The sequence below is a fragment of the Nicotiana tabacum genome, chromosome 14, assembly GCF_000715075.1.
Source record: "Nicotiana tabacum cultivar K326 chromosome 14, ASM71507v2, whole genome shotgun sequence".
NCBI lineage: Eukaryota > Viridiplantae > Streptophyta > Magnoliopsida > Solanales > Solanaceae > Nicotiana > Nicotiana tabacum.
Window position 1 is genome coordinate 35,331,952 of NC_134093.1, and position 72,089 is coordinate 35,404,040.

At 39.0% G+C, this 72,089-nt stretch overlaps 3 protein-coding genes across 4 annotated transcripts; 1 reads left to right on the forward strand and 2 right to left on the reverse strand.

Annotated features, from left to right (window-relative positions):
- The first annotated feature begins 938 nt into the window (after positions 1 to 938).
- On the forward strand, positions 939 to 4,929 carry LOC107805910 (uncharacterized). Of its 2 annotated transcripts, none has more exons than XR_012698616.1 (5): positions 939 to 1,473; positions 1,585 to 2,604; positions 2,863 to 3,102; positions 3,921 to 4,124; positions 4,427 to 4,929. XR_012698616.1 is itself a non-coding variant. In XM_075229489.1 (5 exons), exons 1-5 carry the CDS (start codon positions 993 to 995, stop codon positions 4,556 to 4,558), a joined length of 2,133 nt encoding a protein of 710 aa, XP_075085590.1. In that variant the 5' UTR covers positions 940 to 992; the 3' UTR covers positions 4,559 to 4,929. The 2 variants fall into 2 exon arrangements, 1 of the variants encoding a protein (XP_075085590.1); XM_075229489.1 differs by having other exon boundaries at positions 940 to 1,473; positions 2,863 to 3,158.
- Positions 4,930 to 5,265: 336 nt separating this feature from the next.
- LOC107805902 (uncharacterized) lies at positions 5,266 to 7,115 on the reverse strand. The gene is made up of 5 exons (XM_016630001.2): positions 6,761 to 7,115; positions 6,323 to 6,429; positions 6,060 to 6,207; positions 5,764 to 5,958; positions 5,266 to 5,656 (listed from the first exon to the last, which is right to left on the reverse strand). Exons 1-5 carry the CDS (start codon positions 6,974 to 6,976, stop codon positions 5,426 to 5,428), a joined length of 897 nt encoding a protein of 298 aa, XP_016485487.1. The 5' UTR covers positions 6,977 to 7,115; the 3' UTR covers positions 5,266 to 5,425.
- Positions 7,116 to 25,100: 17,985 nt separating this feature from the next.
- Positions 25,101 to 29,879, reverse strand: LOC107806548 (uncharacterized). The gene is made up of 3 exons (XM_016630719.2): positions 29,553 to 29,879; positions 28,564 to 28,677; positions 25,101 to 27,906 (listed from the first exon to the last, which is right to left on the reverse strand). Exons 2-3 carry the CDS (start codon positions 28,586 to 28,588, stop codon positions 25,169 to 25,171), a joined length of 2,763 nt encoding a protein of 920 aa, XP_016486205.2. The 5' UTR covers positions 28,589 to 28,677; positions 29,553 to 29,879; the 3' UTR covers positions 25,101 to 25,168.
- Positions 29,880 to 72,089: the final 42,210 nt, after the last annotated feature.

Genomic DNA, 72,089 nt, shown 5'->3' on the forward strand with positions numbered 1-72,089 from the left:
GTCTTCGTGACATAGTCTCTTAATCATATGAACACGGAATCTCGTAATTAAAAAATAAATTCTATATAGCTCTAACTCTTCTTTTTAACGTTACATGAATATTTTAATACTTTTTCCTACTTGTGAGATTATACTGGGTATGTTGTTATTGTTATTGTTGTTGTTGTTGTTGTTGTTGTTGTTGCTGCTGTACTTTTCTTTCAGTTTTTCTCAGGTTCATGGATTGCTTCAATGGTTTATATGTTGAGGTTTTTTACTTTAGGTTTAACATCATTTGCTCATTTCATCATTATAGTCCATAAAATGTTTAAAATGCATGAAGTTTGCTAGTGTTGTCAATTTTCTTTGGGTATTAAAACTTAACTTTTTTTCTATACCGAAGAGCAGTTTAATTATTAATAATATATTAAAGCAACCAAATTGATCATTGGCCACTTAAAACTTTCCTGGTTCGTTGTTAATTAAGCAAAATAAAAACTAATCTTGTCATATTACAAAAATCTAAATTCTAGTTGATATGGAAGAGTAAATGAGCAAACTAGGTTAGAGAATGAGGATTATAGTTATTAATTTTTTTAGTTTTTACTTTTATTAAATATTAAATATCTAAATTTGAATTTAATTAATTTTTGGCCTATGGGCCGACCCAGACATAGACTCGATCAAGCCTCAAGGGTCAATGGACTAACTTGGGCCGGACTTATAAGCCTTAGTTTTAAATTGGCTGAAAATATTCAACCCAACTCTACTCAAATAGCGGGCTGGGCTGGGCTGACTTCAATGCCAAACCCATTTTGACGTCTCTAGAAAATGTATTTATTTTAACACCGTAAAAAAATTGTAATATTACTAACCAATAAGTCAAAAGAAAAGTTCAAGTCTAAGAGGTGGGTAGTAAAGTGAAATGCTCTTGCTAATTTATCCTTTAATAAAAAGCATAAATAAAAAATTGCAAAGTCACATTTGAGTGTTGAGGTCCAAACTCCACAACCATGGCGGGAGCTTACAGCACTTCACCATGTTTCGTTCGACCTCACGCTCTCCTTTCAAGGAAACCCCTTTTGCTAGCATGTGCCGTAATTACACTGCGCCCAAGAAAACTCACAAAGAGAAAAAACTATCTCCGTCCAAAAATACTCAAAACCCTAACTAAACCCTACATAAACCCCCGAACTGAACCAATAATAAGTCCCCTTGAAACCCCAATTCTACACACCCACATTTTGCCTTCTGACCAAGTCGTCGGAGACGAGCTGAAACTGCAGGAAAATCAAGAACTCCGGCTGCCGGGAGTTTCAGAGCCCGCCGGAGTTGTTAATGACACTGCAGGTACTTTCTATGAAACCCCACTTCAACAAACCCACATTTTTTCCTTCGACCTAGCCGCCGGAAATGAGCTGAACACGTCGGGAAATCAAGAACTCCGGCTGTCAGAAGTTTCAGGCCCTGCCGGAGTTGTTAATGCATCTGCAGGTATATTTTTCTAAAACCCCTGTAGTGAATTTTGATGATTTATGCTATAAAAGTTAAAAACTTTTTAAAGACCTTAATGGCTGTAAAAATGAGTTGTTGATGCAACTACAGGTGTCTTTACTAAAAGCTCGTTACTGAAATTTGGGTTGTGGGTAGTTGGAGCCTTTGTATTTCAAACGGTTTGTGCTGTTTGGGTACTTGGTTCAGCTGATTATAGTGGAAAAAATGGAACTTCGGATCGTAATGGCTATAAAAATGAAGTCCTGGATTTGGATTTGGAAGGTAAAAGTAAGCACAAATTGAGAATGTTTGTGAATGGAGACGGAAAGCAAAATGGTGAAAATGGGGGTATTGTATTTGTGGATGAGACTGAAATGGAGAAAAAGATAAAGGAAATTCGACATATGGCAAGGGAGGCAAGAGAGAAGGAGAGGTTGGAGACGAAGGGAAGTAACGTCAATAAGGAGAGCGAGGATGAAGAAGATAGTGATGTTAAAATTGGAATAAAGAAGGAAGTTGACGAACGATTAATCAAGATGAGAAAGAGACTGGAGAAGGGTAGCGACAAGCAGCCTGCAAATTCTGTTACTTATCCAAGGGTGGATGTTGATAAAAATGGCAGGAAAGATGGTGTTGATTTGGATGAGAAAGAGCTTAATGCTGCTTTAATATTTAAAAGAAAGCATAAATTTAGAGATTTCGGCAGTAAGCCAAGTAATAAACCAAAGGGTTTTGTGCCCCCTGAACATCCAAGTGCTGGTACAATTGGAGAAAAAACCGCGGAAGGCAGCACTGAAGTACTGAAGAACGGAAATGGAGAAGGTGGGGTCGATGTGTCAGGCGATGATGAGGTAGACCTGTTCACCCTTGATTCTCACAGAGGTGCTATCATGAATTTTGGTGAAAGCATAGAGAGAAAAGAGAACACTGAAGAGGCAGAATCCGAAACACCTGTACAGCTGAAGAAATCATCCGAAAACAACCTGAGGCGGAAAAAAGGAAGGAGTATTAAAAAAGTTGAAGGTGGAAAAGTTGATGTTGTCAAATCTGTCAAGAAGAACTCATTGGAGACGAGAGGGCGGAAGAAAAAAAGAATTGCATCAGACTTGGAGGAATCTGAACCAGGAATCGGTAACATTCTAAAACCCTTTTAACTGGCTTCATTTTTATGTAATGACACGCTTTATCGCTGCCCAAGGTTTGTATCTATTGATTACCTTCTGAAATTGTACTTTATAGTGTTAAACCTTTATGTCTTTCACCTATTGAGTAACTGCTGAAAAACAATGAGAGAAATCTTGGAACCAATTTTGTCTCTTGTTACACTAGTTTCTGTTATCAGCGAGAGATGCATTTTAATGTACTGCACTGTTTGGTTGTAACCTACAGATATTTCGGTAGATAGAAATAATGGGAGCAGTTTGTTTGAAGCTGCAAACTCAAAAAAACCAATTCAGGAGACAGGAACTATTTCAAATACTGGAAACACTTTGGTTGAAGTTGTGGACTCAAAAGAATCACATAGTATGAAGAGTACTACAACAATGAACAGACACAAGAAGTCAAATCGAAATGGAGCTTCAAAGATGGAGGAGGTTAAGGATAAAAAAGTAGTGAAACCAAACGGGGGTATGAAATCAGGAAATGATACTGACTTGTGGTGGTTCAGTCTTCCTTATGTTCTTGTATGTATATGGGATCTATGATCACTTCTTACTTGTTTGTTTTCGACAGCTTGTATTCCCACTATTTGTGGTTCTAAGTATTACAGCAAACTTGGTGATGTCAAAAGAAAAAAAAATGATCTGAGCCCTGTTTAGATTTTGAAAGGTGGGAAGTCTGGGAGGAAGCCAATTTGTTGAACTGAAACCATGTGATGTTACTGCAGTTTACTTGAACTTGGGATCGTTGCCTTGTCTCTTTTTTTTTTTTTTTTTTTGGGATAACTGTGATCCTTGTCTTATCATGTGAGAAATATTTATCAGATTTTATGTAGCATCGTGCTAGAAGTGCTTTAACCAGCCATTTTTATCTCCCTTGCATATTGTATAACCTTACCCTCTTCCTTTGGTTGTTGCTCTCCTCAATAATTTTGTTTCATATATTTCACGGATTCCCTTACTGAGGCACTTGCATATTTGTGTTAAGATCAGAGAACTTTTCTAGTTGGTATATTGCTGACATCCGGTTGTTTAAGTACCAGTAATTCAGTATAGCAAGAAAGATACTTGACAATGCTCTTGTGTGATTCATTGACCTTATATTGGATATTCACAGTCAAAATTATATGTTAATGCGTTTTGAATGGACAAATCTTAATCCTATGTCAGATAGATATGTTTTTGTTTCCTGTCCTGTCTGTTTCCAATTTTCCAAAGTCTGAATAAATGTGTTTGCTGTGGCTTTTGCTTCATGCTTCTGTTACTAACGTGCATGTTAATATGCAGGTTATACGCATGCGGAGAGGTCATGAAGATGAAGGACCAGAAGGATTATTTGCCATAAAAAGTAGCTCTAATGCGAATGGTAGCTCATCTCATACAGTTGCATTTGAAGATCGTGGTGATGCCACCAATTTTTGTTATCTCTTGGAGTCCTTCTTTGACGATTTAGGAGACTTCAGTGCTGAAATTGTCCCTTTTCCTGTTAAAGTAAGAATATTAAGCTTGTCTGAGTATCTTTAGGTTATTTCCATGTATTGCATTCTATTCCAATTGCATTTTGAGGACATTATTAAGTTTTTGATAACAACCACCCTACTACCCTTTCAAGGACTATTAGTAATGTTGAAAGTCCACTAAAGAAAAGTTGGTTAATTTGTTACTCTGAAAGAGTGACAGTATCTATGAACCTTTGCATGCGTAACCGAATTTTCAACTTGTGTATGTACCATGCTATTTTTTAATTCTGATCATTCACTTATTAAGAAGGCATAAAATACTTATATTTTCAGGAACTTATCGAGGCAATTAGATCACATGCTATGAAGGCAATCGTTGTGAAGAAGGGGAAACTGAAACTTTATGCTGGACAACCATTAACTGATGTTGAGATGGCCTTGCGCTCATTGGTTGAACCAGAATAATCTGTGTTGAAGAAGACTAGATCCTTTGTGTCTCGGAGAAATTTTGGTGATATCTTGGCATCTATGCTAATGAGATTGAAGCTGCCCGTCCTTGATTGCAGCAGATACAAGAAATGAGGGTCTCTCTATCTTATCAATGGACCAACATAGAGCATTTTATCTGTGGGATACAATCTTGTTTTGCTTTACTTGAAAGATCAAATAGAGCTTTTTATTTCCTCATTCTTTTACTAGGAGCTACCCTTTTCTGTCTATTTATGAGGCTTGGAGATTTCATGCACAATGTGCATTTGTTGAGAATACATCAATGTAAAACATACACAACCCCACATTATTTGTGTGCATATATAATTAAACAATTTTCCCTTTTATTTGTGGTTGTACTTTTCTATTGCATCATTGTTGGGTGAGAAAACTGTTGCAGCGGATTGCTATGATGTCAGTTACCTATTATGGATTGCTAAGCTGAAAGAAGATTTCAATCAGTCATTGCAGCAAGCTCTATGAACTATTTCACGAGGCATTGTTTTTATCATCAGCATTTTTAGAGTTCTGTGATCTTTGATTATGGTCGAAAAAAATGAAAAATGGAGCCTATTTATTTGAGTGAAGTTGAAAAGAAATGAGTATTTTAAGTTCAGTTGAACAAAAGTATTTGTTGGTGAAGTTGAAATTGTTCTTGACATGAATTTCACTTGGAAGAAAGGTTGAAGACTTGTGAGTGAAGACTATTATTTCATTTAAAATACTTCTCAAACAAGTTTTTGGGAACAAAATGATAATACATGAAGTTGCAGCATGCTGCTGCTTCCTAGGCTCACTAAACAAGAGCTTTTACTGCTACTACTCTGTCTTTTATAAAGTCTACTAAGAAGAAACAATTTTAACCATGGCTTGTGCATGAATTGCTGGAAGATTAGACTGGCAAAAGTCTTGCCATGTATCTTGTCTCTGCTCTTCATTCTGTGTTAACGCCTCGTATACTGAAACCACTATACCTCTAGCTGCTTCTCTTGCCTCGGGGAGTCGATCATTGAGCAAATTTACAGCAATTTGAACCAACGAAACGAATCCAAACTCCTCCATTCCGTTCCGTTCCTAGAATAGAAATGCCAACCGTTAGTTTGTATTAGCAAAATGCTGCATCAGCTACATTATGGAAAGAAATGAGTTGTGAGTTCAAGGGAATGTATAAGTTAACCAACCATTTTAGAAATACAATCTGAAATTGAGACTGCAGCTTTTGCTCTGATTCTCATGTTGGAATGTTTCACATAGGTGTGAAGCTTATGGAGCAAAGGAAGAGGAGTCATAGACTCCACCATTGCCTCAAGTGCCTTATCTGCTTCTTCACAAACAAACTTTTTGTCTTGAGAAGCCTTCAGCAGCAGCTGCAAAAGCTGTAAAAAGCCATACAATCCAATTAAATCATCATTAGACAGTGCACTAGAACGTTACCGACTCAATAGTTCTGACAAGATCCTTAAGGGTAGATACATACCACATTTTCAAATGCATCAGAAATAGGTGATTCAAATAACTTATCACCAAAAGCTTTGAAGATATCAGCTGAAGCCATGACAGAAGTCTTGCAAAGAGCACTTCTTGGATTTTTCATTGCCTTAACAATCACCAACATAACTTTGTCCCTACCATTGCAAAACCACATAAAAATAAGTAAAAAAGAAACCCCATCTCTCATCCCACAAATTCAAACAGCTAAAATCAAACAACACATTTCCATAAATTCAAAAATGAACTCACAAAATTGGCAGCAAGAGAGCAGAGTGAAACAACACAAATCGCCTAGTATCATTCAGTGAGTGACAAATTTCCAACCAATCTTTAGATTCCAACCCTTCAACAAGTCCCTGAAATTTACAAAAGAAAAAGTCAATCAAAATGGTTATAAAATCTTTAATTTCAAGAAAAAGAGAAGAAACAACAAGAGGGTTCTCCCCACAAGCAGATCCGGGATTTAAACTTCATAAATTCAGATTCAGAATTCTACCACATCTTGTCTAATTCAAATTGATTAATTAGTGAATCTTTTAACAAGTATATAAGACGTGGATGGGGTATAATAGATAACCTGAAAAATTGAGTGAAAACCTGTTGTAACAAGTTAAATTATACTGACAGTGTAAAAAATCTTTACACTGATGGTGTAGATAACTTAAATCCACAGAAAAATAGAGTTACCTGGATTTTGCTATCTGGGTCAGCAATAGGTTCAAGATTTTCAGATGGGATGTAATCAACGATGGAATCTGGCACAGGAGCCTTGTTTTCATCATTGACAACAATTTCAGGCTGTTTCTGATTCTGATTTTGGTTTACTGCTGCTATGACTTTTGCTTGTTTTTTGGGTCTTTCAAGTGCAACCGGGAGAGCGTTATCGAGTGATCTGAGTGCCATTTGAGAAATTCAGATTTTTTTCACACTTTTTCTTGGAAGGGTTTGTGAGTTTTGGAGAATGAACAAAAGAGTGATTTTATGATTGGGATTTGGAGTTTGGGTGTAATAGAAAAAGGAAAGAGTTTTGCAACGGTCAGTTTTGAATTTGAAAATCAAAGAAAATGAAAAGGGATAATGAATTAGTAGTAGGAGATAAGAAAAGGGAGGGGACTTTTGTGTAACGGTCACCTTCTCTTGGGTTTTGTGACAAGGAATCCTAAATAAACGTTGATAATTTCATTTTGAAAAAGTAAAGGCGGGGTTTTCCTTTTTTTCTTTTAGGATTTAAGTTTATAATTATATATATTAACAGTGTATTTTGAATCTAGTTTTCGAATAACTGTTTTATGATTTTTCTAACGTTATAACTAAGTAAAACTTATTTTTGAGGTTTCTTTATGGTTAATAAAGTAAAATCGACCAGAGATATTCTAACATCTACTGTACCATTTCTTTCTTGCCAATACCATTGTATATAGATTTGCAACTGCATTCTTCCCCTTTACTTCGGAGACTGGCCATTCAAACAATTCATAACTGGTCTACCGATGTTTTGCCATTGAAGTAATTTTTATTTTTTCCAGACACTTTGGGAGTAAGAGCAACTGAAGAAGAGATGGTAGACTATTTCATCCTCACATTTGCATAGAGGACAGGTCTAGATCCCACTTACCCAATCTATCTCTTTTACTAAGCTTTAAAAATCAAGACAAATAATTTTGGTAGAAATAGTTTGTGTTTGGTTAATTAATTTGAAAAATACTTTTGAGCAGCAACTAGTGTTTAACCATTTTTTTAAAAAATATTTCTAATAGCTTGCTTGGTCAATCTTCTAAATCAACTTATTTTGAGATTTTTTTTCTTTCTCAAATCAGTTTGTGTTTGGCTAATTAATTTGCAAACCACTTCTGAGCAGTAATTAGTGTTTGGTCAAGCTTTTAAAAAGTGCTTCTAAGTGTATTTTTCTCAAAAGTATTTTCAAAAAAAGTATTTTTGGGAAGAAACTACTTTTTTCTGCTTCCCCAAAACTACTTCTGCTTCTACTCAAAAGCGTTTTTTTTTCTTCTAAACGCTTGCCCAAACACTTCAACTTTGGCGGGGAAAAATGCTTTTGGCCTTGGAGAAGCTTGGCCAAACAGGCTATAAGTATATTTTTCTCAAAAGTATTTTTCAAAAAAGTATTTTTGGGGAGAAGTTACTTTTCCCTACTTCTCCAAAACTGCTTCTGCTTTTCAAAGAAGTATTTCTGGAGTTTGGAGAAGCTTGACCAATGTAACGACCCGGCTGAGAGGAATTAGACTTGAAATGCCGAAAGTTGAATTTTTGAAAAGTTTGATCGAGGGATTGACTTTTTGATATCGGGGTCGAAATCCGATTTTGAAAATTTTAATAGGTATGTTATGTCATTTATGACTTGTGTGCAAAATTTGAGGTCAATCGGACGTGATTTGATAGGTTTCAGTGTTATTTATAGAAATTAAAAATTTTAAAGTTCAATAGGCTTGAATTAGGGCATAATTCATGGTTTTAGCGTTGTTTGAGGTGATTTGAGGATTCGACTAAGTTCGTATGATATTTTAGAACTTGTTGGTATATTTGGTTGAGGTTCCGAGGGCCTCGGGTGAGTTTCGGATGGTTAACTGATCAAAAATTAAACTACAACAGCTGCTGCAATTTTCTTCTGTTGGCAATTTCTTCTGCCAGAAATCGAGCCCAGAAATCCCTCAGAATCGAGCCCAGATGTGAGCCCAGATCGAGCCCAGGGTCGAGGGCCATGATCGAAGCCATGATCAATCCCAGGGTCGAGGGCCACGATCAAAGCCATGATCGAGCCTAGGGTCAAGGGCCACGATCGAAGGCAGGGTCGAAGACATGATTGAAGGCCAGGGTCGAGGGCTTAGGATCGAGGGCCAGGATCAAGGCCCAGGATCGAGACCTAAGATCGAGGACCTCGATCGAAGGCCAAGATCGAAGGCCAAGACCGAGGTTGTTTGGGCAGAATTATAAAAATAGGGACTTCGTCCTATTTGCCATTTTTGACAAATTTGAGCTTGAGGAGAGGCGATTTTGATATATTTTCAAAGAAAACTTAAGATAAGTCCCTTGTGATCATTTCTACTCCATAATATTGAATTATCATCGAATAATCCGACTAGATTACATGATTTTGAGGTGTAAATCGGAGATTGGAACTTAGAAATTTGGATATAAGATTTGTAGATTTGAGGGTCGAGTTGAGGTCGGATTTTGGTAAAATTGGTATGGGTAGACTCGTGATTGAATGGGCTTTCGGATTTTGTAATTTTTGTTGGGTTCCGAGACGTGGGCCCCACGGACGATTTTTGAGCTAAATTTCGGATTTTTATGAAAAATTAGTATTTTCTTATGGAATTAATTTCAATAAATTTTATTGATTGAAACGAATTATTTGTGACTAGATTTGAGGCATTCGGAGGTCGATTTGAGAGGCAAATGCATAGCAGAGTAAAGAGTTTCACGTTTTGAGGTAAGTAATAGTTTTAAATCTGATCTTGAGGGTATTAAACCCCGAATTTTGATATCATGTAATTATTTTGGAGGTGACGCACATGCTAGGTGACGGGCGTGTGGGCGTGCACCGAGAAGATTGTGACTTGGTTCATCCCGAAAAACTGTAAAGTTGAATAATTTGTTGTTAGCTATATGCTCTCTATGTGTTGATAAAAATTTGACTATAAATCATGTTAGAAATCATGATTAGGCTATATGATAGTATTGTTGGGACCCACAAAGGTCGCATACTTGTTGAATTGCCTGCTAAATGCTATATGTACTCAGTCTCAGTTTTTACTTGCACATTTTATCTCAGTCTCTGTTATTATTATTGATACATCATATCATTGTTGTTTGAGCTAATTTCATGATTAATGAGAGCCCGAGAGATTAGAGAGATTTATGACTGAGAGAGGCCGAGGGCTTGATTGTAAGATATTGATATCATAGCACGTGAGTTGTCCGTGCAGCACGTGAGTTGTTCGTGCAACACGTGAGTTGGCCGTGCAGATCCTTATATTATACTATAGTACGTGAGTTGGCCGTGCAACACATGAGTTGGCCGTGCAGATCCTTATATTATACTATAGCACGTGAGTTGGCCGTGCAGCACGTGAGTTAGCCGTGCAGATCCAGATATTTATATTATGGCACGTGAGGTGTCCGTGCAAATTATAGCGCTTGGGCTGTAGGAGCCCCTCCGGAGTCTATACACCCCCAGTGAGTGCGGGTACCCATTGAGAGTGAGTGATAAGGACTGGGAGCCCAGGGAGTGATGAGGGCTAGGATCCTAGTGAGTGATTGTTGTCCTAAGAGGTTGTACTTAATTTTCATTTGTTGTTGCACTTAGTTGCTATCTGTCATTATTGTGAAATCTCTGAAAGATTGTTGATATACGAATTATATGAACAGAAACTGTATAAAAATTGATTTGACATTAAACTGCCAGATTTGATAGCATGTATATTCTTTGCTGGAATTACTGGAAATGAACCATAACTGTGTAGCTCGTTACTATCTTCAGTTTCTTATTTATTATTGTTACTTGCTGAGTTGGTTGTACTCATACTATACCCTACACTTTGTGTGCAGATCTAGGTGTTCCCAGACATAGCGGGTGTTGATCCTTTCGAGTGGTTGATTTTCAGGAGATTTTGAGGTAGCTGCCTTGTTCCGCAGACCTTGTCTCTCCTTCTCTATCTCTTTGTTTACTGTATGTGGTCTCAGACTATTATAGACTATATTTTCCAGACTTGTATTCATATTAGATGCTCATGTACTCGGTGACACCAGGTTTTGGGGAGTGTTTGTATTGTATTTAAATATTATATTTTCAACCTTAAAGAGAAGTTTTGGTTTATTGAGGTTATCGGTTTGTCTAGTATCGAGATAGGCGCCATCACGACAGGTTAGGATTTTGGGTCGTGACAGCCTCCCCCTCTAGGGCATCCTCTACTCGCCATGAGCAGGTTTAGTAGAGTGTTGCGGATCGGTACAGAGATGTCTGTACTTATCATCGAGAGGTTGCAGAACCCTTAGGAAAATTTTACTTTTTTGTATTCTGTCATACAAATTTGTTGATCCTGGAAACTAAATTTCTGCTATTCTATTCTCTCACAGATGGTGAGGACACATACTACCGGATCGGACGGTCAGCCACCAGTGCCACTCGTTAGGGCCGCGAGAGGTCGGGGCCGTGGTAGAGGCCGGGGCGAGGTAGAGGTCGAGGTGTAGCTCGTACCACAGTTGGAATAACACCCGTAGTACCACCAGTTGTTCTAGCACAGGAGCAGATTCCAGATATAGTTGATCCAACAAAATCATCTTAGGCACCAGCTGTGCCCATTGAAATTGCAGGCATTCAGGAGACTTTGGCCCAGATGATGGCAGCCTTCACTGGCCTTGCTCAGGTGGTTTCAGCTCAGGCCGCACCTGCCACTTCTCAGGCTGGGGGAGGTACTCATACCCTCGTTGCCCGTACTCCAGACTAGGTAGTACAGGGACTTCAGATACCGGGGGCACTACCAGCCTAGTCGGTTACAGTTACTCAGGCCCCGGTAGTTCCTGTTATGGCAGATGATGAGTAGAGGAGACTTGAGAGATTTGAGAGGCTTCGACCTCCACAATTTAGCGGTACTGAGTCAGAGGATGCTCAGGATTTTTTGGATAGGTGTCAACAGATGCTTCAGACAACGGGTATTCTGGAGACCAGTGGGGTCTCATTCACTACTTTTCAGTTTTTTAGGTCTGCACTCAGATGGTGGGAGACTTACGAGAGATATAGGCCTATTGGCGCAACACCCCTTACTTGGCATCAGTTCTCCGTGGTCTTTTTGGAGAAGTTCGTACCTCAGTCCCGCAGAGAAGAGCTGCACAGACAGTTTGAGCAGCTTCGCCAGGGTGATATGTCCGTGATGCGGTACGAGATGAGATTTTCTGAGTTGGCTCGTCACGCAGTCTGGTTGGTTCCCACTGATAGGGAAGAGGATTAAGAGGTTCATTGATGGCCTCACATATCAGTTGCAGTTACTTATGACTAGGGAGAGAGTATCTGGTGCTACTTTTGATGAGGTAGTGGACATTGCTCGGCAGATAGAGATGGTTCGTAGCCAGGAACGTGGAGAGAGAGAGAGACTAAGAGGCCTCGTGGTTCGGGTGATTACAACGATGTTCCTTCAGGGGGCCAGTTTCACTGTGGTAGGGGTCATTCTTACAGACACGCTCAGACATATCGTCCAGCTCATCGTGGTGCATCAGCTAGCCATGGTTCTTACAGTGCTCACTCAGGCCAGTCTTCATTCAGTGCATTACCAGCACAGAGTTTTCATCATGCCTCATCCGCACAGGCTTCTGAAGGTCATTCCTCGGGTTATCAGGAGTAGCAGTTCCATTAGAGGAGGGGTTGTTTCGAGTGCGGAGAATTTGTCATTTCAAGAGAGAGTGTCCTAGGCTGTTGAGTGGGGTTTCACAGTAGATTTCTCGACCGACGGCATCGGCACCAGCAATTACACCATTCGCCCTGCCATCTCGGGGTGGGGGCCAGGAAGTTAGAGGTCGCCCAAGAGAGGAAGGACGATCAGGAGGCGGACAGGCTCAGTTTTATACTTTTTTTGCCAGGCCAGATGTTGTTGCCTCAGACGCAGTGATCACATGTATTGTTTCAGTGTGCCACATGGAGGCTTCTATATTATTTGACCCTAGTTCCACTTATTCATATGTATCATAATATTTTTTCTCATTATCTGGATATGCCATGTGAGTCCTTAGTTTCACCTGTTTGTGTATCTACACCGGTGGATGATATTATTATTGTGGATCGTGTGTATCGATCATGTGTGGTAACTATTGGGGAACTGGAGACTAGAGTTGATCTCTTATTACTCGGTATGGTATATTTCGATGTAATCCTGGGTATGGATTGGTTGTCTCCATGTCATACTATTCTAGACTGTCACGCAAAAATCGTGACGTTGACGATGCCGGGGTTGCCAAAGGTTGAATGGAAGGGTTCTCTAGACCTTGTTCCTAGCAGGGTAATTTCTTATTTGAAGGCCCAACGTACGGTTGGAAAGGGATGATTGTCATATTTGGCCTTTGTGAGAGATGTTGATGCAGATGCTCCTATTATTGATTCGGTACCGTTCGTGCGAGACTTTCCGAATGTATTTCCTGCAGACCTGCCGGGTATGCCACCCGACAGGGATATTGATTTCGGTATTGACTTGGTACAGGGCACTCAACCCATTTCTATTCCTCCGTATCGTATGGCACCAGCTGAGTTAAAAAAATTGAAAGAGCAACTTTAGGAACTCCTTGAAAATGGGGTTTATTAGGCCTAGTGTGTCACCTTGGGGTGCACCGGTTCTGTTTGTGAAAAATAAAGATGGTACTATGCGGATGTGCATTGATTATAGGCAGTTGAACAAAGTTACAATCAAGAATAAATATCCATTGCAGCGTATTGATGATTTATTTGACTAGCTTCAGGGAGCGAGGGTGTTCTTCAAAATTGATTTGAGGTCTGGGTATCACCAATTAAAAATTCGGGATTCAGATATTCTAAAGACGGCATTCAAGACTCGTTATGGCCACTATGAATTTGTTGTGATGTCTTTTGGGCTAACCAATGCCCCAGCAACATTTATGCATTTGATGAATAGTGTATTTCAGCCATATCTTGATTTATTTGTCGTGGTATTCATTGATGATATTCTGGTGTACTTACGTAGCCAGGAGGAGCATGCACAACACTTGGGTATTGTATTACAGAGGCTGAGAGAGGAGAAACTTTATGCCAAATTCTCTAAGTGTGAGTTCTGGCTTAGTTTGGTGGCATTCTTGGGACATATAGTGTCCATTAAAGGTATTAAGGTATATCTGAAGAAAATAAAGGCAGTTCAGAATTGGCCCAGACCATCCTCAGTTACTGAGATTCAGAGTTTTCTTGGCTTGGCTGGTTATTATCGTCGTTTCATGGAGGGTTTCTCGTCTATTGCATCGCCTATGACTAAATTGACCCAGAAAGATGCTCCGTTCAGGTGGTCGGATGAATGTGAAGAGAGCTTTCAGAAGCTCAAGACAACTTTGACTACAGCTCCAGTATTGGTGTTGCCTACAGGTTCAGAGTCTTATATTGTGTATTGTGACGCGTTGCAGATTGGTCTCGGCACAGTACTTATGCAAGACGGTAGGGTGATTGCCTATGCCTCCAGACAGTTAAAGGTACATGAGAAGAATTATTCAGTCCACGATCTTGAGTTAGCAGCTATTGTTCATGCCTTGAAAATTTGGCGGCATTACTTGTACGGTGTCCAGTGTGAGGTATATACCGATCATCAGAGTCTACAACATTTGTTTAAACAGAAGGATCTTAACTTGCGGTAGCGAAAGTGGTTGGAGTTGCTTAAGGATTATGATATCACCAGTCTCTATCATCTCGGAAAGGCCAATGTGGTGGCCGATGCCTTGAGTCATAAGGCAGAGAGTTTGGGAAGCTTAGCATACTTACCGGTAAAAGAGGGGCCTTTAGCCTTGGAGGTTCAGGCCTTGGCTAATCAGTTTGTTAGATGGGATGTTTCCGAGCCGAATCGAGTTTTGGCCTGTGTGATTTCTCGGTCTTCTTTATATGATCGCATCAGAGAGCGCCAGTATGATGATCTACATCTACTTGTCCTTAAGGATACGGTTCAACACGGTGATGCAAAAGGAGTCACTATTGGATATGACGGTGTATTACGGATGCATGGCAGGCAATGTGTACCTAATGTAGATGGTTTGCGTGAGTTGATTCTCCAGGAAGCTCACAGTTCGCGGTACTCTATTCATCCAGGCGCCGCGAAGATGTATAAGGATTTGAGACAACACTATTTGTGGAGGCGGATGAAGATAGATATAGTTGGGTTTGTATCTCGGTGTTTAAATTGTCAACGGGTAAAGTACGAGCACCAGAGACCTGGCGGATTGCTACAGAGACTTGAAATTCCTGAGTGGAAGTGGGAGCGTATTACCATGGACTTCGTAGTTGGACTCACACGGACTTTGAGAAAGTTTGATGTTGTTTGGGTGATAGTAGATCGGTTGACCAAATCTGCGCATTTTATTCCAATCGGTACTAATTATTCTTCGGAGCGGTTGGCTGGGATTTATATTCGTGAGATTGTTTGCCTACACGGTATGGCTGGTGCCCATTATTTCAGATCGGGCTACGCAGTTTACCTCATATTTTTGGAGGGCAGTGCAGCAAGAATTGGGCACACCGGTTTAGTTGAGTACAACATTTTACCCTCAGACGGACGGACAGTCCGAGTGCATTATTCAGATATTGGAGGATATGCTACGTGCTTGTGTCATTGATTTTGGGGGTTCTTGGGATCAATTTCTGCCACTCGCAGAGTTTGCTTACAATAATAGCTACCAGTCAAGCATTCAGATGGCTCCGTATGAAGCTTTATATGAGAGACAATGTCGGTATCCGGTGGGTTGGTTTGAGCCTGGTGAGGTTAGACTATTTGGTACTAACTTGGTTCAGGATGCTTTAGAGAAGGTCAAAGTAATTCAGGAACGGCTTCGCACGACACAGTCTAAACAGAAGAGTTATGCCAACATGAAGGTTCGTGATGTTGTTCACATGGTTGGGGAGAAGGTTCTGCTCAAGATTTCACCCATGAAGGGTGTGTTGAGGTTCGGAAAAAAGGGCAAGTTGAGCCCTCGGTATATTGGGCCTTTTGAGATACTTAAGAAAATTGGGGAGGTGGCTTATGAACTTGCTTTGCCACCTAGTCTATCAGGTGTTCATCCAGTGTTTCATGTATCCATGCTCTGAAAGTATGTCGGGGATCCGTCTCATATTCTGGATTTCAGTACAGTACAGTTGGACGGTAATTTGACTTATAATGTGGAGCTGGTGGCTATTTTAGATCGGCAGGTTCGAAAGCTGAGGTCAAAGAACATAGCATCAGTGAAGGTGCAGTGGAGAGGCCAGCCAGTCGGAGAAGCTACTTGGGAGATAGAGCAGGAGATGCGGAACAAATATCCACACTTATTTGAGACTCCAGGTATTATTATAAACCTGTTCGAGGACGAACGTTTGTTTAAGATGGGAGAGAATGTAACGACCCGACCGGTCATTTTGAATATTATAACTCCATTTTCATATTTACTGCTCAATTTATGCCTTGCTATTGATTTATGACTTATCGGGTTAGTTGATTCGGGTCCGAAAGGAATTCGGAGTGAAAAGAGACACTTAGTCTCATAATTAAAAACAAATTAAGTTAGAAAAATGGACCGGATATGGACCTATATGTAAACAACCTCAGATTCGAATTCTGATAATTTTAATAGCTCCGTATGGTGATTTAGGACTTAGGAGCGTGTCCGAAAGAATTTTTGGAGGTCCGTAGAGGAATTAGACTTGAAATGCCGAAAGTTGAATTTTTGGGACGTTTGACCGAGGGGTTGACTTTTTGATATCGGGGTCGAAATTCGATTCTAAAAATTTTAATAGGTATGTTATGTCATTTATGACGTGTGCAAAATTTGAGGTCAATCAGACGTGATTTGTAGGCTTCAGCGTTATTTGTAGAAATTAAAAATTTCAAAGTTCAATAGGCTTGAATTGGGCGTAATTCATGGTTTTAGCATTGTTTGAGGTGATTTGAGGATTTGACTAAGTTCGTATGATATTTTAGGACATGTTGGTATATTTGGTTGAGGTTCCGAGGTCCTCGGGTGAGTTTCAGATTGTTAACGGATCAAAAATTAAACTACAACAGCTGCTGCAATTTCCTTCTGTTGGAAATTTCTTCTGCCAGAAATCGAGCCCAGAAATCTCTCAGAATAGAGCCCAGAAATCGAGCCCAGATCGAGCCCAGGGTCGAGGGCCACGATCGAAGGCAGGGTCGAAGACATGATCGAAGGTCAGGGTCGAGGGCCTAGAATCGAGGGCCTAGAATCGAGGGCCAGGATCGAGGCCTAGGATCGAGGGCCAGGATCAAGGTGCAGGATCGAGGGCCAGGATCAAGGACCTCGATCGAAGGCCAAGATCGAGGCAGAACCGATGTTGTGTGGGCAGAATTATAAAAATAGGGACTTCGTCCCATTCGCTATTTTTGACAAATTGAAGCTTGAGGAGAGGCGATTTTGATATATTTTCAAGGAAACCTTGAGGTAAGTCCCTTGTGATCATTTCTACTCCATAATATTGAATTATCATCGAATAATCCAACTAGATTACATGATTTTGAGGTGTAAATCGGAGATTAGAACTTAGAAATTTAGAAATATGATTTGTAGATTTGAGGGTCGAGTTGAGGTCGGATTTTTGGTAAAATTGGTATGGGTAGACTCGTGGTTGAATGGGCTTTCAGATTTTATAATTTTTGTCGGGTTCCGAGACGTGGGCCCCACGGGCGATTTTTGAGCTAAATTTTGGATTTTTATGAAAAATTAGTATTTTCTTATGGAATTAATTCCAATAAATTTTATTGACTGAAACGAATTATTTGTGACTAGATTCGAGGCATTCAGAGGCCGATTTGCGAGGCAAAGGCATAGCAGAGTAAAGAGTTTCACGTTTTGAGGTAAGTAACAATTTTAAATCTGGTCCTGAGGGTATTAAGCCCCGGATTTTGGTATCATGTGACTATTTTGGAGGTAACGCACATGCTAGGTGACGGGCGTGTGGGCGTGCACCGAGAGGATTGTGACTTGGTCCATCCAGGGAAACTGTAAAGTCGAATAATTTGTTGTTAGCTATATGCTCTCTATGTGTTGATAAATATTTGACTGTAAATCATGTTAGAAATCATGCTTAGGCTATGTGATAGTACTGTTGGGACCCACAGAGATCGCGTACTTGTAGAATTGCCTGCTAAATGCTATATGTACTCAGTCTCAGTTTTTACTTGCACATTTTATCTCAGTCTCTGTTATTATTATTGATACATCATATCATTGTTGTTTGGGCTGATTTCATGATTAATGAGAGCCCGAGAGACTGGAGAGATTTATGACTCAGAGAGGCAGAGGATCTGATTATGAGATATTGATATCATAGCACGTGAGTTGTCTGTGCAGCACGTGAGTTGGCTGTGCTGATCCTTATATTATACTATAGCACGTGAGTTGGCCGTGCAGCACGTGAGTTGGCCCTGTGGATCCTTATATTATACTATAGCACGTGAGTTGGCCGTGCAGCACGTGAGTTGACCGTGCGGATCCAGATATTTATATTATGGCACGTGAGTTGCCCGTGCAGATTATAGCGCTTGAGCTGTAGGAGCCCCTCCGGAGTCTGTACACCCCAGTGAGTGCGGGCACCGATTGAGAGTGAGTGATGAGGGCTGAGAGCCCAGGGAGTGATGAGGGCCGGGATCCTTGTGAGTGATTGTTGTCCTAAGAGGTTGTACTTGATTTTCATTTGTTGTTGCACTTAGTTGCTATCTGTCATTATTGTGAAATCTCTGAAAGATTGTTGATATACGAATTACATGAACAGAAACTGTATAAAAATTGATTTGACATTAAACTGCCAGATTTGATAGCATGTCTATTCTTGCTGGAATTACTGAAAATGAACCATAACTGTGTAGCTCGTTACTATCTTTATTTTCTTATTTATTATTGTCACTTGCTGAGTTGGTTGTACTCATACTACACTTTGCACTTCGTGTGCAGATCTAGGTATTCTCGGACATAGGGGGTGTTGATCCTTTCGAGTGGTTGATTTTCAGAAGATTTTGAGGTAGCTACCATGTTCCGCAGATCTTGTATCTCCTTCTCTATCTCTTTGTTTACTGTATTTGGTCTCAGACTATTATAGACTATATTTTCCAGACTTGTATTCATATTAGATGCTCATGTACTCAGTGACACCAGGTTTTGGGGAGTGTTTGTATTGTATTTAAATATTATATTTTCAACCTTAAAGAGAAGTTTTGGTTTATTGAGATTTTCGGCTTGCCTAGTATCGAGATAGGCGCCATCACAACAGGTTGGGATTTTGAGTCGTGACAAGTTGGTATCATTAGTACTCCCTTCATTCACTTTAATAAGCTATTAGTACCCCCTTCGTTTACTTTAATTTACTTGTCCACTATACTAAAATACATTTTTATTTTTACTTGTTCACTATACTAAATCAAGAGAGAGACAATCATTTTTTACCCTTATCATTAACTACTCATTTTCCAAATAATTTTCCAAGACTTATGAAAATGTTATTCTTATGGGTAAAATAATAAAATACATACTTCATTTATTTTTTCTTAAAGGGAGTACAAAGTCAAAAGTGGACAATCAAAAGTGAATGGAGGGAGTATATGACTTCTCCTGCATAGCAAATAAAGATTACCTCCATATTAATGGCAACAAAGTTTTTAAGAACATAAATAATATTCAAATTAAAGATGTATCTGTTACAAAATAAAATTAAATAAAAATTAGTAGTTCCAAAGTGATAAATGTTAATCATGTGAAGGGGTTTGGATTCGTTCTATGGTTCTTTATTCAGTTTGTTCTAGTGTTATAGGTAGGGGTGTACAAAGAAAACCAATAAGCCGCATCAAACCGATAATCCGAGTCAAATCGGAAAAAACCCCCCGATGTGATTTGGTATTGAAAAATAAAAATCGACAATAATTGGTTTGGTTTAGTTTTAACTAAACAAAAGTCAAACCGAAACCAAACCAACCCGATAGTACATTTATATAATTTTTAAAAATATTTTATACATATAAATATTTATTGTAATGTAATTTATAAATATTTCTTAAACGTTTTCACAGTTTTATCTTTTAACGTATTATTTCAAGTTTAGATTTAACATTCTTGAATGGTAAATAAATTTTATAGCCCATAAATATAGTAACTCAAACAAAGTTCAAATCAATATTAATGCTAACAAAAGAAATTCAATTCAATACTAGGAATGACAATAGTGTTGGATAATTATTTTAGTTTTACATTGGTTTATAATGAAAATGCATAACTTAGTTTATCTTTTTCTTTAGTGCTTAGTTATGTAATTAATATTAGTACTTATTAGCTATACTTATTTTAGCATGACCTATATAGTATTTTTAGATTATGTTAATTTTCATTATGGCTTATTAATTAGCAATATTTATTTTATGTAATTTTATTATTTTATCTTTGTTATTGAATATTTTAGTATAATGCTATGACTTATCTCATATTATTGTGTTAGTTTCTTGGAAAACACATTATATAGTTGTATTTTACTAGGACTTAAGAAATATTTAGAGTACAAATTACATATTTTATGCTATGAAGACTTTACCGGAAAAAATCCCGAAAACCCGAAAAAATCCCAAAAATCCGAGAAAAACCAAGATTGAAAAACCCAACTTTGTTGGTTTGGTTTGGTTTATAAATTTAAAAACCTGACACCATTGGTTTGGCTTGACAATTGAAAAATCCGAACCAACCCGACCTATGTACACCCCTAGTTATAGGAGAAGTGTGTGATTGAGCAAGCGACTTGAAATTCTTAATCAAGATCCTAAATATTAGAAAAAGTGATATCATAGAATATATAATTATGTTACATAGCTCAAATACATAAAGTTTTTATATAAAGTAAAATCTTATTTGATATTAAAGTTCTAAATTTAGGATTGTACATAATTCAAATAAGAAATTTAATAATTAAACGTCGATTCAAAGTCCTAAATAAATGGAAAACAATTAAATAAAAATATTTTCTAATGTTAAATCTATGTTAAAATGATAAAAAGTAGAACAATATTTTGAGTTAAAAATTCACACAAGTATTATTAAGTAATATCTCTAAGTTTTAAGATAAAAGGCGAACCAAAAAAAAAAGCTGTTGAAAATGATATAATCCCCCGTCTTAATTTATGGGATATATTTTGATTAAGAAGAAAAGAAAAGACTTTTGATATTTATTGTCTTTAAACATGCCATAATATTTGTGTGGCTATAAAAAAAATTATAATTTGTGAATTTAAATATTTCATAATTTTTGTGTTGCTATAAAAGTTTTTTATTAAAAGTAAAATAAATAAAATTTAAAATTAAATTATTTTAAAATATAAAAATATTGCATTCTTTTCTGAACGGACTAGAAGCACCTCATCTTAAAAATTGAAGTTCCATTCCCTCCGATCCCTCTTATAGAAAAAAATGACCAAAGGAATAAAGGCAAAGTCCTTTGCTTTGTAAAATAATTGGGAAATACATAGGAACCATCCTAAAGTATGACCTTTTATTTTCAAAGAGACACTGGAACTTTGCAAAAATCCTAGTACACAAGTATTATCCGGGAATGATTATTCAGGAACTGGAAGATGGTTGGCGTGACACGCCTAAATTCTCCACAATCATTCCACAAGGCTTCAGGCATCTGGAGCAACCTTTGAAAGCGCTCGGCCTTGTTTACCCTTTCAGCTAAGTATCCCGCTTTTTCCTTGAAGGGAGCCGAGATTTGAACTAGTTGAAAGTGGAATTAATAGAACCCTCCACATCCAAAACAAGTTTCACGAACCAATCCTGTTTTGACACGTTATTTTCCTTTTTGCATATATAGGTCCAAAAAAATTGTTCTTCTGCTATTCATTTGGAAGATAATATTGAGGCTTTTTACTTGGAAAATAATGGTGATAGGACTCTTAGCTAGCATTTAATAACGGAACTGTTTGTGTGTGTGTGTGTGTCGGACATTTGTGAACTGAAAAAATTCTGCCATAACCGTGAAGCTTATAAAAATGCCAAGAATTTGGGAAGAAGATGGATTAAGGGAAAGAAGGAAGAACAAGGGAAAAACTAAATAGTAAAAGATTGAGAAAATAAGAATGGAATAAAAAAGGGCTATTAATCTTCCTTTCTTCCAATCCACCCTCATTTCATGCATCTCACGTAAACATAAAAGGGTTATTAATTTCATTTTCAACTAGTTCAAGGGGTACTAGGACCTTTGCAAAGTTTCCGTGTCTATATTTGAAAAAACGTCATAGTTAGGAGGGTTTTTATGTATTTTTCCTAGAAATATTTGATGAAATATGACATACAACATCATTTATCATTTATGCAACTAACGGATGTCAACGGCATTACAAATTATAGTTGTACTCAATTAAAGAAATTGCAATGACTAAAAATAGAAATTTTATACTTGTCAGTATCATATGTTTTAGTCGCTTGCCTAATTATTTTCCACATTGCTTTACCTACTGCGTTGTAATTTGTAGGTGACCCTATAGTATTATTATTTTTATAGTTTCAATACACGGAACTAAACTCAAACTAAAAAGGTTTGTACTCTATTATGAAGCCCTCCTTGCCAAGGCATCAACGAATTTAATCGTTTTAGTAACACAAATATCTTATTATAAGATTCGAGAAATAAACGAACTTGAAGTATTCATGGACATTGTGTAGTTCTTGAAACCAAGGTTCGTATTTATGGAAAATGTAATGGACATGACCAAGGTTTGAGGAAACTATGTGCAAACTTGACCAAGCCTTCCACGTTTTTTTTTTGTCAAGAGGGGAAACCCGCAGCCGCTACAACCAGCCTCTGCCCTTCGGGTGAGCACTGAGTAAACCCCCCTGTGCCCCCTGTGTAATAGCCTGCAAACCATACAGGGAAGGTAAACCGCACTAGACAAGCCCTGTGCGACAGGTTCAACGCAGAAGGCATTGAGGGGAAATCGATCCCAGATCATCCGTATGGATGACCGCCCTCCAAACCAATTGGGCAATCCCGAAGGGTTGTCTGCCACGTTTTTCATCACCACAATTAATCTTGATTTCTTTTCGAATCTAGTAATAGAATATTTTGTGTTACTAAAATGATTAAATTAGCGTATGCCTTGGCAAGGAGGGACCCACATAAAGCATAGAGCATTGGCAGTATAAAAAAATTTATACTATAAGATCATCTACAAAGTTGCATATAAAGCAATGTGAAAAATGACAAAGCGTAGATCATCTACGTACTAACAAATGTGGTAGCAAGTGTATTTTTCTTCATTTTTGGTATTCTCATTGCGATACTGCAATTTCTTTGAGTACAATGTCACTAAAAATAATAACAAAACAAAAGAAAATTGTTCACTTTTTCACACATGGAAGAATAATGGGCATAGAGTAAAACCAACTTTGATGATCTTTATTTGATACTGTTTACTAATCGAACAAGTGAAGAATGTCGACTTTAATCAAGTAAGAAATTTTCACTAACATATACCCCTCCATACACAGCATTAACTAAATCTTGTCAAACCAACAAAAGTTTTAAGTACGAACAAAGGTTTACCTATGATGAACCAATACAATATTCTAAAATAACACCATATAATTGTTCTAGGATTGAAAATTTACCATATATTGCTCTCTCTAAGTACTCTGAATCCCAAGCTTCACGACACATCAGACATTGAGAAAAAGAGAAGAAGAAACTTTAGATGTATATATATTACTTAATTTATTTCCTAAAGATGTAAAACATAAAATTATAGAAAAGAGTAAAGGAGTGTACTTCAATCGAGATCCAAAGAAAAATTAGGTTTAATAAACTGAAGAAGAATACACCATCTTTTCGGCGATGAAGGACACATGACATACACACTACCTTCTCCGGACCCCATTTGTGAAAATACACTACACTAGATATATAGTTGTTGGTATCTTGAAGAGTTTGTGGGGGAATAGGGTTTTAAAAGAAAGAATCAATTCTAATTGATTTTAAAGTTGATTTTAATGTCCAAAATATTATGTAAGATCCCAAATATACAATATTTATCCAATATGAAAGAATTATCTAGTTATGAGGGGGTATAAAACTCGGACAAGGGTGATTTTACAGTCAAGCAAGGATATGCTCTCTTGTGCTCCAACAAAGAACTGATTGATAACTGGCCATGGAAGCTAATCTGGAAGACAAAGTTACCTCCCAAAGTGATCTGTTTTTGCTGGCTAGCTTTGTATGAAGATTTTCTTACCCAAGACAATCTAAGTAAGAGATGCATCCCGACTGTAAATAGATGCTACATGTGCAGAATGAACCTCGAGAGTGTGAGACATTTGTTTTTGCATTACAATTTTTGGGATAGCCTGGGTCATGCCTAGCTCCATCAAAGATGCCTCTGAAAGTTGGTGCTCTTGGAAAGTTGGAAAACCCATCAAAAAGACATGGTTAATGGTGTACCGGCCTCAATCTTTTGGTGTATATGGAATGAACGAAACCGTAGGTGTTTTGATGGGATCTCAACTTCAAATCATACTCTCTAAATGTTTAATGGATTTATTTAGCTGGCTTAACCAATCTCCTGTATCTAGGTGTGAACAACTTTTGGAAGGTGTATGCTCTCTAGTTATAAATTAATCTTTGTATCTGAGCAGTCACCTTTTTCACTCTTGTAAATTTTTGTGATGCCTTTAATGAAAACTTATTTCTTCATAAAAATAAAAAAAACTCGGTCAATGTTTCAAGATTATTTTAGTGGTACTGCCCCTTTGTAAAATTAGATACTCCCCAGTAACAAAGGTCTCCTTAGGCTTATGTAAGAATTTCCCTATCGGTAGTATGAGAAGGAACAATACAATTGACTCTCTCTTTCATTCTTCCATTCAAGTGAGGAAAAAGACCTTTCAAATCTCCTTAGACATGATTATCCATAATAAGCAAGCCAAGATAAACACATAATTTTCACAAATATAATAAGCAAAAGCCAAGATAAAAGCATCCAAGTCGCCTCAAGACTGAAACAAGTAATCATTCGACCAAGTCAAAGTCCTTAATATATACTAAGAATCAATGTCAGACTAAACCAAACAAGAACCAGGCACTTAAAAATGCCAACCAAGTGTGCAGGTAGTCAAGCTACTACAGATACAGGAGTAGTTCTGCGACTCTGATTTCCAGTTCGGCAATGGCTTTGGAGTTTCAGCAGAGAGAATGACAATAAAATATAATTATATATGTGTACATGTGTGTGTGTGTGCTGTGTGTAGAAGAAAAAAAGAAACATGTAATGTGGCAACTGTTTGACCAATAAATAAGAAATAAAAGAAGATGAAATCCTTGAATTATGAAACCAGAAAAATATTTATTGTGACAAGTACCTATGTTAAACATTATAAAGATCTTGAAGCATGCTGCGATTTTGCAATTTCTCTCAATATAGCACCCACAATTGCAGCCTGCTCAAGACATTCTGCCTTGTGTAATGCATCTAAAAGAATAACACAAGTTTTTGTATATATATTACATCCTCTTAATCGTGTTTCTTCAAATAGCTCATATGCCTCCATCGCCCTGTTTGCGATGCTTAGCCCCTCTATCATAGTGTTGTAACAAGCAGAATCTGGTATACCTCCTTTGCCCTTGAATTTCTGGAAGAGTTTATCAGCCTCTGATACATTTCCCGCCTTCGCAAGTCCAGAGATCATGGTTGTATAGGTGATCATATTGGGCTTTAACCCTTCTTTCTGCATCTCTTGCCAAAATACAAATGCTTTATTGAATTTTCTTACTCTACAGAGACCATTAATGATGATGCTATAAGTAAAAGTATTTGGAGTGCACTTTAACTCCTTCATCGACTTGAAGCAGACAAGGGCTTCATCTATTTCCTCAGCCTTCACTAATGCATCAAGCAAACAATTCCATGTGTATACATTTGGTGACAAGCCTTTTTGCATCAATTCTTCCATAATTAGATATGCTTCGTCTATTCTACCCACTTTACCGAATCCGTCTACTAGACTACTATATATAACCACATTTAATGGAATACCTTTAGATTTTGCTTCTTCAAAAAGCATGTAAGCTTCGTCAAGTCTGTCAATCTTGGCAAGCCCATCAATGACAGAACCATATGTTACTACAGTCGGGTCAAGACCTTTTACTTTCATCTCTTCAAGCAGCTGATAAGCTTTATTCACTTTACCTGATTTGCAAAATCCATCTATAACAGTATTATAAGCAAAAGTATCCAGCACGTACCCCTGTTCCTTCATTGCATAGAAAAGCTCATATGTCTCACGAGCACAGCCGGATTTTATGAGGCCATGGATTAGTATAGAATAGCTCCGTACATCTGGAGTGAATCCCCAAGTCTTGATTTCCTCGAAAATAGACCGACCTTTCTCTGTTTCACCTGCTTTGAAAACACAATCCATATAAGTGTTAAGGAGGGTAAGGTCAGGAGAAGTTCCTCGGCGAACCATCTCCTTGTAAATTTTGTGGCCGTCTTCCTTTCTTCCACACTTGAAAAAGTTCCTAATGAGAGATGTATAGACAATGGCATTAGGAGTAAGATCAAAATCCAACATTTGTTCATAGAGTCTGTATGCATCATTGACTCTCCCTTGCCTACCCAGGCCATCTATCAGAGAACAAAATGTGAATTCATTCGGTGTACAAACTTTATGATCCATAGCTTCGAAGATAGAACAAGCTTCATCAAGTTGTTGAGCCTTACATAGACGATCGATCATTATATTCACAGTCAATACATTAGGAAACAAGCCAACTGCCTTCATGGTGTCACGAATTTCTAACGCACCATCAAGCTTCCCTGCCCTGCAGAGCATGTCTATGAGAATATTATAGGTCGAAAGATTAGGTGCAGCATCTTTCCTCATTTCCTGAAATATCCTTAATGCCTCGTCAACTCTTTGTTTCTTCCCAAGGCAAGTAAGAAGACTATTGTATGCAATCACACTTGGTATGGATCCTTTTTGTCTTTGTCTCTCGAGCAAATTATATGCTTCATCAAATTTTCCGGCAGATCCATAACCCATGATCATGGTGTTATAAGCATATGCACATGGAACGGTCCTGTTGAATTCCAACTGCTCAAACAAGTCTACAGCTTCATTCAATCTATTAGCTTTGCAAAGAACCCCAATCATACTGGTATATGTCACGTCGTCAGGCAAAATACCATGCGCCTTCAACTCATGAAACAATTTCCAGGCCATATCAACTTTGCCAGCCTTACCAAAACAGTCGATGCAAACATTATAGAGGACAATGTCTGCATCAAAAGCATTGCTTTTCATCTCATCCAATAAGGAGAGAGCAGCATCAACTCGGCCCTCCCTGGCAAAAGCTCGAATTACTGTCGTGAATAAATGTACATTTACTTCATATCCTAATTCCTGCATCTGATGAAAGAGGGTGAGCATGAGATCAGGTTCTTGAACAGCAGAGAGCGCACCTATTAGAGTTGTATATGCAGAAAATGCAGGTCTAATCTTAAACTTTCTCATGGTTTGAATTATATCAAAAGCTTCTTTCAGTTTTCGCTTCTTTACACAGCCTGCAACCAACTCAATCGATACAGTGTTAGATGGGCCAAATCCAGCGAGACTAATTTCTTCCAGAATTTGTTCCAGATATTCAAAATTTCTACTCCTGGCCATTACCATGAGAAGTGAATTATATGCTTCTGGACAATGTGCTTGGAGAGTTTTCTTCTCAGCCCATCGGAAGTAGTTTAATGCAACATTGACATCGTCTAGCCGCCTTAATACTCCAGTGACCAACTCAGTGATAGGATTTGCATCACATTTAGATAAAGCAATCTCCACGGAAGGTCCCCAAGGACCACTCTGCAAGATCTTGCAAACATTATCCACTGCTTGCCTTACACCCTCCAATTTGCTTGAAAAGGCCTCGCTCCACCCATGCACGTTATCTACTCCATTTTGCACATTCTCCGATCTGTTTGGAAATTCAGGGTTCCTCTCTGGAATGAAGGAACTGACAGGTCTATCCAAGTTGGAATATCCATTATTGAAAACGGAGAACCTCTTGCAATTAGCAAATACAGAGGTGCTTTTTAAATCGTACTGAGATCGCAATCCTAAAGCAGAATATAAAAAGAGTAAGCAACTATGATATAGTGCTGCAATCAAAGAAAAGAAGGCTACAAAGAAATAAATACTCCCGGCTGTCATTTGTTTCTTTTTTTCCAAGTTCTTTAAGTGAATAAAAAGTATCATTAAATCATAATCAATAACCATCATGTAGGTAAGTTCTTTAAGTAAATTTGAACAAAAAAGTAATCTTTAAAGCTAATCAATAACATCATGCAGATACTTAAACAACAACAGCAATAATTACGCTCAATCCTTATCTAGTTGAGGTTGGCTATATGAATCCTTATATGCATTCTGTTCAACTGGATGTAATAAGTTGTCTTTGGTAATTTTTACATGAATGGAGTCTATAAGAAGATCAGCAGAACTGCCAGCAATCAGTACTGCTCCGACTTATGTGCTAAAAACTGCTTACGATAGATTAATCCCAACTAATGCATCATGTAGGTACTTGAAGATCAAAATTTTATAGCTGAGATACACACAAGGTTTTACAGCAACAAAGAAAATGTTTCACAATCAATGGAAGGTAATAAGCAACACTGGACAAGAAATGCTTCTAATCTTTCCAGTTTTCCAAGGAACAGCAGTCAAAAAATTAGGTTACATCTGACTTATAACAAAAAATGTAATTGGGTTACCTTTGTTAATCAATTGCAACCTCATCCTAGTGTGTTGCAGCTGAGGCTATGTCATTATTCTCTCAACCTGCCAAATAGACAAATCGAAAAGTCTTGACCTAAAATTATCTCAACCTGAAACAAAAACAAATAAAACATATAAAACTAGGTATTAGACAACAAACAGATTGCAAATAAAATCTATTTTTTGTAGGTAATTAATCAAACTATCCTTCAACAGTCCCGCAGAAGTGTTTTAACATAGATTACAACTAAAGTTTTGACACAAAAGACCAATTCTTTATGTTCTGGGCTACATTGTTGTCAAAAGTGAAAGCTCCAAAAAGAGCTCCAGGTCGATTGGGGCTTTAAGCACAACAAGCAATTAAAGTGCGGACTTTAGTAAAAAAGGTGCAACTAAGGAAAAAAATAAAAATACATATTTCATTTAAGAAGAAGGAAACAAACGCATTCCTAATTTTTCTTCAACAACTAATGCACTTATTTGCCAAAAATATTTGTTGTTTAGTACCACTAGATTCAAGACAGAACTCATGGGCAATGAGGCACACCCCATAGTGCATTGCCTACACTGAAGCGCAGCTTAAGCGAGGCAAAGCGCCCTCCCTGAGCTTTTCTGAGCTTCAGGGCTTAAGCGCGCCTTAAATGAGCCTTTGACAACACTGCTGGGCTATCAAAGTTCCAAACTTTCCTGGCTCCAATGGAGAATCTACCGCAAAACAAGAACTGAATTAAAACTAAATATTTGAAACAAAGAGATTAATCTATTATATACCTGGCTTCCAAGTAAGAAGCTTTGAAAATTCTAGAGTACAAAGAAAAACAAGAATCGGGTTGCAACTAAATTTACAAAAGACTAATTTATTAGGTGTATGGCTATAAAAAAAAAGATGGTTTTTCCTGGGTCAAATAGAGAATCAGATAAAAACAAAGGAAAAATAAAAAGCAAGAATTGGAGAAGAAAGACTCAAACTTGTTACATATTATACCTCTGATTGATAGCTCAAATAGTTGCTGGTTAGGAGCCAAAAATGAAAAACCACAAAGATTTGGATTTTGGGGTGAAGAACTTTAACACCCCAAGAACTAAATGGACCATGAGGTTATATCAGAAAGGGGTTTTAGCAATGTTAGGGTTTATGCTCTAAGGAGCTAAATGAATAGAGTTACCAGGTGAGGAGTTTTTCACTTCAATAATCTGGTCAAAATCTAGTTGAGAGTGATTAGTGTAAAAACATAAACTGGAGTCCGATGTAAGATCTTGGTTTTTACCAACTATTGGTACTAAATCAAGTGTTTTATGTTGTGTTCAATCTAATTTTTAGGGGTGGCGAAGTGAAGTCCATAATGTATATTCCATTTACCATAAAAAATGACATGGTCAATACATCACATTTTGTTGTTATGTGTATTATATATACTTATTAGTTAAATTTTTTAGAGTATGATAATTTTTTAATAAACTTTTTAAATTTTGTTGAGGGTTTATCAGAAACAGTATTTTACTTTCACAAGGTAGGTTTAAGGACTGCGTATAACTACCTTTTTAGATCCCACTTGAGGGATTACACTTAATATGTTATTGTTGTTGTAAACTTTTAAAATTTTAATTTACGATATTTAACATGTTTTAAAGTATAAAATCTACAAATTCTTCTCTAGTTAATTGTGAATAACTTAAGATACTTCTTTGTTAACTTTGTCATGCATACCAATTTTGAGTTGCTCAATTAAATTTAAATTTAGTGTGCTTGTTTAGGATGGTATTTAATGAATCGTTTCATCTAGATAATTAAATTGGCAGTACAAAATTAAATACAAAATCTATAATGGAAGAGAAATTTAAAGTAAGATTAATATAAATAAATGAATATAGTAAATATTGAATGGTGAAAAATTCTATCGAGCACACACTTTTTGGTAAGAGAAAATATTACATAATTTAATGTCTCACTAATTGTAGCAAGCTAAAGCAATCAATATGTAATTGGCTATTTGAAGGTCAAATAAAGAAATAAAAATGGTTATAAGGCCATTATTTGTATAAGGATCACCAATTTTTATATAAATTTAAAAGTATTTCAAATATATTATATTTTTGAAAAAAAAAAATAACTGACTTATTTCGGCGTGATTGAGATAAAGCTGCAATTGCCTATAAAATAGAATTTATATAAATCCTTCTAACCAAGAGGCAACTCTAATGATATCAACAGAATTTATAAGAAAAAATTAATGGGATGAGGTATCTCACTAACGAAAATAATAATAAATGCAACATCAAATATTCAAGTAATTTAATAAATTTTTTTTAGTCAAACTACAAATTAAGCAGGATGTTGTAGCAACACTTTTATATTCAATACATTAAAATTTTGCAGACAAATCTAATCTATTTTAAGAAAAAGAGCTTAAAGACATCATCAAACCTAACTTGTCCTAAGTATACCTGGCTCTGATACCATTTATAAGGATAAAAAATTAAACTTTTCAAAATATAATTGAAAAAAATACTCCCCTCTTTTTAATTTGTTTGTCTTAGTTGATTTGACACAAAGTTTAATAAAGGGAAGAAGAGTTTTATAACTTATGGTCTTAAATATACCATAATATTTGTGAGGCTATAAAACTTTTAAAACTTGTGGTCTTAGGTATCTCCAACCCTTCACTCCAAATTTTTACTCCAAAATGGAGTAAACTAACTCCAACTTTTACTCCATTTTTTACTCCAAAACGAATATTCCTTTTTAATTTTCACTTTTCACTTTTCAATTTTAGCAACATCTTGTATCTTATATTTGCACCTTTTATTTTTGGATTGTTATATTTTTTTTATACAATTATAACTTATAATAAAATTTAACTTATAATTTTACATAAAAATAATATATGCTCGAAAATTAATTTATCAAAATTATACTCCAAAATTAAGATGTAAAATTAATATTATAAAGATATTACATAAACATAATTAGGTATATATAATATGATAAATTAAAAGGATTAAATAATAAATAATAATAATAATAATAATAATAATAATAATAATAATAATAAAATAATAGGGAATAGTGATGGAGTGGATGAAAATGGAGGCAAATTCGCAACTGGTTTGGAGCAAAATTTCTCCATTTTTTTACTCCAAAATGGAGTTTGGAGGTAATAATGGAGGTGGGTTGGAGATGGCCTTAAATAAACAGTAGCATTTGTATGGCTATAAAAGCTTTCCATAAGAAAATATAGTAACGTGTCAATCTTTTTGAATCAGATTAATAAGAAAATAGTTTCAATCTTCATTTTTCTAAAGAAACTATTGAGGCTTAGTTTCAAATATTTAGTCTTTCAAAAATTGGCTTTCTGATTACAACTTAAGAATCTTAGACATTGCTTTACAAATATTTACTAGTGCTTACTTAATATGTAATGACCCAACCGATCATTTTGACTTTTAGAACCATGTTCCCTAAAATAAAATTTTTCGTATGTGCTTTTAATAATTTATGACTTGCGGGGATGGTTGGTTCGGGATTTGGAAGTGTTTGGGTTGAAATCAGAACACTTGGTTCCTTAAATTGGCTTTAAAAAGGCCAAGTTTGACTTCGGTCAACATTTTGAGAAAATGACCCCGAAATAAAATTTTGACGATTCCAACAGCTCCATATGGTGATTTTGGACTAAGGAGCGTGTTCAAAATTTTATTTGGAAGTCCGTAGTTAAATTAGGCTTGAAATGGCTAAAATAAGAATTTAAGTTTGGAAGTTTGACCGGAGAGTTGACTTTTTGATATCGGAGTTGAAATCCAGTTATGAAAATTTTCACAACTCCGTTATGTCATTTATGACTTGTGTGCAAAATTTAAGGTCAATCGGACTTGATTTGATAGGTTTCGACATCGAATGTAGAAGTTGGAAATTCTAAGTTTCATTAAGCTTGAATTAGAACATGATTCGTCATTTTAGCGTCGTTTTATGTGATTTTAGGTTTCAAATAAGTTCGTATGATATTTTAGGACTTATTGGTATATTTGGTTGAGGTCCCGAGGGCCTCGGGTGAGTTTCGGATGACTAATGGATCAAAAATTGGACTTAAAAAGCTGTTGCAATTTTTCTCTTCTGCTGAATATTCTGTGCTGTGATCGAGCCCAGATATCGAGCCCAAGGTCGACAGCCAGGGTCGAAGCCAAGAATGAGGCTCAGGATCGAGCCCGGGTCGACAGCCATGATCGAAGGCTCAGGCTCGATGCCATGATCGAAGGCCCAGGCTTGATGCCAGGATCGAGGCCATGATCGAAGGACCAGGCTAGATACCATTATCGAGGCCATGACCGAGGTCCAGGCTCGAGCCTGTGATCGAAGCCACGATCGAGGCCCAGTTCCGAAGGCTGCATGGGCAGATTTATAAAAGAGGGCATTCGTCCCATTTGCCATTTTTAACAAATTGGAGCTTGAGCAGAGGCGATTTTGGATAGATTTTTAAGGAAAGATATTGGGGTAAGTGATTCTAATTCGGATTTGGTCTATATACACAAATATATCATTGTTTTCACCATTTAATTAGTGTTTTAAGATTGAAATTTGGGAAAATTTTGAAATCTCATAGAAACGAATTTTCGAGGTTTCAGTATCGATTCTGAGTAGGATTTGAGTGAAACTAGTATGGTTGGACTCGTAATTGAATGGGTTGTTGGATTTTGTAACTTTCGCCGGATTCCAAGACGTGGGCCCCACAGATGAATTTTTAATTAATTTCGGGATTTTTATTGAAAATGTAGTATTTTCTTATAGAATTGATTCCTATAAATTTCAATGATTGTATCGAATTATTTTGGCTAGATTCGAGCTAGACAGAGTTGGATAATCGAGGAAAGGGTCTACTACTAGATTATATTGGAGCAAGACGATGTAAGTCTCTTATCTAATCTTGTGAGGAGAAAATTACCCCATAGGTAATTAAAGCAATAATTGGTTCTAATTGTGGGGTCTACGTACGCACGAGGTGACGAGAGTCCGTGCGTAGCTACTATAAATGCTAAAGTCCGGGTAGTTTAGGACTCAAAGCATGAATTACTTGTGTAAATTATTTTCCTTGATTTATTAATATAAATTGTTATATATGAATATATTGTATTAGATAAAAATATTAAAGGATGAAAATCTCATATGCTTAATTTTCTGTGTAAATTAATTAATTGTTAAAAAGAATTTGTTCATCCTCCCAAATTTATCTTATAATGAATATACTCTCTTTCCGGAGGTACATAAGAAAATGTACTCTTTTCTTGTGGAGCGGACCGAACGCCTCGGCATGATAGATGCATCTATAGATCGTGTCGCACGTCCCTTGGCAATGTACACGACACTCTGGATCGGGCCGTACGACCTCGGCAGAAATCATGCTTAATAATAATAATAATTACACGATACTTGGACAGTTTATTGCTGCTTGTAAAGCTATTTGATAAATTAAGAATTTATTGGAATTGAAGGATTTAATTAATAGATTGGAAATTGTTGCATTTGGAAGGATTTTTATTATTTATGCTAATGAAATAAAATTATTGTTAACTCTGTGAATTATGTTGATTTAAATAATTATAATTTAATCTATTTATTATTGTTGACCCTTAGTGAGTGTTAAAGTCGGCCATCTCGTCTCTACCACTTCGAGATTAGGCTTGATACTTACTAGGTACACGTTGTTTACGTACTCATGCTACACTTGCTGTACTTTTTGTGCAGGATCTGAGGCAGGTACTAGTGGAGGAACTATCATCTCACATCCTCTTATCCAGGGGCGTAGTGGTGAGCTGCCTTTCTGAGCCGTCCTGCAGCTACCGGTGCCTCTTCTTGTATTTTTTTTTTAATTCTGTCTATTTTCATTTCAGACAGTATTTGGAGTTTTGTATAATCTACTAGATGTTCATACACTTGTGACACCAGGTCTTGGCATACACATTGGTAGAATTTGGTGTCTTATTATTTTTCTTGGATTTAAATTTTATCGATATATGTTTAATTGATTAGTTGGCTTGTCTAGCTATAGTGTTGGGCGCCATCACGACCTATAGGTGAGTTTGGGTCGTGACAACATGGTATCAGAGCACTAGGTTCACGTAGGTCTCACAAGTTATGAGCAAACCTAATAGAGTCTTGCAGATCAGTACGGAGACGTATGTACTTATCTTCGAGAGGCTATAGGGTGTTAGGAAACTACCTTTCTTCATATTCCATTATGGAATTGATGTAGTACTAAATATCCTTCTCTTATTCTCTCACAGATGGTGAGAACACACTCTAATGAGGTTCCAGACCAAGGAATAGCTACTCCCCCAGTTTCTAGAGGTCGAGGCAGAGGCCGAGGGAGGGCTACAGCCCGTGGTAGAGAGCGAGTACGTCCCATGACTGTTCCAGTTAAGGAGCCAGTGGGTCCAGCAGAGAACCCCATTGTTGAGGAACATGGTGAGGTACATATGACAGAGCCAGCTCCTGTGGATTTCACATCTGCACCGGGATTTCAGGATGTCATGGGTCGTATGCTGCGGTTCATGGACAATATGACTCAGGCCGGTTTATTTCCGGCAGACCCAGCCACATTTCAGGTGGGCGGGGGAGCACAGACCCCTACCGCACAGGCTCACGGACATGCAACTGCTGTATATCAGACCCAAAGTGCACTACCCATGGGTGGAGCCCAGCCAGTGGCAGCAGCTACACCTAAGCCCAGGCCAGCTACAACCGCTGACCCTCAAAAACTATTAGACAGATAGACTAGACTACATCCTCCTGTCTTTGGGGGTAAGCGACATGAGGATCCCCAGGATTTCATTGATCGGTGCAAGGATAAACTGTACAACATGAGGATATTGAAGTCTCAAGAATTAGACTTTGCTACTTTTCAGCTAAAGGGCACAGCCCGTAGATAGTGGCAGTCTTATGTTCTTGGCAGACCAGCAGATTCTCCTCCCATAACTTGGGACAGGTTCACCCGTATTTTCCTGGACAAGTATATTCCACCCTCTCAGAGGGAAGAGTTGCGATTTCAGTTTGAGCAACTCCAGTAGGGTCAAATGTCAGTGACCGATTATGAGGCAAGGTTCTCTGAGTTATCTCGCCATGCACTTATGATACTCCCTACTGAGGCGGAGAGAGTGCAGAGTTTTATTGCGGGTTTACATACTGGCATTCAGGCCACTATGGCTCGAGAGGTTGAGATGGGTACTTCTTATGAGCTAGTAGTGGAGATAGCCCGCATGATTGAGGGTGTACGTCAGTGGAGCCGAGAGAAGATTACTAGAGATAAGCGTTTTAGGCATTCTGGAGAGTTTAAAGGTGCTCCGTCTGGGGGCAAAGGTCAGTTTGTGAGAGGGCAGTCCAGCAGGCCCCCCATATCTAGCACTACCGCCTCCTCGAGGTGCTCCAGTGCGACCCTATCGCAGTGCTATACCAGAGAGTTCTTATCGCCCACCAGCTATTCAGGGTCCTCCCAGTGGGTATTCAGTTCCCCAGGGCCAGACTCTTAGTCAGCAGCCCATCTCACCAAAGAGTTGTTACGAGTGCGGGGATCCCAGTCACATACAGAGATTTTGCCCCATGCTTCGGGGTAAATTAGTGCAACAGGGTCAACAACCTATGATTACTATACCAGTTACTCCACCAGTAGTCCGACCACTTAGAGATGGAGGACAGGTGGGTCGGGGCCGTCCTAGAGGTGGAGGTCAGCCAGGTGGAGGCCAGCCAATTGGCGCTCCAGCTCGATTCTATGATTTTCCGGCCAGACCAGATGCAGAGGCCTCAGATGCCGTGATTATAGGTATTATTTCTGTTTGCAGAAAAGATGCCTCAGTATTATTTGATCCAGGATCTATGTATTCATATTTGTCATCTTTATATGCTCCATTCCTAGGTGTTTCTCGTGAGTCCTTGAGTACTCCTATTTATGTGTCTACTCTTGTGGGCGATTCTGTTATTGTGAACCGGATCTACCAGTCCTGTATTATTACATTCTGTGGTTACGAAACTAGAGCAAATCTTCTACTGCTTGAGATGACTGACTTTAAAATTATTTTGGGCATGGACTGGTTATCTCCATATCATGTTATTCTAGACTGTCATGCCAAGACTGTTACCTTGGCTATTCCAGCATTGCCTAGGCTGAAGTTGAAGGGTTCGTCTGTTAGTGCATTTAATCGGGGTATTTCTTTTATGAAGGCTCAACACATGGTTGAGAAAAGTTGCTTGGCTTATCTAGCGTATGTTCGTGATACTACTGCAGAGACTCCGGCTATTGATTCAGTGCATGTAGTTCGAGAGTTCTCCGATGTATTTTCTTCAGATCTTCCAAGTATGTCACCTGATCGTGATATTGATTTCTGTATTGACTTGGCTCCAGATACTCAGCTTATATATATTCCACCGTATCGCATGGCTCCGAAAGAATTGAAAGAACAGCTTGAGGAGTTACTAGCCAAAGGGTTCGTCAGACCGAGCGTATCTCCTTGGGGTGCACCGGTATTATCTGTGAAAAAGATGGATGGAACAATGCGGATGTGTATTGATCATCGCCAATTGAACAAAGTCACTATTAATAACATGTACCTATTGCTACGCATTAATGATATATTTGACCAGTTGCAAGGTGCTAGGGTGTTCTCTAAGATCGATTTGAGGTCGGGGTACCATCAGTTGAAGATTTGGGATTCGGATGTTCCGAAGACTGCTTTTCGGACTAGTCATTATGAGTTTCTGGTGATGTCCTTCGGTTTAACTAACGCTCCGGCAGCGTTTATGGATTTGGTGAACAGGGTATTCAGCCCATATATTGATTCGTTTGTCATTGTCTTCATATATGACATCTTGATCTACTCGCACAGTAAGGAGGAGCATGAGCAACATATGAGAGTAGTGCTTCAGACATTGCGGGAACAAAAGCTATATGCTAAGTTCTCCAAATATGAGTTCTGGCTAGAGTCTGTAGCATTTTTGGGACATATTGTATCGGGCGAAGGTATTGGAGTTGATCCCAAAAAGATTGAGGCAGTTCAGAATTGGCATCATCCCACTTCGGCGACTGAGATCAGGAGTTTTTTGGGTTTAACAGGTTATTATTGTCGGTTCGTGGAGGATTTTTCATCTATTGCAGTACCTTTGACCAAATTAACCCAGAAGGGTGCTCCGTGCCGATGGTCCGATAATTGTGAGGCGAGCTTTCAGAAGCTCAAGACAACATTGACTACAACACCAGTGTTAGTAAGAAAATGTCCTCTTTTCTTGTGGAGCGGGCCGAATGCCTCGGCAGAATAGATGCATCTATGGATCGTGCCGCATGCCCCTTGGCTTTGTACACGACACTCTGGATCGGGCCGTACGACCTCGGCATAAATAGTGCTTAATAATAATAATAATTACACTATACTTGGACAGTTTATTGCTAATTGTAAAGCTATTTGATAAATTGGAAATTTATTGGAATTGAAGGATTTAATTAATAGATTGGAAATTGTTGCATTTGGAAGGATTTTTATTATTTCTGCTAACGGAATAAAATTATTGTTAACTCTTTGAATTATGCTTATTTAAATAAATATAATTTAATCTATTTATTATTGTTGACCCTTAGTAAGTGTCAAAGTCGGCCATCTCGTCTTTACCACTTCGAGATTAGGCTTGATACTTACTAGGTACACGTTCTTTACGTACTCATGCTACACTTGCTATACTTTTTGTGCAGGATCTGAGACAGATACTAGTGGAGGACATATCATCGCACATCTTCGTTATCTAGGGGCGTAGTGGTGAGCTGCCTTTCTGAGCCGTCCTGCAGCTACCAGTGCCTCTTCTTGTATTTTTCTTTAGTTCTGTCTATTTTCATTTCAGACAGTATTTGGAGTTTTGTATAATCTACTAGATGTTCATACACGTGTGACACCAGGTCTTGGCATACATATTGGTAGAATTTGGTGTATTATTATTTTTTTTGGATTTAAATTTTATCGATATATGTTTAATTTAATAGTTGGCTTGCCTAACTATAGTGTTGGGCGCCATCACGACCTATAAGTGAGTTTGGGTCGTGACATAATAAGTGTTTGACTCTTGTGAAAGATGCAGTCTTGATTTATTGATAATGACTAAGAGCATGTTTGGCCAAGGTTCTAGAAGGTAAAAAATACCTTTTCCCCAAAAAAATGTACTTATTTAAAAAATTAAGCTGTTTGGCCCAGATGGAGAAGTACTTTTGGCGAGCAACAGAAGCAGTTTTTCTGCTTTTAGGAAGAAGCAGAAAATTGTAGCTTCTTCTAAGAATCAGAAGCAGAAAATTAATTTATTCAAGACAAAATTATCATCGCCATAAATTTATATTTCCAAATTATGCCTTACTAATTTAAGACTTTTCTTTTCTTTTTTCTTTTTAGTTTCCACCGTGTAACGACTCGGCCGGTCGTTTTGAGTGTATTAATATCACGATCCAAAATTCCGCCACAGGCGTCCTGATAGCACTTAGTCTCTAAGACTAGGTAAGCTGATTATAATAACAATTCAAGCCATTTTTTTATATATATAAACCAATAATGGAAATAATAACAAATATAACAACCTCACAAGACTGGTAATACCGAGTCACGAACTCTAACTGAATGCATGGAATGATCTCAAGGATCGAATACTCAATACTGTTTGATTAATAATTAACAGTACAATAAAATAGAAAGACTCCAAAGGACTGCGATGACCAATCATCTCTACCTTGAATCCTTGCGATCACACTTTAACTCTGTCCAAGTCCGATATCTCCAACACCTGGCTCTGCACAAAAATGTGCAGAAGTGTAGTATGAGTACACCACGGTCGGTACCTAGTAAGTATCAAGACTAACCTCAGTGGAGTAGTGACGAGGTACAATCGAGAAACTCACTAGTCTAATAACATGTGCAATATAGTATGCAAAAATATCAGGAAACAAATAACAATGATGGCAACAATAATCAACCAGTGATATACACAGCAGAGCGACAAGAACACCATAAATATTGCACAACAAATAATGAATACAAGTACAACCAATTAATCAAGTCCTTCCAATATAAATCTTTCGCCTATTTTTTTTTTCAAATAGAAATCTTCGGGATATAATACTTTCAAATAAATATCTTTCAAATAGATCCCTTTCAAATATAATTCCTTCAAATAAATATCTTTCAAATAAAATTCTTTCGAATAAAAGTCACCCTGTGACACAACATTTCAAAATCATAAAAATACGGTTCTCAGCCCACTTTCATATTTCCACAGCACCTCGTGCCAATTTCTCTATCATAACCGCACGGACAACTCACGTGCCAAATATCATCATTATTTAACCACGACACCTCGTGCCCACATTTCATATCACAACTGAACGGATAATTCACGTGCCAATATCATCATTATTTACTCACGGCACTTCGTGCCCATATTTTATATCACAACTGCACGAACAGTTCACGTGCCAATATCATCATTATTTACTCATGTCACCTATATCAAAACTGCACGGACAATTCATGTGCCAATATCATCATTATTTATTCACGACACCTCGTGCCCACATTTCATTTCATAATCTGCCTGACAATAACCACAGACTCCCAATTTCAACATAGATCAGACTGTTATCAATTTACCAACAACGAGACAAATTGCACAAGGTATACAAATAAATACAAGAAAAATCACAACAACACATAAAAATTACCAACGCAATAACCCCATATCATCACATATTATCCCTGACAATAGCCACCCTTATCACTCCTATAATAGCCTCCCTTATCCCTCCGCCCTGACAATATCAATAGCCACCCTTATCACTACTATAGCCACCCTTATCTCTCCTATATCCACCCTTATCGCTCCGCCCAGACAATATCCCAACACACATAACAACAGTGAAATGCCACCCTTATACCCACATAATATCAACAATGAAATGCCACCCTTATATTCTCAAAATAATAACTCAAATAACAAAATAATTTACACGGAATATTATCACGGTAACATAACAAAATCAATTCATATCACAATTTGTCCAATGGCCACAACCAATTCCAAAGATATAACAAAATCAATTAATTTCACAACAAATAGCCCAAGGTTCCACACAATGTGTATAAAACCTCAAAATAACAACATAGATGGAAAATACTTAGTATAGGGCAACACCATCATTAATCCAAATTCTTGATAATTATATAACGCCTCAGTTTAAACTTATATCATTAATTATTTGTAGATGAAAAATTCATAATATAATTATTTTCAGGAAATATCAAATGACCAAACTCACGGAATTCACATAAATATACAAGCAATAACCATATCAAATTGTCATATAAAAACAAATTCAACAAACGCGAATTGAGGCATGACAAATAGATGATTTAATAAATGCCAACAATTATTCTATTTACTACACAATATGCCTAAGAATTTAACCCAATCAATTTTGCATATATAAGCCTGAGTACATACTTGTCACCCCGCGTACACGATTTTTCACATTTCACAAATGGCACATAAAACTCGATGCCTAATGGGTAAGTCCCCCACTCAAGGTTAGGCAAGATACTTGTCTTTTTGAAGTTAGGCTGATATTCCAAAATAGCCTTCTTACTTGAATTGACCTCAGGAAGCTCCCCTAAGACCAGAATCACCATGCAGAGCTATTCCCAAGCTCAGAATCCCAAACGGACATCGATAATATCAAAATCCACTTCAACCCAAACTTAGAAAACTTTTAAACTTTAAAAATGCCAACCTTCAGTAATAGGTGCCGAAATACTCCCGGGCCACCTGATACTGGACCTGAATATACGTTCAAGTCCGAAATCATCAGACAAACCTATTAAAATTATCAAAATTTTATTCCGAAGTCATTTTCTCAAAAGTCAAACTCCGGTCAACTCTTTTCATTTAAGCTTCAAAAATGAGAATTGTTCTTTTCATTTAAATTCTGAATCTTTCGAAAATCAAATGACCGCACACGCAAGTCATAATACGTATTACGAAGTTGCTCGGGACCTTAAGTAGCTTAATGTGGCATAGATTCTTAAAATAACAAGTCGGGTTGTTACATTCTTTCCCTCTTAAACATACGTTCGTTCTCGAACGTGCCAAGAATTATTCTGATGACATTAAATTACTGAGTGCATTATTTCACACATACTCACGGGTGATTCTACGTCACCGTATATTTAACAGGGGTCCGACTACATCATCTTAGTGGAGATTATTTCTTTTATTCACACTTATAAGCTTTAAAGCCAATTCCTTACACTCCAATCGATTTCAAATTCCTTACATGAAGACTCGATATTAGTCTCAACCGGCTGTAGTAACTCGTGCCTACTCACACATCATACTTATGTCCATAACCACATCTCTGGTCATAATAGCTGTTTATAATTAATTTCAGCATCCTCAATTAATCTCATTTGAACCAAAATCTCATATCTAATTTTCATAACACTGACGGCAACACGCGAGACATGAAGACCTCATAATTATTTACTCGGGTTAACGAGTCACATTTAACGCCACCTGGGCACTCGCCTCGTAGGCTAAAGCTCAATAATTACAACACAATTATGGCACATAAAGACATAAAAGAATTATCATATAAGCCTATCAGACATGACTCCCTATTAGTACTATAGTACAAATTAAATTTCACAAAATGAGAATTTAAACTCATAAATATTTCACCACAAGGACCTCATCCTTATATAACTTCCACCGTGGCTTGTAGCCTAGTTTAAATATTTCACATCATATAAAAATGTGAGGATCTCGTCCTCAACTCCGAATCACAAGTATAGCACATTGTGCCAACTGAAATTTTCAATTTCCCTTCTTTCTTCTTTTCAATAAATTTCGTAAACATTTTTTTTTCACAACACATAATGAACCCCCATACCAATAGGGCATATAATTCATAAAATTGAAACCAATTATTCCGTAATCACATCAAAACGCACTATAGTGAGTAATAGAAAGTCATTTTTGGACTTATAGCCCTCAATAGTGAACAAAAATAAAAATGATAGACACGGGCTAACATCATCAAATCTCCCAATAGGGATAAACACGTGAGTGGTGTACAAAATCACTAACTCACCATACATGGAGCATGATAGGAGGTCTCACCCCAATAATTGGAATTGAATCAAAATAAGAACAATGCTCCTCTATTACAAATTAAATCATACCTGTAACGACACTATCTTGTGTAGCGGACTCAGCCATACCATATCAATTATATCAATGGGTCGGGCCTCCCCCTCTAGGGCGCCCCCTACCCGCCTGTCCTCTAACCCTAACTGACTGTGCATGTGGGGTAATAATTGGAATAGAGCCTGTAGCTTGAGTATTCTGATGAAATCCACCTCTCCCAAATTTGGGAGAATCTCTCATGATGTGCCTAGTATCACCATACTGATAACAACCCCTCTGTGGGTTCGACTGCTCATAGTGAGTCTGTGCCGGATAACTGAAATAACCATTATAGGAACCCCGTGACGGTGGTGCATTAAAAAAACTTACTAGATCACCTCGAGTATTCTGAAATTGTTTCCTTGACCCCGCTGATACTGTAATGTAGAAATATTAAGGACGTCGGAATACTGCAAATCCTAACACCATCCCATACAAATCTCAGCTCTTAATCATATACAAGTTTCGGAGAACCTTTCAATACCACATAAATACATCTCAGGCCAAAACTGATATAAGACATGACCCCCGTAATCTGATCGTTGATAGTGGACTCCCTTCACTTGGCCCGAAGCCATAGGACACATTCCGATGATCCACAATACTAACCTTCATCGCTTGTACGACACCGGTCATAAGAAACCTCAAACCATTTATTTGGCGGATATCATCCTCGTGACAGTTAAACTCACTTCCTCCAGTGTCTTAGCTGATAGTATGTACCCTTTGCTAAATAGAAGTCCCATACGAACCACATAGTCTCTAATATCACCAACTATCTTCAAATCTACTTCCACCTCGTGACCCTACCACGATTGTGATGATTAGGAAACTAATTAAACCTTCTTAAAATAGTACTTATCAAACAGATATCGAAACCTGCTGAATGATCTCTCAATACTTCCGCATCCTCGATCTGGACGACACATTGTAGAAATGGTTGAGCAACTCTGGCTCCCTTATAACCCCTCTGTAGTATCACGAACCATTGACGCATGTTGATACCGATTGCGCAATTTCATACACGAATGGATGAAAAAGAACATAAGATATATACTTCAAGCTGAATAAATACCACACAATAAGGAATGAAAGAAGTGAAATATTTTCCTACTAGCTCTGTAGCCTCTCGAAGATAAGTACAGACGTCTCCATACCGATCCACAAGACTCTACTAAACTCGTTTGTGACTCGTAGAACCTGTGAACCTAGAGCTCTGATACTAACTTATCACGACCCAAAATCCCGCCATAGGCGTCGTGATAGCACTTAGTCTCTAAGACTAGGTAAGCTGATTATAATAACAATTCAAGCAACTATTTATATATATATATATATATATATATATATATATATATATATATATATATATATATATATATATATATATATATATATATATATATAAAACCACATTCCCAAATATATAACAAGAAGATACAATCTCCAAAGACTGGTAATACTGAGTCACGAAATCTAACTGAATACATGGAAGGATCTCAAGGATCGAATACTTATTACTGTTTGATTAATAATTAACAGTACAATAAAATGAAAAGACTCCAAGGGATTGCGCCGACCAAGCAACTCTACCTTGAATCCTTGCGATCACACTTTAACTCTGTCCTAGTCCGATATCTCCAACACCTGGCTCTGCACAAAAATGTGCAGAAGTGTAGTATGAATACACCACGGTCGGTACCCAGTAAGTATCAAACTTAACCTTAGTGGAGTAGTGATGAGGTACAGTCGAGACACTCACTAGTCTAATAACATGTGCAATATAGTATGCAAAAATAATAGAAAACAAATAACAATGATGGCAACAATAATCAACCAGCGATATACACAACAGAGCGACAAGAACACCATAAATATTACGCAATAAATAATGAATACAAGTACAACCAATTTATCAAGTCCTTCCAATATAAATATTTCGCCTATATGTTTTTTTTTCAAATAGAAATCTTCGGGATATAATACTTTCAAATAAATATCTTTCAAATAGATCCCTTTCAAATATAATTCCTTCAAATAAATATCTTTCAAATAAAATTCTTTCAAATAAATCTCTTTCGAATAAAAGTCACCATGTGACACAACATTTCAAAATCATAAAAATACGGGTCTCATCCCACTTTCATATTTTCACGACACCTCATGCAAATTTCTCTATCACAACCGCACGAACAACTCATGTGCCAAATATCATCATCATTTAACCACGGTACCTCATGCCCATATTTCATATCACAACTGCACGGATAATTCACGTGCAATATCATCATTATTTACTCACGGCACTTCGTGCCCATATTTCATATCACAACTGCACGGACAGTTCACGTGGCAATATCATCATTATTTACTCACGGCACCTCGTGCCCACATTTCATTTCATAATCCGCCTGGAAATAACCACAGGCTCCCAATTTCAACATAGATCAGACTATTATCAATTTACCAACAATAAGACAAATTGCGCAAGGTATAAAAATGTAACACCCCGGAAAAATGTTTAAGTGTTTTAAGATCATTAAGAAGATTGACGGGTGCTAATTATATCAATTCGGGTATGAACAAGACTGATAATTTGAATGATATCAGTTGATCATGATAATATATGTATTAAGTGCATTAAGAATGGTTTATGGTCTAAGAAGAGCCCTAAGGCTAAGTCAAGTTGAAAAATTATATGATGGGATAAAGTTTCAAGTGAGTTCTCACAAGATATAACTTCAAATGAGCACAACTCTCAGGATATGAAGAGTTATATGATGTATAACCTATTAAATCAAAGCCCTTTGGGTCTAGGTTCTAATGCATGAAACCGTTCGTCATTTGGATTAGTATACACAAAGTTATGGATATTTTACTGGACATGTGTCATATGCACGCCCAGGTGCGCGACTGCGCATATTTGAGACTTTCTGCCTCAGGTGCGCGGCCGGATGCGCGACCACTTGCCCAGGTGCGCGTCCGCGCATGTAGGAGCCCATTAAATAACCCCAAGGATGGGTAGAGAGAGGGGATAAGACATTTCTTCAATACTAGGGCTTTCTCTCCATCACCCATCCGGCCAAGGCTTCCAATACACACCCAAGGTGAGTTTTTATGATGATTTCACTTCTCAATCACTAGTTACAACATGGTTTTGATTGTATTCCATAGTATTTCTTCAAAATCTCAAGAACACCCCAAAAGTTATCTTTCACGATTTGGTCTACAATAGGTATGAACCTCTAACTAATTCATGGTGATTATTTATGCACGAAATATGTGCTAGGACTTATGGGATGGTGATTGGAAGCAATAAAAGCCCAACCTAGATGTGCTAGTATTGTAGAGATTATAAAATGAATTAATTGATAAGATTTGTAGGTTGGGAGTGAATTGTTGGGCATGCATGTGCTAAGGAAAGTTGTGGATGACCTAGAGACGATTGTGAGATCAATCATTTGTGTGGAAGGTGATTTTTAGGTGAAGAAATTCCATTGAAGGAGGTTGTAGAAAAATATGCACATTAGATATTTGATAAAATGTCTAAATGATTTAAAGTATAGAAATCTTGCTAATATTGGCGCAATTGAATTGCATTATTGTAGACTGAAAATTGTTTAGTGTGGTGGACCATCGTAGTATTATGAAGGGGCGAATTTCAGATTTGAGCCGTCCGGAGGTGGCTTCACTCGCGAAGATCATTTAAAGTATCGGTTTCGTTTCGTTGAGATAAGTATCTTGCCTAACCTTGAGTGGGAAAATTACCCCTTAAGCATTGAGTTGTATGTGCCATTTGTGTAATGTGAAATCTGTGTACGCGAGGTGACGAGTACGTACATGGTTTATATGTGCAATTATTATTGGTTGAAATTTTTAGACGCCCTTATATATTAAATTGGAAAATTGTTAGAACTTAGTAAATTCTTGAATTGTCATGCCCCATTCCTTATTTGTCAAATTTGTATTTTATATGATAATTTGGTATTATTGTCACTTGCATTTTTATGTGAATTCCGTGTGTGGTTGATTTGATAATTTTCTTGGAATTAAATTCATTATGGAATTCTTATCTGCAAATAATTATTAAACAAGTTTAAAAAGAGGCGTTAATATATTTATCAAAATTTTGGATTAAAGAAGGCATTGTCCTATGTTGAGTTACTTTTCCATCTCTGTTGTTGTTTTGAGGTTTTATATACGTTGTGTGGATCCTTAGGCTATTTGTTGAGAAATTTATTGATTTTGCTATATCTTTGGAATTGGTTTTGGTCATTGGGTAAATTGTGATATGAATTATTGTATTTTGTTGTCGCTTAAACACTCTCCTTGATGTTATTTATGCTTCCTACCTTACTTGTTAATGATATATATGTGCTTGGTAAGGAAGAGTGTAAAGCACGAAGGTTGATACCGTGCCATTTGATTTATATTATCATGTGAGAGAGAGTGTATAGCACGAAGGGTGATGTCGTGCCATTGAGAGTGTAAAGCACAAAGGGTGATGTGCTGCCGTGCCATTGAGAGTGTAAAAACACGAAGGGTGCTGCCGTGCCATTTCGTTTATATTATCAGGTGAGGATGAGAGTAAAAGCACGAAGGGTGATGCCGTGCCATTATTTTTATATTATTATATGTTCACGGCACGAAGGGTGTTTCCGTGCAGGCGAGGATAAGAGACATACATTATATTGTGATATCTTTTCGTTGTGTATTTATTCAGGCCTTTATCTTGAGATGTTATTGTGCACCTAGGTTTTCTATGTGACTTGTAATCGTTGTTGCTTACTGTGTGCCTCCCATTTTATTTCTTTTATTGTTATTGACTTTTCTCCCACCTAGTTGGTATTGTTATATGTATGCACGGTGAGAAAGAGATAAATGCACGAAGGGTGTTGCCGTGCCAATTGATTTGATCTACATATATACATTGGGTGAGAATGAGAAAAGTGCACGAAGGTATTGCCGTGCCATTTGATGTGATATATTGAATATATTTCTCACACCAGGAAGGTTAAATGAGGTGTCACATGGTGATATTTATTTGAAAGAATTATATTTGAAAGAGATTTATTTGAAAGAATTATATTTGAAAGAGATTTATTTGAAAGAATTATATTTGAATGATATTTATTTGAAGGAATTATATTTGAAAGAGATTTATTGGAAAGTATTATATCTTGAAGATTATTATTTGAAAAGCATATAGGCAAATGATTTATATTTGAAGGACTTGATTTATTGATTGTACTTGTATTCGTTATTTGTTGAGAAATATTAATGGTGTTCTTGTTGCCATGTTGTGTATATCACTGGTTGATTAGTGTTGCCATCATTGTTATTTGCTTCCTATTATTTTTGTATATTATATTGCATATGTTATTAGACTAGTGAGTGTCTTGACTGTACCTCGTCACTACTCCACTTAGGTTAGTCTTGATACTTACTGGGTACCGACTGTGGTGTACTCATGCTATATTTTTGCATATTTTTGTGCAGAGCCAGGTATCGGAGATATCGGACTCGGGCAAAGTTAGATTGTGATCGCAAGAATTCAAGGTAGAGTTGCTTGGTCGTCGCAGTCCCTTGGAGTCTTTCCATTGTATGGTACTATTAATTATTAATCAAACAATATTGAGTATTCGATCCTATAGATCATTTCATATATTCGGTTAGAGTTCGTGACTCAGTATTACCAGTCTTGGGAGGTCGTTTTTGAATATTTCCGCTGTTGGTTTTGACACCTATATTGATTTTTTTTTTTTGGGATTGAATTGTAATTATAATCGACTTACTTAGTCTTAGAGACTAAGTGCCATCACGACGCATGTGGTAGAATTTTGGGCCTTGACAAAAAATAAACATAAGGAAAATCACAACATCACATGAAAATTACCAACGCAATAACCCCACATCATCACATATCATCCCTGATAATAGCCACCCTTATCACTCCTATAGCCACCCTTATCACTCCTATAATATCCTTCCTTATCCCTCCGCCCTGACAATATCAATAGCCACCCTTATCGCTTATATAACCACCCTTATCTCTCCTATAGCCACCTTTATCGCTCCGCCCAGACAATATCCCTACACACATAACACCAGTGAAATGCCACCCTTATACCCACATAATATCAACAGTGAAATGCCACCCTTATATCCTCAAAATAATAACTCAAATAACAAAATAATTTACACGGAATATTATCACGGTAACATAACAAAATCAATTCATATCACAATTTACCCAATGGCCACAACCAATTTCAAAGATATAACAAAATTAATTAATTTCACAACAAATAGCCCAAGACTCCACACAATGTGTATAAAACCTCAAAACAACAATAGAGATGGAAAATACTCAGTATAGGGTAACACCTTCATTAATCCAAATTCTTGATAATTATATAACGCCTCGGTTTAAACTTATTTCATTAATTATTTCCAGATGGAAAATCCATAATATCATTATTTCCAGGACACATCAAATTACCATACTCAAGGAATTCGCATAAATATACAAGCAATAACCACATCAAATTGTTATATAAAAACAAATTCAACAAACGCGAATTGAGGTATGGCAAATAGATGATTTAATAAATGCCAACAATTATCCAATTTACTACACAGTATGCCTAAGACTTTAACCCAATTAATTTTGCACATATAAGCCCGAGTACGTACTCGTCACCCCGCGTACACGGCTTTTCACATTTCACAAATGGCACATAAGACTCGATGCCTAAGGGGTAAGTTCTCCACTCAAGGTTAGGCAAGATACTTACCTGTTTGAAGTTAGGCCGATATTCTAAAATAGCCTTCTTGCTTGAATTGACCTCTGGATACTCCCCTAAGACCAGAATCACCATGCAGAGCTATTCCCAATCTCAAAATCCCAAACGGGCATCGATAACTTCAAAATCCACTTCAACCCAAACTTAGGAAATTTTTAAACTTTAAAAATTCCAACCTTCAGTAATAGGCGCCGAAATACTCCCGGGCCACCTGATACTCAACCTGAACATATGCCCAAGTCCGAAGTCATCATACAGACCCATTGGAATTATCAAAATTTCATTTCAAAGTCATTTGCTCAAAAGTCAAACTCCGGTAAACTCTTTTCATTTAAGCTTCAAAAATGAGAATTGTTCTTTCAATTTAAATTCTAAATCTTTCGAAAATCTAACGACCGCACACACAAGTCATAATACGTATTACGAAATTGCTCGGGACCTTAAGTAGCTGAATGGGGCATAGATTCTTAAAATGACAAGTCGGGTCATTACAATTAGCCCCGATCCCTATTTACTTTCCCCGAATCGTTTTCTGCTTATGTTACTTGCCGGGAGGTTTTATTTTTTGTTTCAGAGTGTTTTGGGACACTTAATCCCTAAACGGAAGCTTAAGCCTTAGAATTTTGACCGTAGTCAAAATTGTGTGAAGACGACTCCAGAATAGAGTTTCGCCGGTTTCGTTAGCTCCGTTGGGTGATTTTGGACTTAGGGGCGTGCCCGTATTGTGTTTTGGAGGTCTGTAGCTCATTTAGGCTTGAAATGGTAAAAGTCAAATTTTTGGAGATTTTGACCGGTAGTGGACTTGTTGATATCGGGGTCGAATTCCGATTCTGGAAGTTAGGGTAGGTCCGTAATATCAATTATGACTTATGTGCAAAATTTGAGGTCAGTTTCAGCATCGGTTGTAGAAGTTTGAAGTTTCAAAGTTCATTAAGTTTGAATTGGAGGGTGATTCGTGTTTTTAGCATTGTTTGATGTGATTTGAAGGCTCGACTAAGTTTGTATGATGTTTTAGAACTTGTAGGTATGTCTGGTCTAGGTCCCGGGGGCCTCGTGGTTTGATATCTTCAGTTCTGGTTTTCTTCTTCGCGTTCGTGAGGGGAGACTCGCGTTCGCGAAGAGGAACTGGAGGCAGGCGAGATTTTGTGCTTTGTGTTTGTGATGGAGGTCCTACATTCGCGAAGCACTGAGGTACTTGGTCTACTCGTTTGCGATGGAGGTCCCGCGTTCGCATAGAGGTATTGGCCAACTGGGTCCCTATGCCCTTTTTACCTACGCGTTCGCGACGTATGTCCCGCGTTCGCGTATGGTCAAGCTGAGTGGTCTTCGCGTTCGCGACAAGGGCATTGCGTTCGCGATGGAGGATTTTGGGCCGAAGTAAATTTGTGCTTCGCGAACGCGAGGGTGTGGTCGCGTTCACGAAAAAGGAAATGTCTGGGCAGTATTAAAGTTTCCAAAAACGAGGGTTGTCCATTTTTATCAAAACTTGAGATAGGGAGCTCGAATTTGGATGATATTTTGAGGGATTTTCAGAGAGATCGATTGGGTAATGATTCTTCACTTGATTTTGGTTATATCCCACTAATCTATCATTAATTCCATCCTTTAATTTCGGATTTGGGTTAAAAATATGGGGAAAATGGGAGTTCTTCAACTAAGTTTTTGAGTTTTGATTGGGATTTTGACATCGAATTTGGATAATATTGGTATGAGTGAACTCGTGAGTGAATGGGTGTTCATATTTTGTGACTTTTACCCGATTCTGAGACGTGGGACCGGGTCGACTTTTTGGGGAAATTTTCTAAATTCTTGCTTTAGCTTTGATTTCATTAATTAGATTAATTTCTTATAGTTGTGTTTATGGTATGTAATTGATTTTGGATAGATTTGATCCATTCAGAGTCGGATAATCGTGGAAAAGGCATTGTTACCGATTTATTGAGCTTAGTTCGAGGTAAGTGGCTTGCCTAACCTTGTGTGGGGGGAAATCCCCTTAGGATTTGGTACTCTTGTGTTATGTGAGCATCGTGTACGTGAGGTGACGAGTACATACACGGGCTATTTGTTGTAAAACCCGATTTATTTTTACTGAGTAGCAACCTGTTTTTCCTTTAATTTGAATTATACCGTTAAAAATGAGTATTAGTCTATTTTCATTCTTAATTAAGCTATTCCAATATGGGTAGTTATCCTGTTTATTCTAATATCTCATGTCTACGTGCTTTAACTGCTTATTTGAACTTTGTGAAGCCTGCCGAGTTGATTTTTCCTGCTTTTCCTTGTTCTTTATTAGTATAACTATAGAAATCTTATTGTTAACTATTGTATTTATCTGCTTGAGCTGTGTGTTTACTTTTGAGCCTACGAGGCGGTTCCTCGGGAGTTCTCCTTGCACATTTACTTTTGAGACTACGAGGCAGTTCCTCAGGAGTTCTCCCTCTATATTTACTTTTGAGACTACAAGGCGGTTCCTCGAGAGTACTCCATGTACATTTACTTTTGAGACTACGAGGCGGTTCCTCGGGAGTTCTCCCTGTATATTTACTTTTGAGACTACGAGGCAGTTCCTCAGGAGTTCTCCCTACACATTTTCTTTTGAGACTACGAGGCGATACCTCAGGAGTTCTCCCTGTATATTTACTTTTGAGACTATGAGGCGGTACCTCGGGAGTTCTCCCTGTATAATTATTTTGGGACTACGAGACGGTATCTCGGGAGATCCCATGTTGTTTACCCCTGTGTTGTACTGTTATTTTTGCGGTGTTTTCCTTTTGTTAAATTCCAGTCTCTTAATATACTATTATATTACCCTGCTTTATTTGTTATATACCAGTGGGCCTGACCTGACCTCGTCACTACTCGACCGAGGTTAGGCTTGGCACTTATTGGGTACCGTTGTGGTGTACTCATGCTACTCTTCTGCACATGTTTTTGTGTGCAGATCCAAGTACTTCTTATCAGCCCCGCTACTAGTTGAGAGTGCTTGCTGTTGTACGAAGATTTCAAGGTTCATCTTCTGTATCCGCAGACCTTGGAGTCCCCCTCTATTCTCTCCTATGTTATTTACCTTCCGTACTTCTTTTGTTAGACTTTGGTTTATAGAGATACTAGTTTCCTTCTGTAGTTTGTTACTTACGATGTTCCGGGTTTTGGGAAGACTGTGTATTTATAGAGTATTGGTTATTGTACATGCCGAGTGGTATTGTTACTAGTTATTCAGTTATCCACTATTGTTAGTTGCCAAGTTTTACTTTCGTTTTGTTATTTTTCGCAATTTGTTAGGCTTACCTAGTCGTAGAGACTAGGTGCCATCATGACGTTATACGGAGAGAGTTTGGGTCGTGACAAGTTGGTATCAGAGCTCTAGGTTCATAGGTGTCATGAGTCACAAGCTGGTTTATTAGAGTCTCGTGCATCGGTACGAAGACGTCTGTACTTATCTTCGAGAGTCTATGGAACTATTAGGAAAAATTATACTTCTTTGATTCCTTGTCGTGCAAAATTTGTTAACATCAAAAATTCTAAACTTCTGTATTCTATTCTCTCACAGATGTTGAGGACACGTACATTCGGATCTGATGACCAGGCACCCGCACCCCTTGTTAGAGCTGTAAGAGGCCGGGTCCGGGGCCAGGGTAGAGGCTGAGGACGTCTACATAGTGCAACCAGAGAACCCGCACGAGCTGCTACAGATGAGCCCCCAGTAGCTCCAGTTGGAGGGAAGACACCTGAGGTACCTATTGCTGCACCAGCCCTCCAGGAGACTCTAGCCCAGTTTCTGAGCATGTTCAGGACCTTAGCTCAGGCTTGATTGATTCCACTTGATCCTGCCACATCTCAGGCCTAGGGAGGAGCATAGACTCCCGTCGTCGATACTCCAGAGCAGTGAGTTCAGGTCGACCAGGTTCCAGAGATTTTACCGATGCAGCCGGTAGTTCCAGCTCAGCCCGAGGTTAGGGCAACAGTTTCTGAGGTGGAGTAGCTCAGACTTGAGAGGTACAAGAAGTACCACCCTCCTACCTTCAGTGGATTAGCATCAGAGGATGCCCAGGGTTTTTTGGAGGAGTGTCACCGTATTCTCTATACTATGGATGTTGCGGAGTCGAGTGGGTTTTCTTTTACTGCATTCCAACTTAGAGGAGCAACCTATCAGTGGTGGCGTGCTTATGAGTTGAGTAGTCCGGCTGAGGCAGCTTCACTTACATGGACTCATATCTCGGACATGTCTTTAAGAGAGTATGTCCCTCAGATCCTCAGGGACGCATGGCACGTGGAGTTTGAGCAGCTGCGCCAGGGTGCTATGACTATGTCAGATTATGCAATTCGTTTCAGTGATTTGGCCCGACATGCACCGTTCGAGAGAGGGTTCGTCAGTTTATTGAGGGACTCCACCCCAGTATCAGGATTAGTATTTCCCGGGAGTTGGAGATGGATATTTTTTACCAGTAGGTTATGAGTATTGCTAGGAGATTGGAGGGCATGCTCACTCGGGATAGAGAGGAGATGGAGGCCAAGAGGTCACGAGAGTTTGGCACTTATAGTGGTACTCGTGCCCCAGCTCCAGTTCTCCATGGTAGTGGCCGTGGGAGTCGCCCCGTCCATTCAGCACTTCCAGCCGCCAGTGGTATTCCGACCCCATCTAGGCCCCAAGAGTCTTATTATGCACCACCAGTGTCTAGTGTGCCTCCTGCACTGGGTGCTTTTAGTAGTCAGTCCAACAGACTTGGCCCGAGCTAGTCACAGCCGCCACACTCTCCGAGAGCTTGTTTTGAGTGTGGCGACACCCTCTATATGGTGAGAGATTGCCCGATACTTAGGAGGGGTGCAGGTCCTCAGGCTATGATTCCAGCACTAGCTACCGCCCCATCTGCTCAGCCAGCTCGAGGTGGAGGTCGGGGAGGTCGAGGTCGCCCTTGAGGAGGAGGCCAGGCCATATAATATTGTCACGACCCAAAATCCTAACCTGTCGTGATGGCGCCTATCTCGATGCTAGGCAAGCCGACAACCTCAATAAACAACAATTTCTTTAAAGTTTGAAAATATAATATTTAAACACAATCCACAAGTCTCGCAAATATCGATACAAACACTCCCAAAACCTGGTGTCACTAAGTACATGAATATCTATACATTACAAGTTTGTAAAACACGATCCATAATAATCTGAGACCAAATACAATAAACAAAAAGATAGTGAAGGAGAGACAAGGTCTGCGAAACATGGTAGCTACCTCTGAATCTCCGAAAAATCGATTGTGTGAAATAATAAACACCCACTATATCCGAGATCACTTGGATCTGCACACGAAGTGCAGGGTGTAGTATAAGTACAACCAACTCGGTAAGTAACAATAATAAATAAATAACTGAAAGTAGTGACGAGCTTCTTAGTTAAGTCCAAATACAGTACTTTCCAATATAAAAGAGTATGCGTGCTCTCAAGTTCAACATTTAAGATTTCACTAAAACTTCATATCAAGTTCGACCGAAATAGAAAATAATATTTTCCCGAAATTTCCAAAATAGTGATTTATGACAGCTGAAATGCAGCAAATAATGAAATCAATGCATCCTCTCAGAGTAACAGTCACTCAGTCCTCCCATTCACTCCAATCTCACAGCCACTCTTTCCTCACAGTCACTCTTTCCTTACAGTCGCTCATTCCTCACAGTCACTCATCACTCGGCACTCGCACTCAGTAGCTACCTGCGCTCACTAGGGGTGTGTACCGACTTCAGAGGGTCTCCTTCAGCCCAAGCACTATATTAAGCCAATCATGGCATAAATCAATAAAACATGTTGCGGCGTGCAACCCGATCCCATAATATCCTCAAAATTAGGCCCTCGGCCTCACTCAGTCATCAACCTCTCCAGTCTCTCGGGCTTTCAACCAAAATGACAATATGATGTATTAACAAATAGCAACAGAGAATGATATATGATATGAAATGAATAAATATGACTAAGTTTGAAATTACAATTTGAACATATTATTCAACCACATAAATGACCCCAGTGGGTACCAATAATAACAACATATGTCTAAGCATGATTTATAATACGAGTCTCAACTCAATTTTCTCTAACACATAGAGAATGTACTGGTATCAACAGATTATACAACTATACAATTCCATGGAATTTGACCAAGTCACAATTTCTACGGTGTACGCCCACACGCCCGTCACCTAGCATGTGTGTCACCCCAAAACCAATCACATAACACATAATCCGGGGTTTCATACCCTCATGACCAAATTTAGAATTGTTACTTACCTCAAACCGTATAATTTTTTATTCTGCAATGTCTTTGCCTCGTGAATTGGCCTCCAAATGCCTCGAATCTAGCCACAAATAATTCGATTCAGTCAATAAAATTTATTGGAATTAATTCCATAAGAAAATACTAATTTCCCATAAAAATCCGAAATTTAGCTCAAAAATTTCCCATAGGGCCCACGTATCGAAACCCGACAAAAGTTACAAAATATGGAAGCCCATTCAACCATGAGTCTAACCATACCAATTTTACCAAAATCCGACCTCTACTCGACCTCCAAATCTTCAAATCTTATTTTCAAATCCATAAGTTCAAACCCCCGATTTACACCGCAAAACATGCAATCTAGTCAGATTATTCGATGATTATTCAATATTATGGAGTAGAAATGATCACAAGGGACTTACCTTAAGTTTTCCCGTGAAAACCTTGCTCAAACATCGCCCAACCCGAGCTTGAAATGTCTAAAAATGGCAAAAGCTCGGAACCCCTCTGTTTTTGTACTACCAGGGGTTTTCAGACGTGCGATGGGAAACACCGCGCCTCTGGTGTCCGTGCCTGCGATGATATCCTCGCACCTACGGTCTTCGCACCCGTAGCCAAACTCTCGCGCCTGCGATGGATTTCTTCGCGCCTGCGGTATTCGCACCCACGACAAAATTCTTCGCACCCGTGGTGCCTGGCCAGCCCATGCATTTCCGCTTCTACGACTCATGCCTCACTTCCACGTGCTCGTACCAGTGACCCTTTTGGCGCAGGTGCAATCGCACCAGATGCCCAGATGCTTCAGCTCCTCCTCCAAATCCAAATTCGATTCGTTAAGCATCCGAAACTTACTCGAGCCCCCCGGGACCCCATCCAAACATACCGACGAGTCTTAAAACATCATATGAACTTAGTCGAGCCTTTAAATCACATCAAACAACGCTAAAAACACGAATCATACCCCAATTCAAGCCTAATGAACTTTGAAACTTCCAATTTCTATAAACGACGCCGGATCCTATCAAATCAAGTTCGACCAATGAGGTTGTTGACATAATGGACCTATTAAAATTTTCATAATCGGATTTTGACCTCGATATCAAAAAGTCACCCCCTCCCCCGGTCAAACTTCTCAAAAATTCGACTTTTGCCATTTCAAGCCTAATTCTACTACGGACCTCCAAATAATTTTCTGGACACACCCCCTATGTCCAAAATCACCATACGGAGCTATTGGAATCATCAGAATTCAAATCCGAGGTCGTTTACACATAAGTCAACATCTGGTTAACTTTTCCAACTTAAGTTTTCAATTATGAGACTAAGTGCCTCATTTCACTTCGAAATCCTTTTAGATCCGAACCAACTAACCCGGTAAGTCATAAAACAAATGTAAAGAATAACGTGAGCAGTAAATGGGGGTGGGGGGGATGGGGTTATAATACTCAAAATGACCGGCCGGGTCGTTACATTCTCCCCCTATTAAACAAATGTTCGTCCTCGAACAAGTTTAGAATTATACTTGGAGTCTCAAATAGATGTGGATATTTGCTCTGCATCTCATGTTCAATCTCCCAAGTAGCTTCTCCGACTGGCTGGCCTCTCCACTGTACCTTCACTGATGTTATGTTCTTTGACCTCAACTTTCGAACCTGCTGATCTAAAATAGCCACCGGCTCCACATCATAAGTCAAATTTCCTTCCAGCTGCACTGTACTGAAATCAAAAATATGAGACAGATCCCTGACATACTTTCGGAGCATGGACACATGGAACACTAGATGAACACATGATAGAATAGGTGGCAAAGAAAGCCCATAAGCCACCTCTTCAATCTTCTTAAGTATCTCAAAAGGCCCAATATTTCGAGGGCTCAACTTGCCCTTCTTCCCGAACCTCAACACACCCTTCATGGGTGAAAGCTTGAATAGAATCTTCTTTCTAACCATGTAAGCAACATCACAGACCTTCCTGTAAGCATAACTCTTCTGTCTAGACTGCGCTGTGTGAAGTCACTCCTAAATAAATTTAACCTTCTCCAAAGCATCCTGAACCGCTCCAACTCAGGAGCATATTCTAGATATAGCTGAGCCGACAGAACCAGCTCAGGCACCAGCTGTGCCCATTGAGATTCCAGGCCTTCAGGAGACTTTGGCCTAGATATTGACAGTTTGCACTGGTCTTGCTCAGGTAGTTTCGGCTCAAGCGCACCTGCCACTTCTCAGACCGGGGGAGGTACTCATACCCTTATAGCCCGTACTCCAGATCAGGTAGTACAGGGACTTCAAATATCGGGGGCACTACCAGCCCAGTCGGCTGTAGTTGTTCAGGCCCCGATAGTCCCGGTTATGGTAGATGATGAGCAGAGGAGACTTGAGAGATTTGGGAGGCTTCGACCTCCATCATTTAGCGGTGCTGAGTCAGATAATGCTCAGGGTTTTCTGGATAAGTGCCAGTGGATGCTTCGGACAACGGGTATCTTGGAGACTAGTGGGGTCTCGTTCACTACTTTTCAGTTTTCTGGGGCTGCCTTCAGATGGTGGGAGGCTTATGAGAGATGTAGGTCGGTCGGTGCAGTACCACTTACATGGCAGGAATTCTCCATTTTCATTTTGGAGAAGTTTGTGTCGTAGTCTCGTAGAGAAGAGCTACGCAGAGAGTTTGAGAAGTTACGTTAGGATGGTATGTCTGTGATGCAGTACGAGATGAGATTTTCTGAGTTGGCTCGTCATGCCGTTTGGTTGGTTCTCACTAATAAGGAGAGGATTAAGAGGTTCATTGATGGTCTCATATATCAGCTACGGTTACTTATAACTCGGGAGAGAGTATCTGGTGCTTCTTTTGATGAGGTTGTTGACATTGCTCGGAAGATAGAGATGGTCTGTAGTCAAAATCGTAGAGAGAGGGAGGCTAAGAGGCCTCATGGACTAGGTGATTTTAGCGGTGTTCCATCAGGGGGTCAGTTTTACTGCGGCAGAGGTCATCCTTACAGACACATACAAACGGGTTCTCCAGTTCACTATGGTGCATCATCCAACCATGGTTCATACATATCTCATCAGGGCCAGCCATCTCTCGGTGCCCTTCCAGCCTAGAGTTCCTCCCGTGCCCCTTCAGTTCAGGGTTCATTTGCATCGGGTGCTTCTAGCAGTTATTCTGGTTCTCGGGGCCCGATTCAGTCTGCACCACCACCAGTACCGGGGAGCTTCTTTGAGTGCAGAGAATTTGGGCATATGTTGAGACAATGTCCTCGTCGCTCGGGAGGTCCAGTGCAGCAGAGAAGTCAGACTATGACTTCAGCACCAGTTACTTCACCACCCTCCCAACCAGCTCGGGGTGGGGATCAGTCAACTAGGGCTCGCTCAAGAGGAGGAGGCCGATTAGGTGGCGGTCAGGACCGATTCTATGCTTTTCCTACCAGGCCAAATGTCGTTGCCTCAGAGGCAGTGATCACAGGTATTGTCTCAATGTTCACAAGGAAGCTTCTATATTATTTGACCCTGGTTCTACTTATTCGTATGTATCATAGTACTTTACTCATTATCTGGATATGCCCCGTGAGTCCTTAGTTTCATATGTTTGTGTATCTACGCTGGTGGGCGATACTATTATTGTGGACCGTGTATATCAGTCTTGTGTGGTAACCATTGGGGGACTAGAGACTAGAGTTTATCTCTAATTGCTCAGTATGGTTGATTTCGATGTAATCCTGGGTATGGATTGGTTGTCTCCATGTCATGCTATTCTGGACTGTCATGCAAAAACCGTGACATTGGCGATACCAGGGTTGCCGAAAGTCGAATGGAGAGGTTCTCTAGATTATGTTCCCAGCATGGTATTTTCTTAATTGAAAGCCCAACGTATGGTTGGGAAGGCGTGTTTGTCATATTTGGCCTTTGTGAAAGATGTTGATGTAGATACTCCTACTATTGATTCAGTACCGGTTGTGCGAGACTTTCTGGATGTATTTCCTGCAGACCTGTCAGGTATGCCACCCGACAGGGATATTGATTTCAGTATTGACTTGGTGTAGGGCACTCAGGCCATTTCTATTCCTCCATATCGTATGATACCAACTGAGTTAAAAGAATTGAAAGAACAACTTCAAGAACTTCTTGATAAGGGGTATATTAGGCCTAGTGTGTCGCCTTGGGGTGCACCGGTTCTGTTTGTGAAAAAGAAAGATGGTACTATGTGGATGTGTATTGATTACAGGTAGTTGAACAAAGTTACAATCAAGAATAAGTATCCTTTGCCGCGTATTGATGATTTATTTGACCAACTTCAGGGAGCGAGGGTATTCTCCAAAATTGATTTGAGATATGGGTATCACCAGTTAAAAATTCAGGATTCAGATATTTTAAAGACGGCATTCAGGACTCGTTATGGTCACTATGAATTTCTTGTGATGTCATTTGGGCTAACTAATGCCTAACAGCAATTATGCACCTGATGAATAGCGTATTCTAGTCGTATCTTGACTTATTTATCGTGGTATTTATTGATGATATCTTGGTGTACTCACGTAGCCAGGAAGAGGATGCACAATACTTGGGTATTGTATTACAGAGGCTGAGAAAGGAGAAACTATATGCCAAATTCTCTAAGTGTGAGTTTTGGCTTAGTTCGGTGGAATTCTTGGGACACATAGTGTCCAGTGAAGGGATTCAAGTGGATCTGAAGAAAATAGAGGCAGTTCAGAGTTGGTATAGACCATCTTCAGTTACTGAGATTTGGAGTTTTCTCGGCTTGGACGATTATTATCATCGCTTCGTGGAGGGATTCTCATCTATTGCATTGCCTATGACTAAATTGACCAAGAAAGGTGCTCCGTTCAGGTGGTCGGATGAATGTGAAGAGAGCTTTCAGAAGCTCAAGACAGCTTTGACTACAGCTCCAGTATTGGTGTTGCCTACAGGTTCAGGGTCTTATACTGTGTATTGTGACATGTCTCATATTGGTCCCGGCACAGTGCTTATGCAAGATGGTAGGGTGATTGCCTATGCGTCCAGACAGTTAAAGGTACATGAGAAGAATTATCCGGTCCACGAACTTGAGTTAGCAACTATTGTGCATGCCTGGAAATTTTGGCGACATTACTTGTAGGGTGTCCATTGTGAGGTTTATACCGATCACCGGAGTCTACAATATCTGTTTAAATAGAAGGATCTTAATTTGCAGCAGTGAAGATGGCTAGAGTTGCTTAAGGATTATGATATCACCATTCTCTATTATTCCGAAAAGTCCAATGTGGTGGCCGATGTCTTGAGCTGTAAGGCGGAGAGTTTGGGCAGCTTAGCATACTTACAGGTAGCAAAGAGGCCTTTAGCTTTGGATGTTCAGGCCTTGGCCAACCAGTTTGTTAGATTGGATGTTTCCGAGTCGATTCGAGTTTTGGCTTGTATGGTTTCTCGGTCTTCTTTATATGATCGCATCAAAGAGCGTCAGTATGATGATCCCCATTTGCTTTTCCTTAAGGACACGGTTCAGCGCGGTGATGCCAAGGAAGTCACTATTAGGGATTACAGTGTATTATGGATGCAGGGCAGGCTATGTGTGCCTAATGTATATGGTTTGCGTGAGTTGATTCTCCAGGAAGCTCACAGTTCGCGGTACTCCATTCATCCAGGTGCCGTGAAGATGTATCAGGATTTGAGGTAGCACTTTTGGTGGAGGCGAATGAAAAACGATATAGTTGGGTTTGTAGCTCGGTATTTAAATTTTCAACAGGTAAAGTACGAGCATCAGAGACTGAGAGGATTACTTCAGAGACTTGAAATTTCGGAATGGAAATGGGAGCGTATTACCATGAACTTCGTAGTTGGGCTCCCACGGACTTTGAGGAAGTTTGATGTTGTTTGCGTGATTGTGGATCGATTAACCAAATCTGCACATTTTATTCCAGTTGGTATTCATTATTCTTCGGAGCGGTTGGCTGAGATTTATATCCGCGAGATTGTTCGCCTACACGGTGTGCCAGTGTCCATCATATCAGATCGGGGCACGCAGTTTACATCACGGTTTTAGAGAGCAGTGCAGCGAGAATTGGGCACACAGGTTCAGTTGAGTACAACATTTCACCCTCAGATGGACGGACAGTCCGAGCGCACTATTCAGATATTGGAGGATATGCTACGCGCTTGTGTCATTGATTTTGGGGGTTCTTGGGATCAATTTCTGCCACTCACGGAGTTTGCTTACAATAATAGCTACCAGTCAAGCATTCAGATGGCTCCATATGAAGCTTTATATGGGAGACGTTGTCAGTCTTCGGTGGGTTGGTTTGAGCCTGGTGAGACTAGACTATTGGGTACTGATTTGGTTCAGGATGCTTTGCAACTGTGGTACGGGCTACACCTCGACCTCTACCTCGACCCCGACCTCTACCACAGCCCCGGCCTCTCACGGCCCTAACTGGTGGCACTGATGGCTGACCGTCCAATCCGGTAGTACGTATTCTCACCATCCATGAGAGAATAGAATAACATAATTTTAGCTTTTCCGGAATCAACAAGTTCGCATGATAGAATACAAGAAAATGAAATTTTCCTAAGGGTTCAGCAACCTCCCGAAGATAAGTACATACGTATCCGTACCGATCCTCAAGACTCTACTAAACCTGCTCATGACTCGTGAGACCTATGTAACCTAGGCTCTGATACCCACTTATCACGACCCAAAATCCTAACCTGTCGTGATGGCGCCTATCTCGATACTAGGCAAGCCGACAACCTCACTAAACCACAATTTCTTTTAAGTTTGAAAATATAATATTTAAACACAATCCACAAGTCTCGCAAATACCGATACAAACACTCCCAAAACCTGGTGTCACTGAGTACATGAACATCTATACATTACAAGTCTGGAAAACACAATCCATAATAATCTGAGACCAAATACAATAAACAAAAAGATAGGAAAGGAGAGACAAGGTCTGCGAAACATGGCAGCTACCTCTGAATCTCCGAAAAATCGATTGTGTGAAAGAATCAACATCCACTGTATCCGAGATCACCTATATCTGCACACGAAGTGCAGGGTGTAGTATGAGTACAACCAACTCGGTAAGTAACAATAATAAATAAAGAACTGAAAATAGTGACCAGCTTCTCAGCTAAGTCCAAATAAAGTACTTTCCAATATAAAAGAATAGGCGTGCTCTCAAGTTCAACATTTAAGATTTCACTAAAATTTCATATAAAGTTTGACCGAAACAGAAAATAATGTTTTCCCGAAATTTCCAAACTAGTGATATATGACAGCTGAAATGCAGCAAATAATGAAATCAATGCATCCTCTCAGAGTAACAGTCATTCAGTCCTCCCATTCACTCCAATCACACAGTCATTTTTTCCTCACAGTCGCTCATTCCTCACAGCCACTCATCACTCGGCACTCGGTACTCGCACTCGGCACTCGCACTCAGTAGGTACCTGCGCTCACGGGGGGGAGGTGTGTGTACATACTCCGGAGGGGCTCCTTCAGCCCAAGCGCTATATCAAGCCAATCATGGCATAAATCAATAAAACATACTGCGGCGTGCATCCCGATCCCATAATATCCTCACAATTAGGCCCTAGACCTCACTCAGTCATCAACCTCTCACGTCTCTCAGGCTCTCAGAAATCATGATAGTCAGCCCAAAATGATAATATGATGTATTAACAAATAGCAACAGAGACTAAGATATGATATGAAATGAATAAACATGACTGAGTGTGAAATTACAATTTGAACATATTATTCAACCACAGAAATGACCCCAGTGGGTACCAATAATAACAACATATGTCTAAGCATGATTTATAATACGAGTCTCAACTCAATTTTCTCTAACACATAGAGAATGTACTAGTATCAACAGATTATACAACTATACAATTCCATGGAATTTGACCAAGTCACAATTTCTACGGTGCACGCCCACACGCCCGTCACCTAGCATGTGCGTCACCCCAAAACCAATCACATAACACATAATCCGGGGTTTCATACCCTCATGACAAAATTTAGAATTGTTACTTACCTCAAACCGTGTAATTTTTTATTCTGCAATGTCTTTGCCTCGTGAATTGGCCTCCAAACGCCTCGAATCTAGCCACAAATAATTCGATTCAGTTAATAAAATTTATTGGAATTAATTCCATAAGAAAATACTAATTTCCTATAAAAATCTAAAATTTAGCTAAAAAATCGCACGTGGGGCCCACGTATCAGAACCCAACAAAAGTTACAAAATTAGGAAGCCCATTCAACCATGAGTCTAACCATACCAAATTTACCAAAATTCGACCTCAACTCGACCTCCAAATTTTCAAATCTTATTTTTACATCCCTAAGTTCAAACCCCCGATTTACACTGCAAAACATGTAATCTAGTTGGATTATTCGATGATAATTCAATATTATGTAGTATAATTCGATGATAATTCAATATTATGTAGTAAAAATGATTACAAGGGACTTATCTCAAGTTTTCCCGTGAAAACCTCGCTCAAAAATTGCCCAACCCGAGCTTGAAATGCCCAAAAATGGCAAAAGATCGGAACTCCTCTGTTTTTGTACTGCCCAGGGGCTTTTGAACTTGCGATGGGAAACACCGCGCCTGCGATGATTTCTTCGCACCTGCAGTCTTCGCACCTGTAGCAAAACTCTAGCGTCTGCGATGTCCGCGCCTGCGATGGATTTCTTCGCGCCTGCGGTCTTCGCACTCGCGGCAAAATTCTTTGCACCCGTGGTGCCTGGCCAGCCCATGCATTTCTGCTTCTGCGACTCATGTCTCGCTTCCTCGATCTCGCACCTGTGGCCCTTTTTGGCGCAGGTACAATCGCACCAGATGCCCAGCTGCTTCAGCTCCTCCTCCAAATCCAAATTCGATCCGTTAAGCATTCGAAACTCACCCGAGGCCCCTGGGACCCCATCTAAACATACCAACGAGTCTTAAAACATCATACAAACTTATTCGAGCCTTTAAATCGCATCAAACAACTCTAAAAACACGAATCATCCCCCAATTCAAGCCTAATGAACTTTGAAACTTCCAATTTCTACAAACGACGTTGGAACCTATCAAATCAAGTCTAATTGACCTCAAATTTTGCACACAAGTCATATATGACATAACAGACCTATTAAAATTTTTAGAATCGGATTTCGACCCCGGTATCAAAAAGTCAACCCCTTGATCAAACTTCCCAAAAATTCGACTTTCGCCATTTCAAGCCTAATTCCACTACAGACCTCCAAATACGGAGCTATTGGAATCATCAGAGTTCAAATTCGAGGTCGTTTACACATAAGTCAACATCCGGTTAACTTTTCCAACTCAAGTTTTCAATTATGAGACTAAGTGCCTCATTTCACTTCGAAATCCTTCCGGACCCGAACCAACTAACCCGGTAAGTCATAAAACAACTGTAAAGAATAACTTGTGCAGTAAATGGGGGGGGGGGGACGAGGTTATAATACTCAAAACGATCGTCTGTGTCGTTACAATTATGCTCTTCCTGCTCGTACAGAGGTAGTTACTTCCGACTCTGTCATTACAGGTATTGTTCCGGTCTATCATAGAGATGCGTCGGTTTTATTTGATCCAGGCTCCACTTATTCCTATGTGTCCTCTTATTTTTCCCCGTATTTGGGCATATCTCGGGATTCCTTGAGTTCCCCTGTTTATGTGTCTACTCTTATGGGAGATTCTCTTGTTGTGGACCGCGTGTATCGGTCGTGTTTGATTGCTCTTAGTGGTTTTGAGACCAGAGCCAATTTATTATTGCTCAGTATGGTAGACTTTGATGTTATCTTGGGCATGGACTAGTTGTCGCCCCATTATGCTATTCTTGATAGGCACGCTAAGACCATGACGCTGGCTATGCCAGGGTTACCGCGATCAGAGTAGAGGGGTACCTTAGAGTACACTCCCAGCTGATTTATTTCATTTCTTAAAGCTCAACGAATGGTTAATAAGGGGGTGTGATGCATATCTAGCTTATGTGACAGATGTCAGTATCGATACCCCTACAATTGAGTCAGTCCCAGTAGTGAGGGACTTTCTAGATGTATTTCCAGCTGATCTTCTGGGCATGCCGCCCGCCAGAGATATTGATTTTGGCATTGATTTGTTGTCGGGCACTCAGCCTATCTCTATTCCTCCATATTATATGGCTCCTCCTGAGTTGAAGGAGCAGTTACAAGAGTTGCTTGATAAGGGTTTCATTCGGCCCAGTGTGTCACCTTGGGGTGCTCCTGACTTACGTTCAGAAAATCATCAATTGAAGATTCGGGAGCCAGATATCCCGAAGACTGCTTTTAGGATTCGGTATGGTCACTACGAATTCCTTGTGATGTTATTTGGACTAACCAATGCCCCAGCAGCTTTTATGCACTTGATGCACAGTATGTTCCGGCCATATCTTGACTCATTCGTCGTTGTGTTTATTAACGACATTCTGGTGTACTCTCGGACTCAGGAGGATCATGAGCAGCACCTTATGACTGTGCTTTAGACCCTGAGAGAAAAGAGGTTATATGAAAAAATTTCAAAGTATGAGTTTTGGCTAGACTCAGTGGCATTCTTGGGTCATGTAGTATCGAGTGATGGGATTCAAGTGGATCCGAAGAAGGTGGAAGCAGTGCAGAGTTGGCCTAGACCGTCATCAGCTACGGAGATCCAGAGTTTTCTTGGTTTGGCGGGGTATTACTGTCATTTTATAGAGGGATTCTCATCTATTGCAGTACCTATGACCAGGCTGACCCAGAAGGGTGCTCCGTTTAGGTAGATAGAGGAGTGTGAGGAGAGCTTTCAAAGGCTCAAGACAACTTTGACTACAACCCGAGTATTGGTATTGCCTATAGGTTTAGGGTCTTATACTGTATATTATGATGCATCGCAGATCGGTATCGGTACGGTGTTGATGCAGAACGACAGAGTGATTGCCTACGCATCTAGACAACTGAATTTGTATGAAAAGAACTATCCTGCCCATGACCTTGAGTTAACAACTATTGTTCGTTCCTTGAAGATTTGGCGGCACTATTTGTACAGTGTCCCTTGTGAGATTTACACCAATCACCGGAGTTTGCAACATCTGTTCAAATAGAAGGATCTTAACTTGCATCAACGGAGGTGGTTGGAGCTACTTAAGGACTATGATATCACCATTTTGTACCATCCAGGGAAGGCTAATATGGTGCCTGATGCTTTGAGTCGCCGGGCAGAGAGTTTGGGGAGTTTAGCATATCTACCAATAGTAGAGAGGCCATTGGCGTTGGATGTTCAGGCCTTATCCAGGCAGTTTGTGAGATTGGATATTTCTGAGCCGAGTCGAGTATTGGCTTGTGTGGTCTCTCTATATTCTCTTTATGATCGTATCAGGGAGCGTCAGTATGATGACCCCCATCTGCTTGTCCTTAAGGACACGGTCCAGCACGGTGATGCTAAGGAGGTCACTATTGGAGATGATGGTGCATTGAGGATGCAAGGCAGACTGTGTGTGCCCAATGTAGATGGTTTGCGTGAGTTGATTCTCCAAGAAGATCGCAGCTCGCGGTACTCTATTCATTCGGGTGCTGCGAAGATGTACCAGGACTTGAGGCAGCATTACTGGTGGAGAAGAATGAAGAAGGACATAGTGGAGTATGTAGCTCGGTGTCTAAATTGCCAGCATGTGAAGTATGAGCATTAGCGGCCAGGTGGGTTGCTTCAGAAGTTAGATATTCCGGAGTGGAAATGGGAGCGGATCACTATGGATTTTGTTGTTGGACTTCCACGGACTCAGCGGAAGTTTGATGCAGTTTGGCTAATTGTGGATAGGCTGACCAAGTTAGCTCATTTCCTTTCTGTGATGACTACCTATTCTTCCGAGCAACTGGCTCGAATTTATATCCGCGAGATCCTCAGGCTTTATGGCGTATCGGTATCTATCATCTCTGACCAGGGTATGCAGTTTACATCACAGTTCTGGAGGGTTGTACAACAAGAATTGGGTACTCGGGTTGAGTTGAGAACAACATTTCACCCTCAGACGGACGGACAGTCCGAGCGCACTATTCAGATATTAGAGGATATGCTCTGTTCATGTGTGATATATTTTTGAGATTCTTGGGATCAGTTCTTGCCACTTGCGGAGTTTGCCTACAATAACAGTTATCAGTCGAGCATCTATATGGCACCGTATGAGGCTCCGTATGGTAGGCGGTGTCGGTCTCTAGTGGGTTGGTTCGAGCAGGGCGAGGCTAGATTATTGGGTACAGACTTGGTTCAGGTTGCCCTGGATAAGGTGAAGGTGATTCAGGATCGACTTCGCACAACCTAATCCAGACAGAAGAGTTATGCAGATCGGAAGGTTCGCTATGTTGCATTCATGGTTGGAGAGCGGGTCTTGCTTCGGGTTTTGACTATGAAGGGCGTTATGAGATTCGGGAAGAAGGGCAAGCTGAGCCCAAGGTTCATTGGTCCATTTGAGGTGTTGCAGCGAGTTGGAGATGATGCTTATGAGCTTGCCTTGCCTCCCAGTCTAGCAGGAGTTCATCCGGTATTCCATGTTTCTATGCTTCAGAAGTATCACAGTGATTCGTCTAATGTGCTGAATTTCAGTTCCGTCTAGTTGGGCAAGGATCTATCTTATGTTGTGGAGCCAGTGGATATTTTGGACAGGCAGGTTCGAAAGTTGAGGTCAAAGAATATTGCTTCTGTGAAGGTTCAGTTGAGGGGTCAACCGGTCGAGAAGGCGACTTGGGAGACCGAGCAGGATATGCGCAACCGTTATCCTCATCTTTTCACCACTTTAGGTATGTCTCTATGCTCATTCAAGGACGAATGATTGTTTTAAGAGGGGGAGGATGTAATGACCCGACCAGTCGTTTAGAGTGTATTAACCCCAATCCCTTATTTACTACTTCCCCCGAATCTTTTCTACTTATGTTACTTGCCGGGAGGTTTTATTTTTGGTTTCGGAGTGTTTTAGGACACTTAGTCCCTAAACGGAAGCTTAAGCCTTAGGATTTTGACCATAGTTAGAAATGTGTAAAGACGACTCCGAAATGGCATTCCGTCGGTTCCGTTAACTCCGTTGGGTGATTTTGGACTTTGGGGCATGTCCGAATTGTGTTTTTGAGGTCTGTAGCTAATTTAGGCTAGAAATGGCGAAAGTTAAATTTTTGGAGATTTTGGCCAGTAGTGGACTTTTTGATATTGGGGTCGAATTCTGATTCCGGAAGTTGGAGTAGGTCCGTAATGTTAATTATGACTTGTGTGCAAAATTTGAGGTCAATCGGACGTAATTTGATATGTTTCGGTATCGGTTCTAGAAGTTTGAACTTTCAAAGTTCATTAAGTTTGAATTGGAGGGCGATTCATGTTTATAGCGTTATTTGATGATATTTGAAGGCTCGACTAAGTTATTATGGTGTTTTAGGACTTGTAGGTATGTTTGGTTGAGGTCCCGGGGGCCTCGGGTTGATTTCAGGTGGTTAACCGATCATTTTGGACTTAGGAGAGATTGGAAATTTCTGGTGTTCTTCAGTTCTGGTTTCCTTCTTCGCATTCACGAGGGGAGTCTCGCACTCGCGAAGAGGAACTGGAGGCAGGCAAGATTTTGTGCTTCGCATTCGCGAAGCACTGAGGTACTTGGTCTACGCATTTGCGATGGAAGTCCCGCATTCACGTAGAGGTATTGGCCAACTGGGTCCCCTGGCCCTTTTTGCCTACGCATTCGCGTAGGGTCGAGCTGAGTGGTCTTCGCATTCGCGACAAGGGAATCGCGTTCGCGATGGAGGATTTTGGGCCGAAGTAAATTTGTGCTTCGCGAACGTGAGGGTGTGGCCGCATTCGCGTAGAAGGAAATGTTTGGAGATTATTAAAGTTTCCAAAAACAAAAGTTGGCCATTTTTATCAAAACTTGAGATAGGGAGCTCGGATTTGGACGAGATTTTGAGGGATTTTCAGAGACATCTATTGGGTAATGATTCTTCACTTGTTTTTGGTTATATCCCACTAATCTATCATTAATTCTATCCTTTAATTTCGGATTTGGGTTGAAAATTTGGGGAAAATGGGAGAAGTTCTTCGACTAAGTTTTTGAGTTTTGATTGGGATTTTGTCATCGGATTTGGATAATTTTTCTACAAGTGAACTCGTGAGTGAATGGGTGTTCATATTTTGTAACTTTTACCCGATTCCGAGACGTGGGCCCGAGTCGACTTTTTGGGGCGATTTGCTAAATTCTTGCTTTAGCTTTGATTTCATTAATTAGATTAATTTCTTATAGTTGTATTTATGGTATGTAATTTATTTTGGCTAGATTTGGGCCATTCGAAGTCGGATAATCGTGGAAAAGGCATTGTTACCGATTGATTGAGCTTAGTTCAAGATAAGTGGCTTGCCTAACCTTGTGTGGGGGAAATTCCCTTAGGATTTGGTCTGCGGGCGCTGGTAGATATACCTCGAAATCTCCTCGTACAACTAGTTTAATGATGTCTGGTCTGATAAGATGTACCTGGATATGCACAAAAAGATGTGTAGAAGCATAGTATGAGTACACCACAACGGTACCCAGTAAGTGCCAAGCCTAACTTTGGTAGAGTAATGACGAGGTCAGGTCAGCCCCTACTAGAGAATAAATAATGACATGGTAAAAATGTTTAAACAATATAATAAGATAAAATGACAATGGAAATGAATCAAGTAGTATGTCACATTTAATTACACCAAATAATGGCAAATAAATACCTCGTGGAAACAAAACAGAATTTTTTTTCAACTTTAAGAAAGATCACAACAAAAATCAAAGGCAACTACGGCCATAAATCAATATCAACAAGGGCACTCCCGATGTACCGCCTCGTAGTCCCAAATCATAAATAAATTCACAATATCTCATTTCCTTATCTCACCGCGGGAGCCTTCACAATTTATTTGAAAGAAAATATTTTCCCGAAATAGTATCCCGCATTTTAGCCATCCTTATCACACTGCATGACTTATAGTAGTTACCCCTACTAGCCACGCGTATCAAGCCACCCTTATCTCACCGCATGCGTATCAATATCACAATATATCACAATTTGCACTTCAAGTGCTCAAATAATTTAACTTGCCAAAATAATTTAACAATAATATTTTTTCACAATAAAGAGCTCTAGGCTCATGCCAAAATAAATCATCAATAATATTTTTTCACAATAAAGAGCTCACGGCTCATGCCAAAATAAATCATCAATAATAGTTTTCCACAATAAAGAGCTCACGGCTTTATTACAATGAGTACGAAAATCTTACAAAAATATTCAGGAAAATAATATTTCAAAATCTTTAATACGTTGCTTCAATATCATGTTTAAAAATGTCAAATACTTCATATTAATAATATTTAATTTAAAAAAAATCAACCTTCAAATAATGAACAGAATAAAAGAAACCAAGTTTTAACTAAACAGGTAAAACAATTAGCAGGAAAAGGTCAAACAAATTTAAAGTATAAACATTAAATCAATAATGAAGAATATAACAAAATGAAAAAAATTAATTAATGCGCAACAGTGATCTACACAATTTAAAACATAATCTTTCACATATAGCCCGTGTACACACTCGCCACCTTGTGTACACGACTTTCCATACATTACAATTATCAATCCTAGGGGGAATTTCTCCCACACAAGGTTAGACAAGTCACTTACCTCGACTTGCTCCAATTTAACTAAGTATTATGTTTTTTCCTCAATTTTCCGACTCAGATCGACTCGTATCTAGTCATAATTAATTCGATATAGTCAACAAAAATTATAGTAATCAATTTCATAAGAAAATATTAAATTTTTCATTAAAATCCGAAATTAGCTCAAAATTTGCCCGTGGGGCCCACATCTCGGAATCCGACGAAACTTATAAAATCCGACAACCAATTCAATTACGAGTCCACCCATACCAATTTTACCAAATTCCGATAACAACTTGATCTCTAAATCTTAAATTTTCGTTTTTGGAAGATTTTGCAAAAATCTTGATTTTTCTTCCATATATTCATGAATTCATGATGTAAATGAGTATGGAATCATGAAATATAATCAATATAGGATAAGGAACGCTTACCCTAATGGTTTTCTGTGAAAATCGCCCAAAAATGCCCAAGAACCGTGCTCCAAAAATCCAAAACGAAATGAAGGAAATGACCATTTTTGGTCCTTAAGTTTCTGCCCAACCG

Coding starts and splice junctions, on each gene's coding strand:
- LOC107805910 (XM_075229489.1), top strand. CDS start 993: ATGGCGGGAGCTTACAGCACTTCACCATGTTTCGTTCGACCTCACGCT. Junction 2,605..2,862: donor GGAATCTGAACCAGGAATCG/GTAACATTCTAA, acceptor TGTAACCTACAG/ATATTTCGGTAGATAGAAAT. Junction 4,125..4,426: donor TTGTCCCTTTTCCTGTTAAA/GTAAGAATATTA, acceptor TTATATTTTCAG/GAACTTATCGAGGCAATTAG.
- LOC107805902 (XM_016630001.2), bottom strand. CDS start 6,976: ATGGCACTCAGATCACTCGATAACGCTCTCCCGGTTGCACTTGAAAGA. Junction 6,430..6,760: donor ACCCAGATAGCAAAATCCAG/GTAACTCTATTT, acceptor TGTAAATTTCAG/GGACTTGTTGAAGGGTTGGA. Junction 5,657..5,763: donor CAGATTGTATTTCTAAAATG/GTTGGTTAACTT, acceptor TTTCTATTCTAG/GAACGGAACGGAATGGAGGA.
- LOC107806548 (XM_016630719.2), bottom strand. CDS start 28,588: ATGAGGTTGCAATTGATTAACAAAG. Junction 27,907..28,563: donor GTTGCAATTGATTAACAAAG/GTAACCCAATTA, acceptor ATTCTGCTTTAG/GATTGCGATCTCAGTACGAT.